The sequence below is a fragment of the Ambystoma mexicanum genome, chromosome 11, assembly GCF_040938575.1.
Source record: "Ambystoma mexicanum isolate Mex_15411 chromosome 11, UKY_AmexF1_1, whole genome shotgun sequence".
Taxonomy (NCBI): domain Eukaryota; kingdom Metazoa; phylum Chordata; class Amphibia; order Caudata; family Ambystomatidae; genus Ambystoma; species Ambystoma mexicanum.
Window position 1 is genome coordinate 1,307,624,235 of NC_090934.1, and position 72,089 is coordinate 1,307,696,323.

Here is a 72,089-nt window from a genome sequence, read left to right on the forward strand (position 1 = left end):
TAAATCTAATATAATTAATAAAATAAATATGCAGATAATTGAGCACACAAAAAAGCAGGGACACTCCTGGAAGACTATCAATGACATGACAAGGCATGCCATCCCCTGCGTAGTATTGTGACAGTGTACTGAACACAGTCATGGGAGCACATGCATTTATTAATTTATGTATTGTTCACTTGTTAGGCGCTTATGCAATTATCAAAACTGTTTCAGTGCCATGGACACAGCTGTAGTCCACTTGAAGCTGCAAACACCATGGTGCAGCATGCATGGGACATGCATGTGAAAACACCAAGACCACTAAACATAATTTGCTGGTACACAACATAGCATCCTAAAAATGTGCATCAATGTTCACATGGTTGTGGCTTGTAACTGATGTTGCACACCATATTTGGGGAACCCTAAGCAAGAGATCCCAAATATGCTATCAATCCATAACCCCACAAACATTTCAAGGGATGGGAAGTATCACTCAGTATACATGGTCAAAGTGCAATAAGACACACACCAGCATAACCATCAACAACTGTCACAGGCCACAAACAGCCGGCCCTGCAACCCACTCCCAAATAGCCAAGAAATTCCCACACAGTTGGAACTCCCACAATTTAGAATATGAAACCAGTGGCCCCATCAATACATAGAAACAACACCCTGCTCAGATCTATCACCAGAACCACACCCTGTGAAATATGCACCCATTAATAAGTACTGGTGATCCACAAGACAAGTCAATCCCAAGTGATCACACACAGTGCAAGACTCTCAGGCAAACACAACACAAGCATCTGCAAATGCCCTTCACTCACCTGCACAGGGTACTCACCTGCCTTGCATACGGTGCACACCATCGGGAGACGCTTCCCCTAAATCCAATGACATGCATAGTAACAACAGAAAGAACCCATGAATTGATACTGAAAATATGCATAGAGCACACACTGCAGAAGCATGACAGGGAGCAAGAGGGTGTCAGGATATAGCTTGTGATCAGCCCATGAGTGCAGTATACCACAACAGAAAGAGGGAGAGAGTGACACTGAGAGGGAAGTCCTAGCAAATGCCACATCAAGCAGTAGACAGCCTGTATTGGAGATGTCCAATTACATGCACTACACCACAGTATGTGCGGCCATAGATGAATTGACCAAGGTAGGTAACACAGTGACATGAGTACCACTTTAATGACCATATGGCATGTTAGCATTCAAAGCACATATAGGTTAAGTTACACATGCAGCAAACATGGTGACCAACGATGCATGCTCAACATGCAAGACTGGGCTAATGCTTACCCGCTGACTGCGTTGGCATGGTGTGAATCCTGCATCACCTTCACCTGGAACTGTGTCTCCAAATTAGGTACAGGAGGGACAGTGCATGGTAGAGGGCTTGGGGAGCATGGATGTCAAAGGGTGCAGTGTGTCTCCCCCGGGACAGCAGTCACCGCCAGACCGCAGATTACTGAAAGAACATGGGAAAAGACATTACAAGAGGCATAGTGAAGTACACAGCACACATGTGCAAGGGAACACTGAACCTATAGTTACCTGCACATGCCATCCTGTGCACCACCATGCAAGCATGAAAGTTGACCTCATTATGCATGCCTGCGTGTCCACAACTGCAAATGTCATGGCCTTGAGAGGTTAACATCACAACTCAAGGAACAAATAAGTAATTAATAAAAATAAAACATTGAAAGGGCACAACATGATATGCCAACATATGGGCCTGGGGTCAACTAAAGTATTAAAAAATAAAAATAAAAAATGTCCATCATGGAGGTGGTCCACCCAGGAATGGGGGGGAGAAAGGTGCATGTCAAATTCCACATGGGTGGAAGTAAAAAAAACAAACAAATTAAATCCCCTCCATGGGCTCACGGACGGCACGGTTATGGTGGACTGGGAGGCATGTCTCTGCTGGCACCACCATCCTGCATTGAATCAGAAGGTGGAAGTGGTGCTGGAGGCTTACCACGTATTGCCCTGTCCTGGTCCTCAGTGACCGCGGCCATGCATGACACTGATGAATGCACCAGCAGACTGAGGGCTAGGAGGTCACCATGCACCACCTCATGGGTTGCATGGAATTCTGCCGTGATTGTCTTCTTCATTGATAGTATCTCCTTGCGGAACAGTCTCCTGGTGGCTGGCTCTTCCTCATGGATTGCAGGTCTGTGGGCCAACAACTCATGTCTCAGTGCTCCCCTGTGTGCTAGACCCTCTGCAAGCAGGGATGCCTGCAGAGACCTCAGATCTGCCCGTCGGCCCCTAATGTTGGCCTCCATGCACAGCCTGTGGGAGCGGCATGCTGCTGGGGGGGATCATGGAACTGACCACCCTATCCAGGCCCTCAGCCAAACTCTCATAGACAGCACCATGTTGATGTGTGGAAGGCAACATCTTCTGTTCCCACTCTGTCTGCCCAGGCTGCACACAACCCCCACATGTGCGGGGCCCATGCCTGCCTGACGCAAGGGAGCATGGCCCTTGCTGTGATGCCACTGTCTCTGGCTGCAGGACTGCAACCCGCCCTTGGATATCTGCCACAGGCCCAGAAACCAATACATGACAGTGTGGCCTTGCAGCCGTAACCACCACAGACAGGCGTGACACCACTGACTGGCCTTGTGAAGGCACCTGACCCCCTGCAGACTCACGGGCCCCAAATGCTTCACCCATTGGTGCACTCATCTCCGCCAGCATTGAGGACTGCACATCCGGTTCAGCATCAGAGCTACTGGAGTCCAAAGAGTCAGAATTGTCTGCAGCAAGGCTCAGGATGGTCTGAAGCACCAGTGGATTCTCACAGCCTTCTTCTTCTTCTTCCTCCTCCTCTTCTGCATCTGGTGCCTCCTCACATGCACATGGACAGAAAAAGACATGTGGAGTCATGTGCAACATGTCTAAAGTAAACATGTGTATAACATTGCTATCATGCAAAAGAATGCAGGGCATGGCACCATAGGAGAAACAGCATCCACACACTATGTACAAGAAGCTATCTGATCATGGCATATGCAGACTGCAACCACATTCTATGCTCATGGCCCTGCTGCCAGTGGACACATTGCCAACAAACAGGGCTGTTAGCAAGCAAACTATGGCACATGGCACAGCTATCTGTTCAATAATAGAAATGGGCATGGTCCTGTTGCTCTGTGACGTGCAATTACATAACATGTCAACAGGCAGACACACATATTCACAGCCAGGTCTGCATGCATCACATGCCACACCAGTGTTGACCTGGCACTGTACAAAATGGGAACATGCCGTAAGTGTGGGAAAAAGGAAACAGTTCCAGTTGATGTATGACTGTAAGAGTACCACCTAGCCAAGGTCTGTGAAGTGGACAGAGTAAGTAAAAGGAGTTAGAGATAGGAACAAGATACAGTGACCCACAAGAGGGACAGGGGCATGGACCCATGGAGTGTGTGCTGAGTGTGGCAGGGTAACAGGGATCAGGCTTCACATTAATTTGACTCAGGAGTCATTGCCACAGCGGCAGCAGGGATGTGCGCAGTCTAGACATATGCACACTCACTCAGGGCATGCCGTAAGGTGAGTTGGTTGTCATCTTGGATGTTCTATGTAGCATGGAAGCACCTACGTACATGTGTGTATAGAGAATCTATACTCTGCAGGGCATTAAGGGTAACTCGTTTTTGAGCCACAAGCACATGTCTAGCAGAGCAGAGTCACTGACATCAAGGATGCAGCTAACAAGAGGGCAAGTTGTGGTGTCATGTTGCAGATGTTGGGTGGGTATGCTAGTGGGGGATGAGTACTGTCACATGGCCATGTTCAACTGATGTACAACACAGGGGTTGTATCCACTCTTGAGTACACTGAACAGGAGTCAGTACACCACGACATGGTTCAACCGGGGCAGTCATTCAAATGCAGCCAGATGCGCACCACAATCATACATCTTGGTGATGCTTCACTTCACGTACTCAGGATGCACAATCTTGGTCACTCACTGGACGTGCCCTCGTAATTTGGTAGGCCTCCCACACCTTGCACCTGCTCCAGTAGAATGAATTGGCTCATAGTCTCTTCACGCTTGGTCAGCTCATCCTCATCTGGTGACCCCCCACCAGTTGCCAGAGCAGAGTCGAGGTTGGCACCCAGCTTGGACCTGGTGCGACGGGTGAGGTCATTCCAGTGCTTCACTACCTGGGCAGCAGTGCGCTTCTCAAACACTAAGGCGTTTATCTCATCCGTGACATGCTGCCAATGCACCATACGATGAGCAGGTGTATGTGTGCTCCCTGGTTGCTGGCACATGTCATGGTGGTGCATGGTCACGTAGTCCATGAGGATCTGGAGTTCTTCATCATGGAAGTTCCTCTTCCTCAACATGCCAGTGTCATGTGCCATGCCATGGGGTTGAGCCTGTTCCTGCTGTGCAGGATTTGCTTTCTTGCCACGTGGTGTTGGTGTTAATCCTTCATAGCTGGGACCACTCTGGGCTCCAGATGCCAGACCACTAGTGACCTGGGTCATGGCATTATCCCCCTGGGGCTGGGGCAGCTGCTTCCGCTGTACATCATTTGCTCTTTCGGGCTGGGAGAGCTTCTTCAGCTGCACGTCGCTTACCCTTCTGGGATGGGACAGCTGCTTCTGCAGGAGGTCCCTGGACCCTTGGGGCTGGGTCAGCTGCATCCACACCCCAAAATAAGCAGTGCTCCACTTCTCCATCTCCTCTCCTTCGTATCATATATGTGCCATTACATGGCGTGTACTTGAGATATGCCTAACCGCAAACATATTCTCATGTAATTCATATATCACATATATAAACTATATCGTTAATTTTAATGATACAATCACATATAGGTCACATTACAGTCTGCCATTAGTCATACATGAGAATACTTGACTCTTGGGTGTACTGCAATTCTGATTCACTCATGCCAGGCATTTATTGATACAGGGCCATAAGACAATCCAGCGCTGTCATTGTCTTCATACTGTTCTCTGCCTCAGATAGTAGTTCATGGCGGACAGTAAATTTGGCGAAAGCAGTGCACACTAAAAGAATTTGAAGCATACAAATATTTTAGAAAATAGCTGTTGGACTTTAGCATTGTTCTGTCTTGGTCGCGTAATACACACTGAATAGCCCCCCGCCCCCCCCATATAAAGGCCTTGAGGAGGGTCCTGTGGATCCAGGCTCACATAGATATACAGTGGCACCCCCAGGATGTTATGGGGGCCCAGGCATAGTGGGCCACCTGTGCCAGAGAGGTGTCCATAACATCCAGCACTTCCCCCATCAAAATCATGCCCCAAACCATATAACTTGGTTGTATTTTCTCCTGGACTTTGCCAACTAAGTTATCAGGATCACATTACTACGCTTCACCTTTCATGTCATCAACACTTCATTCTACAAGTTACACTTTGATGAAAGAAAAGTGATGGCTTAGATTGTTTCAGTATTGTGATTTGTGATGTGTTCACACAGCAGTTGGAGCATGTTAATGTGGAGTTATCCTTTCTTTGTATGCTTTTAATTTGGTTGCCTGGCGATGTAGGGGACACAAATAAATGTGTAGTGATGAAAGTAATGCAGCCGTACACCTCAAACGTCCTAACTATTGCAAAACAATGTTCAACATGCTGAGATAAGGAGGAAAATACAGTGCATGCGGAATCCATTTTATTCTGCTATTGATTTTAAGGACTCAGACTAGACGTTGCAGGCAGAGCGGGGCGGGGGAAAGAGCTGCTCCCCTTGTACTGCAGAATGTAACAAATGTGTTGATGTAAGTATGACCAAAGGCAATCAACGCTCTGGAACAGGCTTTACCAATCCATGCGTTTTCAGATCAATACCTCACAAGATAAACATGAAACCTAGAGAGGTAAGGCAGAGGGAGCATAGCCCTAGATCACAGCCTTGTAACAACCTTTGTAAATGCATTAGAAAACATCTGTCGCCCATTAATCCGACAACCTGGAAGACCTCCCGGTAAAAACGAAGAATAGGAGGAGGTTTAAAAAAAATTGATGGGAAATGCGGATTAACGAGACAAAAGATCATCATGCACACATTGGAGGTCATTACGACCCAGGCGTTAAGGGTTAACGCCGTCGTTAACCCTGAACGCCTGATTCCAATTTTAATGGCTGCTTTTAGCAGGCGTTAAAATCCATGGCGCTAAACCGCCTTGGTGCTAATTACCGCACCGTAATTTACAGTGCCGTAATTAGCGCCTTCCCCACTCCCATTATGCCCTATGGGGCAAAAATGGGAATGGGGAAGGGTAAATGGGAAATGGGGATTTACCGCCCCACTCACCTTGGAATGGGGCGGTAAATCCTCCATCCACCATGGTGTAAATGCAGTTTACACCATAGTGGTAAAGTTGGTGTACTTACCGCCTGGGTCGTAATGACCTCCATTGTTTACTAATGTCGAAATTAGGTATCAAATACATACATCAAAACCAGCACATTTAAAACACAAAAGGAGGACGCAATCCGATTTCATTCAAACATAGCACATAAGGGGCCTCATTACGACCCAGGCGCTAAGGGTTAACGCTGTCGTTAACCCTTAACGCCTATTCTGATTTTAACGGCTGCTCTTAGCAGCCCTTAAAATCCATGGCGCTAACCTGCCATGATGCTAATTACGCCACTGTAATTTACGGTGGCGTAATTAGCGCCTTCCCCACTCCCATTATGCCCTATGGGGCAAAAATGGGAATGGGGAAGGGAAAATGGGAAATGGGGATTTACCGCCCCACTCACCTTGGAATGGGGCGGTAAATCCGCCATCCACCATGGTGTAAACGTAGTTTACACCATGGTGGTAAAGTTGGTGCAATTAGCGCCTGGGTCGTAATGACCGATAGTCAAACAAATGAGTATTAAGCAAAATCATTATTGATTTTGTTTCATTTCAAGTAGGCACTAGTACCTTTGTGATTGCACAAAAAAAACATCAGCACTAGTGCAATTACAGCACAATTGTATTTCCACTGTGGATGATGTGTTTGGCCTGTGCAAAGACAACATGATTAAGTCACCATCATTTATAAAGACTATTAGGACCCAGGCGGTAAGGGGTTTACGGCGGCGTAAACAGCGCCGACCCTTACCGCCTGATTCCGAGGTCCCTTAGCGCCATGGAGGATTTAACACCTGCTTTCAGCAGGTGTTAAAATCCATGGCGCTAAGGGACCATGTTGTTAATTACGCCACCGTAATTTACGGTGGCGTAATTAACGCCTTCCCCACTCCCATTATGCCCTATGGGGCAAAAATGGGAATGGGGAAGGGTAAATGGGGATTGGGGACTTACCGCCCCGCCAACCTCGGAATGGGGCGGTAAGTCCGCCAACCACCATGGCGTAAACATAGTTTACGCCATGGTGGTAAAGGTACGACCCAGGCGGTAACTTACCGCCTGGGTCGTAATGAGGCCCTATGTTGAACAACTTGTTATTTTAAAATATACTAGTAGTATAGTATTTATTATGTGTGCATCTTATTATGCATTGCATACATCTCTGTATAAAATGCATTGATTTCAGCGTACAGTCTGTATATTTAAGTTTGATTTGTATGTATAGTAGTAAACAATGTATGCATGAGCGATATGCCTAATGGCTGCCAATATGAAAGAACATGATCAATTTGGAACTGCTGTACTCAAGGGTCATATCGAGACTGGGAAATCCAAGAAGTTTTATGAATACCAATGTATACAGATTTTTCATACACTGACAGGGATCTTCAAAAGATATTTGGTCTTCATGGGTCATTATCTATCACTCTTTACAACCGTGGAGATGGGTGGTCATGAAATCTAGAAATGTCAACTCCCCCAAAGCCCTTCAGTGCATCAAACTGATACCATGCCAGCCCCGCCAGCCTCTCTGAGACAATATTGTGTTGCTGGACTCACTCCAACGTGTCCTTATTATCCCCAGCGCCACAAGCTTCCCATAAGTCTGTGAAGGCTCCTGTCTCATTTGAGAGGCTGACCTTTCCTTACTGAGTGTAGAGAAATGCAAACTGGATATGGTGTTTGGCCCCGGTCTTGCCACAAAAGACTCTGTAAGTCAAAGCCCTAACATTTGACGTGGGCGTGTCCCCTCCTTACATGCCTTCTTTAGGCACAAGGATATATGTGGATGACCAGGCCACCGATCTTCGAACGCGAGCAGCCTAAAATAAACCAGCCGCCTTCGACAGGACTCCACCTACTATGTCTTCAATTCACCCAGAGAACGTCCTGACCGTGTTTTATCTTACCCTTTCTCCCACATATTCAGTGTGACATTCAGGCCACGAAGACTACAATGACACAGAATTTAACATCTGAAATGCATGACTCTCTTGGCCGAAGTTCGTGGCCACTGGGCTATGGACGAAGCCCCTGGCTAGTGGGTCCAAAAGAAACATTTTGTGGGAACATGTAAAGTGGACACAGCCGAAGGCCATGGCTAGAGTCTCGTAGTGTTTTAAAATATACAGTGAGCATGGCCAGGGGCATAGTCCCTGGCTAGTGGGCCTAAAAGAAATGTATAGTGGCCACAGCCAAAGAAACATATTCGGGGAATGGTGAAGCCCCTGGCTAGTGTGCCCGAAAGACTTGAACTCCCTTGCAGAACACCACCTTTGGCCGTGGACATTTTACATAAGAAACATATTGGGCGAACATGTCTCGAAGGCCATAGCTAGTGGCTCAGTAGTGTTTTAAAAAATACAGTGGGCACGATTGAAGGCTTTGGCTAATGGGCCTGAAAGACATGTATAGTCATGGTCACCTAGTGGGTCCAAAACAAATATATTGGGGGATCAAGTACAGTGGACACGGCCGAAGCCCTTGGCTAGTGTCCCGTAAAAATACTGTAGTATAACAAAACCGTTGAAATTCAATGAAAAAACGTAGTTATTGTGCAGTTAAATTCCACAGATTTAATGCAACTAAACATTGAAATTCAGTGGATGTGTGAAGTCATGACCAGCTTACCTTGGATCATTCCCATTGCAAATCCATTGAGCACATACATATTATAGGAGAAGGGATTCACAATGACATAAAAAATGGCATTCTCGGTGACATGGCAGTATGGTGCACATCAATGGGAATGCACTGAGTGAAGCTGGTCATGACTTCCCACATCCTCAGAATTTCAAGGGTTTTGTTGTGTTAAATCTGCACAACTTAACTGTACCTTAACTAAGGATTTTTAAGTGAATATATATAAATACACACGCACACCTTGTTAAAAATGTATTCATAAGAAAAGTAAATACGTTTTATAATGTGCACATGGAATAATGTGCACAGGGATGCTCATTGTACATGGTGAAATTGTTAATACATAGCTCCTTGCCCTTATTGAAATTGACTATTTTAATAGTTTCCACTGGTTCTGCCCCATGTTGTAATGATTCTGTCCGTCATGTGAGCATGGGAATCTGTGAGCCATCAATATTCCCCTGCCTTACACTCGTGCAGTTAAGACGAAGGATCCGGTGGGGGGAGCCCAACACAGGATGTGTCAGTTGTTGGTCTGCTTCTGTCAGATTATATGACCTCACAATAATCAGTCCCTTAGTGTACTAAGTCTTACATATGGTGATAAAGTGATCTGTTTTAATTCCTGGGAACATGACCGCAGGAAGTCTTTCATCCCTTTCAGAAATCAGGTGACAGCAGCGACATGGTTGGAAAAAAAAAAGCTAACAGACCTGATTTATGGGGACCATCAGAGGTTGTACAGGAGTTTTTACGGAGCTTCAAAGCTGGTGCATGCATGGGGAATCATGAACAGGCTTCAAATGTCAGACAGAAAAGGGCTCTAGTTATAAAACAGAAGAGTGTTCCAAATGGATATATTCTAAAATAATGTTCATCAGATTATTCTAGTGCAATTTAATGATGCTTTGTCGTGTAACACGTAACACAACAAAGAATCATGTATGGACTGTTTAAAGAGCATTCATGCTTCCCAAAGGTATAGGAAGAACTAGACAAGATGTGAGTAATGTCATGCATAGAAACATAGATTGGGAGTGTAAATTCACATGTGATTTATTAAACAGAAAATGGACAAAGTGGAAGCACAAATTTACATATATGCATACACACATTTAATTGAAAAAGTGTTAATAGCAAAATTGTACCTTCCAAAATAATACATATAAGTGTTGAATATTAAAATGCCATTAGTCAACAGTTGTCAGGTTTGATCAATTATAAAGTGATCAAACTTCATTAGTCAACATTGGTCAGATTTCATCAGTCAACATTGATACATATTATCGTTAAATGATCCCAGGGCTCTAGAGCGAGAGTGAGAACTCTGAAAATGGCCAGATGTAAGTCACAACGCCAGGACTCAAGAAAAGAGCAACGGAGTGATGTCAGTCCCTGGGGAGCCAGTGGAGCCTCTGCAAGGTACACTAATGAACAGGCAACAAGGACACACAGAGCATGCAAACTGGAAACAACAACAGAAAGCCATAGAGAGTGAATGCAAGGGGTAGTGACTACCCTGAGAAAAAGAATCTGGCAAATGATTGAGAAGCGAATGCATTGAGGAAAATTGAATGCCGGTGACTACCTCACTCTCACCACTAGAGTAAAACTTCTAGTTTTCCGACTACAAATATATAACAAATGCTGTTTCAGGCAAATATTATACGATCTGCAGATTTGTTGAGGTTTCCGCATGTGGTATTTTCCACATGCCTATTCGTGATCAGACAGATGTTAAAAACATGTGGTGTTTGAAATACTGCCTGCCTTTCCCATTACTCCCTTAGTAATGATTTCTTTGGCATGCATTGCATACCGTAACTATGTACGATTTCTTCCTGTGCCTAAGGGCGTCATGTAACTGCTTCTCCCTAGCGCCCTGATGCCTGAGGGTTTGTGTGTGCTTTACAAATGAACAAATAAATAAGAAGTGCCTAAATGTAGATATTTACAAAATTAATAGAAACAGTTTTATAGACAGACAGCCACAAAACAACCCCTAAACCTTTGAACACATCTTTAAAGTGAAGTCAGTGTGAGAAAAACAAGGAATCGACTTTTCTTATGATGGCATGCACATTTTCAGTTAGTACTATATAATTTATAGAAATGTGTGCTGTTTGGTGAATCATCAAACGAGTTCACCGTGCTCTAGATAATATATTCCATGTTGTACTTCCATAAGCTAAGCTTTTATTAACTGCATGCCACTGCTTAAATATTATAACTATATTGTGTAATATCAGGTTCTGTGGGTTTAGTTTTCGGATGTTGTTTTGTATTGTAGAGTCAATGGGCCTCATTACGACCCAGGCGGTAAGTTACCGCCTGGGCCGTGACTTTACCACCATGGCGTAAACTACATTTACGCCATGGTGGTAGGCGGACTTACCGCCCCATTCCAACCTTGGCGGGGCGGTAAATCCCCATTTTCCCATTTTCCCTTCCCCATTCCCATTTTGCCCCATAGGGCATAATGGGAGTGGGGAAGGCGTTAATTACGCCACCGTAAATTAAGGTGGCGTAATTAACTCCATGGTCCCTTAGCGCCATGGATTTTAACACCTGCTAAAAGCAGGTGTTAAATCCGCCATGGCGCTAAGGGACCTCGTACTCAGGCGGTAAGGGTCGGCGCTGTTTACGCCGTCGTAAAACCCTTACCGCCTGAGTCGTAATGAGGCCCATTGTGTTTTGCCGAGTGCTTAATGATTGTGTGCTAATAAACTGCATTTTGATTGTTTATTACGAAGGCCAACATAAATAAGACCTTGTTTTTAAAAGATAAAGACGAATATGTTATCTTTGATGGTGTTTAAACAAGCACCATGTGTCTTTTAAATATACCGTGTATCAAGGTCAATTTGTCCCCAATGTAGTTCACTATTAATGATATGCATCTTAACATAGCCCATACACATTACACTACACATTGTATGCACCTCACTGCAAAGGATATGCATTTCTGAAAACAACCCTCACACCTCAGAAAACAATATAAACACCACTGTATATCCTACATGTAAACCCCAAGATAGTATATCAATTTACGGGGCTTGACTTGTGTACGAATGCATCCCTTAATCCAAACTGACTGGACATTCCATTAGTTTGACTGCTGCTTATGCCTGATTTTAAAATAATCTATTGAAGAGCCCACTTCTATTGAAAAGCTTTATTGAGTCAAACACTTCAGGACAACAGTGAGAATTATTGGTACAGTGGTCCACCAAACAAGGCATGTGTGCGTGTTCTGAACTGTCTGCTGCAGGGCAGTTGGCAATGTTAGTTCTGGTAATTGTTAGCTGTGTTGAGGCTTTGTTGCGAGTTTCGGTAACATTTATTGTAAACACCTGGCTGAAGTCGAATGCACGCTGTAAATAGTGTTCAATAACCACAGTCATAGCATGATTCCATTATACAGAACATAGGTTTTCAAGACTAAAAAAATATGTAAAATATATAAATGTGATTGTTAACATATCGTTCATATTTCTACTATGACTGGTTTTACTTTCCATTACTGATATATGGATGAGGTTGTATCTGGTTCCAACCTGGCTACTGGAATTTTGGAAGGTTATAGCATGCCACATGTTGACTGGACCTGTTGACACCTACGTCATTCTCTCCTCCTTTTTTGGAATGGTGGGATTGAGGTGTGGTGGGGGCTGCAGCAGTGATTAGATGAGTAACATGGATTATAAGCATTGTACTTTTTTGTGCCATTATTGTGGTGTCTCTCAGGGGTCTTCTCTGCCCCCCACATTTACAGCCATTACATAAACTGCTTGTTATTAACTTGCATATTTGCATTGATGACACGCAAGTCAATACACATACAGACCACCATCACTGAGGTTCAGTAGTCAAGGATCACAAATTGGATCAGCCTTAAGGAGATAAAAAATAGCAATTCATTTTCTTCTGATAGCTTTGCTTATCGGCTTCCCAGAACAAAAGACTCTGATGAACATGTCTTTAGTTCGGTAATGTTATAGCCACAGATGAAAATAGTGAAAATACTAGGGGAATTCTTTTTTACCATTATGTCTAAGAAGCATTTGCTTGCAGTAGCTGTGTGATTTCATTGCTTAATCAAACTACTTTGACACATCCGGCCATTCCTTTCAGAAACCCTGAAGTCACAAGTGCAAAAGCCACAGATTACTAGAAATTCATTTGTATGCTGACTACAGAGATACTAACTCCCAAACCCCATATCCTCTCGAAATCAACAGAAAGAGGGGCGATGAACAGTTCTGCTAAAATCATATATTTCCAGTACTTATAATACTGCATTGGCTCCTAGCAAATGCATGAGTAAAATTCCCGATTTGAACATTGACTCACAAGACGCTGTATGTAAATGCTTCCATAAACTGCAAGAACAGGGACAGTATAAACACGACAGTCACATTCTTAGTTCCACCAGTAAAAACTGTTGGGATACTTCCATCGTTATGAAATAATTTGCCGTGTTGTTGTTGACATGTAAGCCCTTGCCTACACCAACAGAGCTCTAGTGCTGCATAAACACCTGACAATAATTAGATAAATAGTAGTATTTGGCAGGGAAGTGTTTCTGGTTACTTCAGGAAACTAAGATGCAATCCATATTTCAAACATGTTAATAGCTGCAGGTAAAATGTATTAATGTGTGATAATAGATATTTCCAGCTATATAGAAACACACTATAGGTCATGATGTCCATGCCGGTGTTAGGACCATGAAGAATTCAAGCACTGTGTGGAGGCTATTCTAAGTAACTCTTAGTGGATGTGTGTTTTAAAGGGATTGGAATTGATGAATTTGAAACACTGTTAAACATAAAAGATTGTTTTGTTCATTACCTGATACCAACCAACAATACCATTGCCCTCATTACAACCCCGGCGCCAAACCATGGCGCTATTAGCACCATGGTTAGTGCCGGTGTTGTAATGAGTCCGCCATGGTGAAATGGGGAAATACCGCCCCATTCCAAGGTTGGCGGGGCGGTATTTCCCCATTTCACCATGGCCCTTCCCCATTCCCATTTTCGCCCCATAGGGCTCAATGGGACTGGGGAAGGCGCTAAGTACGGCACTGCAAATTGCGGTACCGTAATTAGCACCGAGGTCCCTTTGCGACACCCTACTTTAACCAGCCGTTAAGGTCGGGTCCCGCAAAGGGACCTCGTAATCAGGAGTTAAGGGTTTAACGGCGCCGACACCTTTTACGGCGCCGTTAAACCCTTAACGCCAGGGTCATAATGACCCCCCATGAACCTACTGGCTTTCATTTTAGTTCAGAATTCTCTACATTCAGAACACACATTTTTGGTTCTATGTGATTTTTCCAAATCTTTTTCAGAGGATGATTTTTTAACAAAATATTGAGCAGTCCCCCAACCTTCCCCCGTTTCCCTGTGCTTTTAACACCACCCTAACCCCCTCTCCATTCGTGTTAACCCCTTAACCCAGCCCATATATAAAAAACAAAATTAGATGTTTTTTCATTGCAATTGTTTCATTAAAAAATAATTTTCACAATTTTCACCAGGAGTTATTTGGAGACATTTTCATAAACTAATGTGCCCATTAACGTGTGCATATGAAGTTGTACAATGGGCCTCATTACGACCTCAGCGGTAGCCATGCCGCTATTGGCGGCATGGCTGCCGCAGAAATCGCCCCTGGGTCCGGGTTCCCAGAATAAGGAATTACCGGGCCATTAACGGGCCCGTTATTAGCTCCCTGGTCCCCTAGCGGCACCCGGAAAGGACATCTGGTTTTACCAGACGTCCTTTCCGGGACCCGCGAGGGAACCTCGTAAAAGGGCAGAATGGGTTTACCGGAACCGGCACCATTGCCGGTAAACCCATTCCACCAACCTCGTAATGAGGCCCCTAAGGTTTGTGCATTTTTGGCCCTAATAAAAGTTAATGGAGCACATATACATAACCCATTATGGAAGTCTTCTCAATAGCTCCTTATGATATGATATCATGTGATATGATATGATGTGGCATTTATAACGCGCCTATACATAAGTGTTTCAAGGCGCAACGAGGCAAGGGAGGGGGAAACAGAGGGAGGACAGACAACGATTCTACTAGGCCAGGTGTCATTCACATTGTGCACGTGCATGGGGTGGGGGAAGGGATAGTGCAGTACATGGGAATAGATAATAACAATAAGTAAAGTAATGGCCAGCAAGTGGCAAGTGCAAGGTAAGTGCAGACATCAAGTGCTGTTAGGGGGACTGTAGGGATACGGAAACAGTCCCTAAGTGTGGGGGTTGCCAGGCAGGCAGTGCAGGTGTGAGATCTGGCAGGAGAGGGACCTGGGCCCAAGATCAGAGGGTGTCCAGGTAATCCAGTGCAGATCCGGTTACAGCCATGAGGTTAGCAGGAGAGAGGAGTGGAGAAAGCAGAAGCAAAGAGAAAGGTTTTGAGGTGTTTCAGGAACTGGAGATGGTTCTCCTCAAGTTTAAGGGAGACAGGGAGGCTGTTCCAGAGGGAGGCCCCAGCCGAAGAAAGAGATCTACCACCAACTCGTTGCTTGGAGAAGCGACTGACCCTGAGGGAGTTGGAAGCCGATGAGCTAAGAGAACGAGAAGGAAGATATTTAGGAATAAAGAGTTGAAGGTATTGAGGCCCAGTCCACCAGAAGGCCTTGTGGACAGTGCATAGGGTTTTGAACTTAATCCTTGCAGCCACTGGGAGCCAGTGCAGAAATTTCAGACCAGGAGAGATATGATCCCTGGGCTTGAGGCCAAGGACAAGTCTTGCAGTCCTGTTCTGGATAAGTTGCAAAGGGCGGAGAGTAGAGGCAGGCAGATTTAGGGCCTCATTACGACCCAGGCGCTAATGGGTTTACGGCACCGTAAAAGGCTGTGGTGCCGTTAACCTATTAGTGCCTAATTACGAGGTCCCTTTGCGGGACCCGACCTTAACGGCTGACCAGCCGTTAAAGTAGGGACCCGCAAAGGTACCTTGGTGCTAATTACGGTGCCACAATTTGCGGCACCATACTTAGCGCCTTCCCCATTCCCATTGAGCCCTATGGGGCAAAAATGGGAACAGGGAAGGGCCATTGAGGACGGGGGAATTACCGCCCCGTCAACCTTGTAATGGGGTGGTAATTCCCCCTTTCTCCATGGCAGAGTCGGTAATTTACCGGCATGGACCATGGTGCTAGTAGCACCATGGTCTTCCGCCAGGGTTGTAATGAGGCCCTTCGAAAGAGGCTGTTGCAGTAATCCAGCCTGGAGAGAACCAGGGCTCTGGAGACAGTGAGCTTCTGGGGGAAGGAGTGGAAACGAAGAATACCTCTGAGGAGGTGCAGCTGGTATTGTGACTTCTTAGAGAAGTCAGAGATGTGAAGAGAGAAGGAGAGTGTGGAGTGGAAGATGACCCCAAGGTTTTTAACCTTGCAGGTGGGAGCAGGAAGGGGGCCAAGAAAGGCCATTTCAGACCAGGACAGATACGACCCCTGGGCTTTAGGCCAAGGACAAGTCTTGCATGGAACTTCTACACACTTTATAAAAATACAACTTCACATAACATGTCATCCACATACTCATCGCTCATAGGATCTCGTCAATGCAGTCATCACCAGGGACATTTCATCAATGCAATGATCGCCATGACACATCATCAATGGAATCCTCCATAAAGAGCTTTCTTATACAATAACAGTCTAGGGTGGCTACCAAATTCATGCCCAAGTATAGGGGTGAATGTATTAAACGTGTCCCATAAGCTCTCAGGCACCTTTGGCTAAGCTGCTGCACTTAGGAAATAGATCACGATCCCAAACTTGAAAAAGAAGATGCATCAGCCCCATGGAAATATCTGCAGACTTGAGCAAAAATAGAGATAGCATATGTGCATTTTCAGACTGAAGCAACCAAGCACACGGATTAGCCTAATGCCAGACCAATGATCCATGAATAAAAGATATTGCGGTCCCATTCACCGAGTGTCACTCTCTAACTCATTTGAAGGAAGGAGAAAAGTAGGCACATTTTTTAGGCTCAAAGAATACAAACGGGAACACAAGTGTCCATGGTAGGGATTGTCTTCCTTTAACCCACAAACCAGGCACCTATCCTTTGTGACCAAGCCCAATGCTCCCACAGCATATGAATAACTTTAAATCCTTAATGAATGCTGACATGAACTTCACATATTAAATGCAAGTGATTATATATGCAGAATCCATCACAATTGCAAGCTAGGCTCATATTATTGACAATGCTTCACAGTCTCCTTGGCACTGTTCATTGCCCTTTTTTGGATGCATCATTGCAGTTTACTGTGGTTCCTGTAAACACCTACATCATACTACTGTGTGCCAACATTAGGATTGCTCTCAGATTGTAGAACTACCCAGTTTGGAAACACTGTTGCTGGTTCTAATTGAGTGTGAACTCCAAATCCATAACTCCCTATCTTGTCCATAAAGCACCTCTAGGAACACCACCAGAATAATTCGCCAAGCTCTTCCTCTATTATCAGTTAATCAGATAACTAAGGTAGGCCACCTTAAACAAACTAGTCATCTACAGTCGTTAAAGGCCTGTGGGAAAAAGATCAACTCTCAAAGCTCCACCCTCTTTAACTCTTTCCCACTCCATCTTATTCTAATGAGGGCCTACAACTCTTCTGATCCTAAGTGACTCTGGTCCATGATCACTGTGAAAGTTGCCATTCTCTACCTTCAACTTCAATTACCTCCTTGGCACCCATTCTGCAGACGTAATGAAGTCTGGGAACCGCCATGCCGATTCCAAAATGCCTGACACAATCATAGCCCACTGGAGTCACAACCTTCAGGATAATACATTGTTGGGTCATCTTGCACCACCTCCATAATTAGAAAACACTAGACTTGCAAACACCATTTTTACACTGAAGGTTGTATTGGTGCAAGGACATCCGCCATGAACATGTTGATGAAATGACAAAGGGGTTGATTACATTGAGGACCAGTCAAGGACGATGGTTACATTGATGACCGTCAGCAAACTATTATCTCCTTCGTATTAAAAAGTGTTTCTGAAACGCCATAGGGTGGCATGAGCTCTGTGTAAATACTGTAGACAAATAAATACCCCATCATCAAGAAAAAAGAAGGGCAGATTTGTACTGTAACATTTTAACTGTAAAGTTGGCATACTTCTGATGTACGCATCACTTGAGACATTGCTATGTTTTTTTTTAAATGAGGGAGTGTGCACTTTAAGTAAATGCACATCTGCATGCATGCTTTTTCCATGCACAGATATTGTAGGTGGTTATTGGCTTAAAGGTGTCTCTTTTGTAGGTTACATTGGAATTTCCTAATATGTCTATCAGAAAGTGTAGGCATAGTTGTAGCACAAACAGAGCATTTATTTTATCATCAGAGGAAAATGACCCCGGCGCCACGTGTGCTGGCAAGTTATTTTGCCAGTGGGTTCAACCTCATGCTGATTAGATTGTCTGATCAGAAGCTAGAATGTAATAAGGAGTAATGCCAAGGAAACAGAGCTCACAACAGATTTCATTTTATGACATTTCGTGGACTAATTGTCAGTGCATGGCTCACAGATGCCAATAATTGGCTCTAACCACAGATGTCTTAGGTCAAATTACAGCAGATATGTCAAGGAAATATAACATTGTAGGACCGGCTTTGAAATGTCAACATGTCAGCGATTGGGAAAAAGATAATGCTTTCAAATTGGAAAACAGGCAAATCCCATGGACAGGCCAAAGAATCCGACTATGCTGGAGCCTGTCTGTCCTTTTTTTGTAAAGAAAGAGCACACTCATTTTCACAATGCTTGGGGACACGTATATCTCATTTAGTTAAGATATTTCTCTTTATGTCTTTATGTTCGTAATCATCTTCTAATTATGGTACGAGAAGACTTCCCCAGCGACATGTTTAGAATATTATAGCCAATAGTGAATTTTAGAACACGCTGGCACAGTAACACTGGTGCATCGTCAACCTCCAGCAAAGTCTTGGTGCTCTGATCCCACTGCAGGAGTGATTTGGTACAGTATAACATATATGTAACATAACATATCATGAAAGCCTCTACATACATGTAGCTGTCAAGGAAAGGTGGTCTATCCCAATAACAATTTAAGAAAATAAAGACAAAGCAGTGCTTTAATAGTCATAGTAGGTCACTTGTCTTGGTGAATATATTTATTTATTATTTTATTTTTAGTTATTTATTATATGCGCAGACCCTGAGGTAGCACGGCGTAGTTTACAGAAGGCTTACTTATCTGGCTCAAAGTAAAGTCAGTACATTAATTAAAGGATGCTTACGTTTCCAGTTGCAGGTTACACTCAGTACATGAAAGGTAGTTATATATTCATACAGTTATATATTTACAGTCATTCATGCAGGTTGAAAAGTCAGGTTTTTAACATTTCCTTGAATTTCTGGTGAGAGGGTTCTCCTCTGATGTTGGGGGACGTGGTATTCCATAATTTCGGGGCTAATATCGCAAAACTATTACCCCCTGCACTGGATCTTTGGCAATGGGGAACATATATAAGTGAGTTATTACTTGATCTGAGGACTCTGGTGCATTTGTTGAGGGTGATGGCATTGTTCAGGTATGTGGGCGCTGTGCTGTTGAGGCACCTTTGTGTGATGCAGAGTGCTTTAAAGGAGATTCTGTCTTTGATGGGGAGCCAATGAGCTTCCCTTCTAATCTTAGAGATATGGTCCGATTTGTTTATTCCTAATGCTGCTGGCAATGCTTTATGTTGTAAAAGTTGGAGTTTGGCAATGTTCACTTTGGAAGCACCTAGCCTTAATATGTTGCAGTAGTCTAACTTGGACAGGATCAGAGCCCTGGGTAGAGTAATGCCGTTATGGAGGGTCAGGAATTTATGACTTAGTATAATGAACTTCAAGTGTAAGAGGTGGCTGAGGAGAGTGTGTTGACATGTTTGGTCAGCGAGAGGTTGGTGCCAAGGTGCACCTCTAACGTTTTGGCATGGTATAGTATAGGGATCGGTGTGCCGATGATAGTAATGGATTTGTAGTCTTTATGGAGGGCTTTAATTTTGGCTGGAGACCCCACAATGAGGATCTCACTTTTTTCATCATTAAGACAACTGTTGTTGGCCATCCAGAGTTGAATGATAGCATAGATTTTGTTGACTGTGATTGTGTCTTGCTCATGGTTGCCCGTAATCGGGATAAGAATCTGCATGTCATCGGCGAAATGTGTGTAGATCACGCCATTGGCATCTAGAGCTGCAAAGAGTAGCTTGGTGTAGGCATTATAGAGAGTTGGTGAAAGACAGGAGCCTTGTGGAACGCCTATCGGGACTGCAATTGGATCAGCTGATTCCTTTCCAATACTAACTCTAGAGGTGCATCAGATAGAAATGATTTGACCCAATGTGTGGCTTCTGGGGAGAAGTTAAAGTTGGTGAGCAATGTGTTACATAGTTTGTGAGATCCACCAGATCGAATGCGGCAGATAGATCTAATAGTAGTAAAATGCTGAGATTTCCGGTGTCCATTTGGATTTTTAGGTCTAGAAGCGCCGTTTTGGCACTGTGATTTGGCCAAAAGCCAGAATGCCTAGCACCTAGCAGGTGATTGACCTCCAAGTAGTTTTGAATTTGGGAGTATACTATTGTACCTATTATTTTGAGCAGAAATGGGATGGGCGTTATGCAGCGATAGTTAGTAGGTATTGCTGAGTCTAGGGATGGTGGTTTTAGCAAGGGGGTTACTCAGGCTTCTTTGATGATGGCGAGTACTTCCATGGAAGCAAAAGAGGCATTAACAAATTTTGTGATGCTCGGTGTTAGTGTGGGAGCGCATAATTTGACGAGTTTGGCTGGGAAGCAGTCTCCTTTTCAAGCGGATGCTTGAAGTGCTTTGAGAATGCTCAATAGGAAGTAAAGAACACTTTACAGGGGGCGTGAAGGACCTCATAAAATAAATCTCACTTAATATGTGGAATACAGTGGATATTAAAGGATGTTTGGGCCTCATTACAAGTTTGATTTTTCAGCTGTGAATCCACCGAAACACCACCAAACAAATTTACCATTAGCACCACTTGGTCGTGCTGAATTACCGTTGGATTACAAGTGGTGGTAGGCGATGTTAGTCCATATTAATTGGAGTCCATGGGACTCCATGGAGATTTTGGCAGAATTACCACCTGCAATAATTTTGCCAATTTGGTTGTTATTTAGTGGCAAGGGGGGAATTACCTCTAGCATTTTTGGTGTGGATTAGAGATTTTGCTGAATGGTGGGGATGTGGACACAAATCCTCCTGGTGTTCAGAAGGATGACCCTGACTGTGGTGGCAGCTGTTATGAAGAAATGATTGAGATTAATATCATTATCAAAGAACACTCGCAGGATGTGAGCCACAGTTGAAAGTGTGAGGAACTCAGGAGGAAAGTAGATGGAGGATTGAATAGTGGGGTTGGTGTTTGGGGCCAGGCGAAAGATGACTTCTGCCCTGGATGAGTTTAGCATCAGGCAGTGTAGAGCCATACAGTGATGGCTGGTGGAAAGGCAAATGATGATGAACCATGACATGTCAGGCATGAAAGCAGGAAAGGACAGCAGGATCTGCATATCATCCATGAAGAGGTGATTGTGGATTAAATAAATCAGCACAGAACTAATCCCTATGGAAAACCCACAGGAAGATATGTGGTGTGGTGCAGAAGTTTTAGAGTTCCATTCGATGGAGACGGATCTAGCATAGCCCTACAAACAGTGAGGAAGATAGAGTAGAATTAGTATAGAGGAGAGGTAAACGCAATGAACACCGGTTAGAAAGTTTAAGGTGCGTGTGAGACATTTTTGGTTGAATTGTGTACACTAAAATCCAATTTGCAGAGAGTTGCATAGTGCTTGTCCTCAAAGCAGCTGGCAATACAGTTAAACATAACTATAGCAAGGGATTTGGAGACGTGGGTAGAAGAGAGACTGGTCTGACAGAGTAGGTATTGTTGGAATTTACAGCGGTTGGTATTTATTATTTTTTTAAAAACTTTATTTAATACGGACATTTTCGCATATGAGGGAGAAACATATTTCAAACTTATGATCACAGCATACATATATGCATATATTATAATATGTTCACGTGAAGGGGGGAAGGAGGGGACAAGAAGGCAGGCGGGGGGGTTGGATAAGGAAGAAGTCCTTGGAAAGAGTATTAATCAGGGGATGCTGCAGCGTTCCTAATTCTGGTTTCTTCTTCCTCAGCGAGCAGGTATGACCTGAGTGGGGCCCATATGTCCTTGGGTCTCGAGGTAGAATTGACATATGTCTCTTCACATTCTTGTGTGTTGATTAAGTCTCTTAACCAGTTTTGGTGTGTGGGGGGTCTTTTGATTTCCATTTCTTAAGGATACTCTGTTTGGCCACTGCTCCTCCCACTTCGAATAGTCTTTGGGACTTGACGGATGCCTTTCCAATGTCTTCCAGGAGGTATTTCAGCGGTGTGATTGGGATATTAGTATTTAGTATGGAGTCCATTGTGTTGGCAACTTCTTTTCAGTATTGCTTAATTGGTGGGCATTCCAGTACATATGGATGGCTATTGCGTTGAGTGTGCCACATTTGGGGCATGCCTGTAGTTTAGTGGGATTGAATGGGGCTATTTGTTTGGGTTTAATATGGAGTTGGTTCAGGATTTCGAATTGAATAAGTCTGAAGTTTGCGCATAGGGAGATGATTTTGGTGTATTTACAGTAGGTTGTCCGATGCTGTTCATCTATCTGGATGTTCAAGTCTTTTTCCCATTTAGTTTTCATATTGTTCTTGGATTGTGAATTAGATTGAACGGTTCTGTATAAGGTGGACACACTGCCTATAAAGCCTTCTTCTGTAAGGATCTCTGTTAGGAATGTATGTGTCGGAGGTGCTTTGGGGAAGGATGGCAATTTTTTCTTGCATGAGGCCTTCAGTTGTTGATGGTGCAGGGTTGTGGTTAGGCTTTTCCCTGTTCTGTTTTGGATTTCCCTCTGGTAAGAAGTCTCCGACCTTAGTCTGTTTATTGGGGTCCCACAGTGTCTGTATAGTGTGATCCATTGTGGGTTCCAGGCCTGGGTATTGCCATAGGGGAAGGTGCGGCCAATAAAGTATTTCGCATTTCACTCTCTTCAGGATCTGCGCCCATGCTCTCACTGTTGTTTCCATAGGATCCGCCAACAGTTTTTCTCTGGGTACCTTGTCAAATATCATGCTCTTAAGGTTCAGTGGAGAAGCTGCAAACTTTTCTGCATGTATATGGGCATATTGTTCTGTGGTATCGGCCTAGTATTTTCCGAAGTGTGCTTGTGCTGAGTAGTAGCATAGCTGGAAGTCTGGGGCTGCTAGGCCACCCATGTCGTAGTTCTCGCATAGTTTGGATCAGCTAAGTCTGGGCGATCGTCCTCCCCACACAAAGCGCGTGGTAAGCTTTTGTAGAGTGTCGAAGAATTTCATACCTTGCCAGATCAGGATGCCAACAGCAGTTTTGGTACTATTAACATTTTCAGCAGGGGTATTCGACCGTACAATGACAATGGCAGTTTGATCCAGGCGTTGAGTTTGCATTAAGTTGTGCTAGGTATGGGGCATAAACAGTGTTTTTTTGTCTGCTGCCATTATTATGCCCAGATATCTTGCTGAGGTGGGAGACCAACGTAAGTCCTCCATGACTGCAGACTGGTTTGTGGCCTCGGTAAGAGGAATTACATCTGACTTGGTTCGATTGATTTTGTATCCAGAGTGTCTGGTGAATTCGGCAATGTCCCGTAGCATGGGCGGTAAGTGGATTTCTGGGTTCCTAATGTATAACATCGTATCATCTGTGTAGAGCGAGATAAATTGAGGTGTTCCCAATATGCAGATCCCTCTCCATGCATGGTTGTGTCGTAGGCATGCTACCACTCCCTCTATTGTTAGTGCGAATATTAGCGGGGACAGCAGGCATCCTTGTCTAGTGCCTCTGCATAGATTGATGACGGCTGACAGGGTATTATTGATGTGTACTCTGGCCGTGGGGTTATGGTATAATAGTTTTAAAGTTCTGAGGAATCCTGGTGCGAACCCCCTTTTCCCTATGATTCCATACATGAATTTCCAGGAGATGGAGTCGCATGTTTTTTCCGCATCTAATGAAACTGCCACCGCCTGTACCCGTTGATCCAGTTAAGATGTGATGGCAAAAAGCGTCTAAGATTCAGGGCGGTGGAGCGACCCTGTATAAAAACCGTCTGGTCAGGGTGTACCAATTTGGTCATGTAGGGGTTCAATGTATTGGCTATGGCCTTGGCAAAAATGTTGGTGTCCACGTTGATGAGGGACAACGGTCTATACGAGGATGGGGAAATGCTGGCTTATGCTGTTTCAGCAGTACCGTGACGATGGCCTCTCTCATTGTCAGTGGGAGTGATCCGATTTCCAGAGCTTCGTCCCATACCTCCAGCAGTCGTGGGGCGAGTTCGTCTATTTTGTATAGATCTGTTGGCAGGCCATCCAACCCTGGTGACTTGCCCGCCTTGAGGTCTTTGATTGCTTGTTTTATTTCTTCAAGGGTGAGGAGCAAATCCATATTACCACTTTCTTCCGGAGTGAGTTTGGGGAGAGGAAATGGGTCGAGATATCCTTGTAATTCTTCTGTTGGTACTTGGTCCTTTTTTGAGTACAGCCTGATATAGAAGAGTCGGAACACTGTGTTAATTTCTGAGTGATCCGCATGGGTTGAACCTTGGTCATCCATTATGCTGGTGATTTGTCTGTGTCCCTGTTCAGTCTTGATAAGGTTTGATAGCATCATGCGGGACTTATTACCTTTGCCATATTTCCTGGCTCTGATTGGTTGGGATGTGTACCACACCTCCTGCTCTGCCAGTTTTTTAAACTTATTTAGCGCTTCGTTCAAAGTGGATAGTGTTGCTGGGTTAGGTGATCTGGTGTATACTGTCTCCGCTTCTATAGTTTGGAATTTGGCTAAGGCCAGTAGGGTACGTATGTCTTTCAGAGTGCCGTGCACTTTGGAGATCAGGTGACCTCTGAACCATACTTTAAAGGCTTCCCATTGATTTGATTCCACTGAGTTTTTTTTGCGGTCAAAGAAGTCCTGCACTTCTGTGAGGAGTGGTTCATGTAATGAGGTGTCTCGTAGGAGATCTGGGGGCACTCTCCATAAGTGGTGGTCAGGATTAGGTGTCCCGATCTGGATTTCAAGGATCACTGGAGAGTGGTCTGAAATAGTCCTGGGTAGCATAGTACATTCCTTTAGGTCCGCAGTGCAGCGTGTGGAGCAGAGCCAGTAGTCTATTCTGGAGCTAAACCCATGGACGTATGAGTGGAATGTGTAGTCTCTGGTGGTAGGATGCATTTCCCTCCAAGCATCAGCCAGTGGGACGGTGGTCATGGCCTGTTTTATGGTAAGTGCTGCTTTGGCGTTTGCCCGCAGGCCCGTGGATGTCCTATCAAGGGCGGGACCAAGGATGGTGTTGAAGTCCCCTCCCCATATTATTATTGTTTCTTCTGCAGGGGATATTAGATTTTCAATCTGTTGATAGAATTCCGGGGTGTCTATGTTGGGGCCATACGTATTTATGAGTATTAGTTCCTGGCCTTGAAGCGTACCCCAAAGTATGATGAATCTACCATCCGCATCTATTCTGGTATTATGAACTCTGAGTCCCAGTCTGCGATGAATCAGGGTAAGGACCCCTCGTGATTGTGACGAGTAATTTGTCGAGTATACCTGCGGACCCCAAGAATGACCCAGTGAGTTGGAAGTGTGTTCCATGATGTGTGTTTCCTGTAATAGTAGGATGTCTATTCTGTGCCTGTTGGCGTACGCTATTACTTTCCTGGTCTTGATTGGATTCAGGAGTCCTCTTATATTCCAGGATAGAAATTTATTGCTTCTGGTAATTTGTTGAGATGCCATTCATTACCCTTCTGTGGTGTGTGTGTTGATGTTGCTGTATTGCAAAGGTCTTTTTCCTCTTGCGAAACTGCCAGGTTTTTTGTGTTTTTATGCCAACTGTCTGTAACCCAACCAACTTTTCGGTGATGCGGTTTTATATAACTACTGCACCTTGTTATCGTAACCAGGCAACAGGCCTGTTTTTTCCCCCTCCCCCCACCATCACCATCCCCCCAAATGGGCAGTGTCTCCCAAGAAATCATTTGCAACTTTGCAGTAGAACAGGAGGGAGCGGGGGCAGCGTGGCCCAGCCTCCTCTCTGGGACTGTGTTTTAGTTTTCATGTGGATCAGCGCGGTGCTGCTTTGTTTGCTGTCCAAGGTGGTGGGACCAGTTACTTGTCAGGTCCGGTAGAAGGATGTGCTTTAGTTAAGTCCCTGTGAGTATCTCTGGGACGTGGCTTTCTATATATTTCATAGCTTCATCCGGTGAGTCGAAGAATTGTGTCTTGCACGCATGTTGGTTGCAAAGCCTTACCAGGAACATCAAGGCAATATTATTTTACGGTCTCTCAATGCTCTTTTCACTGGGTCAAAGGATCTTCGGGCTGTCTGTACCCCAGTCGAGAAATCCGAGTATATGTGAATTTGGTTGGACTCAAAGGAGAGGGGGCCTTGTTCGCGTGCCAGACGGAGCACCAGATCTCGATCATGGTAGTTGAGAAGCCTTGCTATTATAGTTTGTGGTGGTGCCCCCGGTTTGGGAGGGGAGGTAAGTGCTCTATGCGCTCTCTCAACCAGGAATTGTTTGGAGAACTGTGCATCAGGGAATAGGGAGTGTAGCATATCTTCAAGGAATTGTTCCATGGGGATATTAGGTTTGCGCTCCGCCACCCCGACCACCCTGATGTTATTGCGTCTCGATCAGGATTCTAAGTCTTCACATTTGTTCTGTAGCGACTTGATGTCTTTTTGGATTTTTTCCATGGTTTTGCCCTGTGTGGTAGTCGTGTCTTTGCGTGTTGAAACCCTGTTTTCTGCCTCTGTGACTCTGGAGTTAACTTTCTTTATATCTACCCGGATGGAGGCTATGTTTTCCCCTTTGTCATCCAGCTTGGTGCTGATTGCTGCAAACCCTCTATCAATAGCTGCCATATATGGGGTCATTTCTTGTGTGTGGGGGTCCGGAATAGGTGTTTTGGAGGATTCTACATTGTCACTGTCTTGTTCTTGGTTTGAGGAATTGACAAAGGAGTCCATGGGGCCCCTTTTCTTGTCCTTATTTTTGGCACCTCCGGCCATGTTTGCAGAGGGTGGACGTGTAGAATATATTCTTGCTAGGTGTTTGTTCAGTACAGCGTGTACTGTGGGGCATTTGGCGCAGCTAACCGGATCCGCCGGTATATGGCTGGGTATAGGGGCAAGGAGTCTGTATTGTGTCTTGCTGGCAAAGTAGTTCTCTTTTCCACCGTCTTTTGTCCAGTACTGGATGGGTATACTGTCAGCTATTGTGTGTGTAAATTGGATTATGGCCAAGTACTTATCCAGGGTCCAGGAGGGGGGCCCAACCCTGTATTCAGTTGATGAGAGGTAGTTCCTGGGCAGGCGTGGGCAGCTATGAGGCTGTGTGTAATTGGCAACGTGCACGTACCTTAATTGTAGCGGCTTTTTGTTGTCCATATTCCCTCTGGTGCCGGGGAGCAGGCCACCAAAATAGATGATTTGGGGCTGTGTAGGAATGTTGGCCCGCTCCTACCCGGCAACGGGACTGGGGCCCAGTCTGCAGACGTCTCTCTGGGGTTAGCGGAGTGATGCGGCGGTGTTGTGCAGGAGAGAGGTGGTCCCGCCTCCAGGCTTGTCCAACGTCGGGGCACGGGCCGAACAGGAAGCAGGTGTAAATGAACTGAGTCCGCTGAAGGTTCCGAAGGTGCCGGGTGAGGAAGCATCAGGAGTGGGGCAGTCCGGACTGGGGTCCGGGCTGTGTAGACTTATGCCCGCTTCCAACTGGTGCCCGGGCCAGTGCAGGGGTTGCTGGTGCCTATGCCCTTGGTTGGCGGTAGGGTTGGAGGAGTCCCGCCGCAGCAGTGGCTGCTCCGCCTGGGGTTTCGGTTCAGGGGGCGTGTTTGTTGTGGTCAGTTGGGTCACTGGTATCCTTCACAGCCGGGCTTGGTTTTGGCGCAAAGTCACTTAGCCGTTAGGCGGGACCCCTCCTCCTCGTGACGGTGTCCCTCCACAGCGGATGAGTGGATTTTTCTCCAGCCTGTTCCGGACTCTGCATGGGGGGTTCAGGCACTCCCTCCAGTCTCCGGTCTTTGCAGCAGCGTGGTCTATCCGCAGGATTTTTGTCTTCAGGAGCTTGCTAGTCACGGAGCTCTGGGGCTAAGCGGCCGTCTTGTTCGGCGTGTCACAGCGCCTGCAGTTGGTAGTTATTTTAAGAAGTGAATTACGATGGCTATTTTACAGCATCCTGTGAAGCCACCCATTGATAGAGAGAGTTTGAAAATTGAGGTGAAGTACAAATTGGTGCAAGTTGATGACAGCTCGTTGATTGTTTGATTGTGCAGGGATAAATAGCAGTGCAATAGCAGTGCAGTGCAGGATTAGTTGGCTGAGTGGAGGATGAATATGAGCCCTAACAATGAGGCGTGAGTGAAGTGAGATAGAGAAGAGAGGGCATGTTGAAGAGAGGTGGAGAGAATGAGGGGATATGAGTGCTAAAGGGGTGGATGGAGTTATATTCATATTATATATTCAACATATCATATTGTAGTGATTTGAAAGAGAAGTTGGAGGCAAAATCATCAGCAGAGAGTGAGGTCGAAATTGGGGCGAGCATGAACAGCATTTGGGGGTGAAAGCAAATACATCAGCTAACAGTTATGTAGTACGAAGACTTGTAAAAGTCAAGAGCAACAGTGAGGTCAAGGATAGAGTCGTTGTAGTTAATGTAAGGACAACCACTGGGGCTCGACAGACAAAACAACTTGAATATGAGTGGAACAAGGGTTTGTTTGTGAAGTGTGTTCAATTTAGAGACAAAACAAATGGGGTGGATACAGGTAACTAAAAAGTCTCTCAGGTCTGGTAAGCTGACTCTCTCCTGGGGTCACCTCCCAATTCAGTCTCACTCTTCGCTGTCAGAAGTTCAGCCACAGTGGTCGCTTTTTTGTGGTCTTCTCAGTACGCGTCTAAAGGGTTTGCTGCACCCTATTTAGGTAAAATCATAACAGTTGTTCTGAGTTTCTGAAAAGGAGAGTTGCACTTTTTCATAGAAAGAAGGCTAACTGAAGCTTGGATGATGGTTTCCTGGGAATCCTGCTCTCTCTATGGGGGTTACCCAGCATTTCTTGGTTGTGGCCACCCTGCCATGCTCACCTCTCTATAATAACGTTCCTCCTCACCACTTCACCACCATCTTTTTCCTCCTCCTAACTCTAATGCTTTTTAGGGCCAGTTGGACCTCCTGACTGACTCATTACCTGATTTTGCTTTAAACCTTCCTCTGCTCTACAGCTCTTCCAGTTGCTAGCTTTTAACTGGTTCTTTTTCCAGCTCCTTCATCCTTCTAATCTCCTTGTTACCTCTCTCTCTCTCTCTCTTTCCACCACCCGATCTTCTCTGCTTTTGCCTTTCAATATTGAATAACTCTTGCTAATTCCTCTTGCTCAACAACCTCCTCTTCAGCAAAAACTACAATCAACTTCTCCTCCTCAAATTCCCATACATCCTCCTCTTCTTTGTTTTACACTTTCAGCTCTGGTAGATCTTCTCTCACCTCTGTATCACTCAGCTCTTCAACCCCCTTGGTATCTCTCCAATTATTTCCCTGATTTCTCCTTCTATTTCCCTTATCATTTCTCTCATGTATTGTATGTATTGTTTATTTATATAGCGCTTATACACAGGTGAAATGCTTCAAAGTGCTTCAAGGTGGGAAGGTAACAAGTGAATACAGCAATCATTCTTAGGCCTTGAAGATTACTAATTATGTAAACAGAAAAACTAGCATAGTAGGCCTGACGACTTTTCTCCTAGTGCAAGTGAATGAATGAACTAACTGGCCCTAGTACATTTAGGTCATGCATACATACAGATGGGGTTGCAGAGATGGGTGTGGGGTGGGGGAGACAAAGAGTCCGGTCCAGCAGGGCCCTGGATTAAGTGCAGAGAGGTTGCCCCGCTCAAGCAGCGTGAGCTGAAAGTGCAGTAATGTTGAACAACGTGCAGAGGCCCGGAGGCAAGTGCAAAGGACTGGCGGGGGAGCCTGGGACGTGTATACTCTGGAAGAGAACCAGGCAACCATCAGCAAAAACTGAACAGAGTTAGGGAGGTAAAGGAGGGTGGAGAGAAAAGAAAGGAGGTTAGCAGGGGAGAGGGAGAGAGAAGGAGGTAGAGAAAATGAAGGTGTTGAGGAGATTCTGGAACTTAAGGAGCTCCTGCTCAAGATGAAGAGAGGCAGCAAGACTGTTCCAGAGGGAAGTACCTGCAGAGGATAAAGATTTACCCCCAAATCTCTGTTTGTGAAAGCAGCTCACCCGCAGAGAGTTGGAAGAGGACGAGCAAAGGGCTCTAGAGGGAGAGTATTTAGGAAGAGAGCGTAGTAGATAGTGCAGGCCCTGGTCCAAGAAAGCCTTGTGGATTATGCACAGGGTCTTGAACTTGGTCCTTGCAGCCATGGGGAGCCAGTGGAGATATTTCAGCGCCAGAGAAATGCAGTCCCAGGGCATGAGGCCAAGGATAAGTCTTGCATTTCTGTTCTGGAAGAGTTGTAGAGGACAGAAAGTAGAAGTTGGAACTCTTTACCTTTGTCTTCATGCTCTTGCTTTTCCTGAACCTCCGATCATCTCTTCCTGCCTAATCCTCTGTCTCCCCTTTGCTCCTCTAAACCTTACCTTCCTCCTCCATATGCTGGAGCTCTTCAGTGATTTAAATCTTCACCTAATAATTCTCCTCTACAACCTTCTAAATGTCTTCGCTCACCACCTCATTAGAGCTCTTGTTCCACCTTCCCCAACAATAAATCATTAGTCTCTTCCTTTATGACTTTAACACCAATCTTCTGGCCCACCTCTACCTTTTCCTTGGATGCTATTGACACCTCTCCTAGATCTTTCCCCACCTCCTTTCAAACCTTAACAGCAAACTATAGCTTACTTTCACCATTCTCCACCAGGGCCTTCTTCACCTTTGGTCTGCCAGTGCCTCCTCATCAGTCTCCTTCTCCAACCATTTTCCAGCTACTTCCACTCTTCAAACCCAATCTGCGAGCTCTGATAGCCATTATCCTTCCTTCTAACTCCCAACACACTGACTAACCTTGGGGTTTAGAAGGCCTTGGCCCCTGTTCAGGCCACTCTTTGAGGTAAGGAGTCTCAGGTGTGTGGACTGGGTATAGGACACTTGGGAGTCCTAGTTCAGTTGGCTGAAAAGTACCCTCAGGAACTACCTATGCCATCTTGGAGTTCCTAATTCCCTATTTTTGTTTAGTTTGCTTGTGTGGTCATTGGTTTGTAAGCCCCCGATGGTTGCTTCCTATTCTGAGGAGGGGTTTGAGCTGGTTGGCTGCCTCTTGGATTCCAGGATGTATTTCTTGTCCCTCTCTTTTGCAGATTGAAGAGTCGATTCTGCACCCATGCAAGTGCAGTGTTAGCTCCATAGGGCCACTCTTTCTTGATTCCCTTAAAGGCAGCACCTTATTTTCCCAATAGTTTTGCTGGAGCACCTGTGAGAGTTTCAATTGTCCTCATGGTCAAAGAGGAAAGAACCTGTGTCCCTTAAAGGTCAGTGTCAGGCCCAGGTGGTGTCTTAGCACTTGGGTTGTCCTCTAGTTAAGCATATTTGGTGGTGAGCATAGTTACAAAGGATAGCAGTGCTAGCTTTCTTCTTCCAACCAAAGGGAGTATGGGACTTGTGGTGCCCTTATTACTGGCCCCTGTTATGCTAGGAGGTGTCAGTGTGGTACACCAGTGGGTCCCTTGTATATATCTGTGCTCTAGCACCTTGAAGGGTCTCTTGTGCTAGATGGAATTACAAATAAAGTTCTTAGACCAAAGACCAGAACAAACTCAACTTTACTACTTTATTCTCATTTAATACATCGGGGAGAACTGACAAGCATAGGACTGATGCATGCACACTCACACACAACCTTGATTACACAGTGGTTTTATAACCCAATGTATGCCATCTATAACATCATCCTACATGGCAAATCATAAAACCTATCGAGGGGAGGGATTGGTTAGGGGAACATTTCTGCTTATAGAACATATAATGATGAGTACATCATTGGTTGCCGCTTATCTGTAGGACACGCCTTTAACTACCTTTAAATATCTATAGTACTGATTATAGCGGACAAAGTAGCAGCAGATTGGTCTATACAACATTGTATGTTAGGTTGTGAAAACAGAAATAAAATATCGAGGCTGAGTACACCAAAAGAAAATACACCGAACACGGGTTACAAAGGAACATACAAAGTACTTTATTCTCTACTGAATTCAATTACAAAAACAGTGCAAAGTCAGATAGCTATCGGCCCTCAGTACAACACAATGAACTCCAGTGTGGTTCAGTGTGTTCAGTGAGAGACGCTGTACATTAGAATGCATTAGCTTTTTAATCATTTTGTGGGCACTATGTCCAGCCCCACTTCGGGTTAATATTCTACTTTATACATCACCAATTCTAGGATCCGTGCCAAATCCCAAATAAGGGTTCCATGTAATAATGTCGCCACAAAAATCGCGCCATGCAAAAATATCGCCGAAAAATTGCCGTTTTTTGTGGCGACATTATTGCATGGAACATGCGGGGGATACCCCCGCAACCCCCAATTTATTTTTGTAATGTTTTTTTTTACATTTTTTTTTTTTGCCCCTGTCACCATATATATGGTCACCGATATAATATCGCCACTACCTTTTCCCGGCGATATTATTTACGGCGACCATATATATGGGGATAATATTACCTGATACCCAAATAACCGCATCTTACTGGTTTGTTTTTATGACATGTAACAATAAGCGTATGCATTAACTGTGTATTCTAAAGTTTCGCATTGCAGGTCTTCTTAAACATAAATACAATGTAGTAAAACAGATGTTCTTTGTTCAATATGTAAATACATTATCATAATATATACTCGTGGATTGGTTTCATTGTGCGAGTAATCCCTTTTCACATAGGTCAACGTAGGCCGAGGTCTCAGTTCATGACCTAAACAAGTAGCCTGCAGGCAGATTACACATTAGCGATGTACAGAGGTCAAGACGGTCATGTTGTATTTTGCAATGACATCGTCCACCATTTTAGTTCACAGGGTGACTTTTCCACACAAATCCTAAAATGGCGGTTTGACCTAAAATGGCGGCCTACATGGATTAAAGGTCAAGACCTTGCAACACAATTTCTCTCGCAAGCGACTTTCAAGCAGCTCAGCGTAGGCCAATATTAAATATATTTTCCACAATAGGAGGCACAATATACTTTCTATTCCGACAAACCCTCCTTTTGGCCTATGCCAAGTGCTAAAAACTACTTTGGGTCTCTTTGCGAATAATTCCATGCTTCAGTATCCATGTACCCTAAATCACTATCTGAAATATCTATTGCCATTAAGTCTTTTACTAATATATCTTTCAACACATATTCTTTGGAAGTCTTATCTGAGGCATACACCTTATGTCCTATTGAATCTATTGCTTGTGCGCAACATCCCCCTAGCATCGAACACATACCAGGCAGACACTGAATACAGAAACAAAGGAACAACAGAATTCCTAAAATAGTTAATAAGACCGAAAGTACCTTCCAACCACAAGATTGCAAGAAGTCCCAGAACCAAGCGCCAAGATCCCAATTTCCCTCAGGAACATGCACTTCGGAACTAAGGACGTGCAGATTCTGTATTGCCTTGAAGATAGTTGGGGAGGAATCTGGTACGAAAACACAGCAAGCGGACCCCACTAATTTGCATACTCCACCACGCTCAGCTAAAATGACATCTAATGCCATACGATTTTGGAGTGCTACTAATCTTATTCCTTTCTGCTCTAATGTCATATTGTAGAGTATATCCGTGGTCCGGTTGATGGTTCTCTCCAGTACTCTCGCTAGTCTCCTGATATCCTCTGAATTCACTATCTTCCCCCAAAATGGCACAATTGATTTCGCTATATCTCCCAAGACTTGTGCTGGGGTGTCACCATTCTCGTCCCGCCGTGGATGAGCCTTTGAAATTTCTATAGTACTTGCTATGAACACCCCAGGTAACAGGATCCCTAAATAACAGGTTCCCTGCCAATCCCTGGGCAACCATGGAAACGCTATAATACCGCAAACAGAATAGACAGGCTCGCCTACATACAAAGGTCTGTCTTCTCCAGTCAAATTTGCAACGTTGGCACAACCTTTAAAAACTCCCATTGACCGAGTGCCATTCCTCTGTATTCAGAAAGAAACTGAATCGGGGCTATGGTTAACAGTGTAAGAAGGAGGCATGGCATCCTTACTGCCTATCGGAGCCATTTTAAAGGAAATCAAAGATTGAAAGGGACGAGACAGTCTATCAGAAGGCCTAATAGAAGCAACATTCGGCTTACTCCTATTTGCAAAAAGGGAGCATCCCAGGGGAGTCAAAACACATTTCTCAAAATTATTCAAATTGGTGCCATCAAAGTTCCCTGAGACGCTTTCATTCCATCGGCCAAAGAACAGTGCTCTAAGAGAAGCATAGCAAGCAGTTGTCAACGGTAAAGGATGAATATACCAACCTAGCCCCTTATCCCCGTGTTGCGGTAAATGTGAACATACCCAGCAATTGGACCTATTAAAAATGGCATGTGTAGCGTTCATGATAAGTAACAGTGTATTATTATGATACCTTCGTCTGTGCTGAAAATCTCTAGGGGACAAAGTATGCAAATGCACAAAAGGTGTGGAGACAGTGGGTACATTTTTAGTCGGTAGCAAAAACTCTAAAGGATGAGCTTCTTCTAAATACCAAAGGCCTACAACAGTGACTATTACAAAACCAAATATTATTACAAAAATACAGCAATACGTTTTCAGGGCCCAGTCATTTTGTCCATTGTCCCGGTTGGTCACCCCCTTATTTACAAGTCCAATACGAGCGGCGGCGGTAGCAGGCATTGCAGTCTTCAAACGGAAACCCCAATGTTCATTGCTGGCGACCCCCCGGTCGCGCGATTTCTGTGTCCTTCCACAACCCTAGCCAACAGAATTCCCTTTCTCAAATTTGGGCAAAAGCAAGCCCTCGATGACTCTTTTCCTTCCTTGAATGCACAACCGAACCATGCCGTATGTCTATCAGATGCACAGCAGAACCGTGCCATATGTTCATTTTTTCGGACGCAAGTGATATCTGGCTATTCCTGGTACTGATTGATCCGGAAACAATGTGTCGTCACTTCCCGTTGGAAGCAACGTATCAGGGACAGATGAGGGGGCTGAATTTGAAACAGCCGTTTCCGGGTGCAAAATTTGTGGAGAGTGTGGAAACAAAATGGCAGCTTCCCCAAGCTTCCTGTGCTTAGAGATATTCTCGGACACACTCTCAGTGCTGCTTACTGCTTTGGGATCATCAGTTGCAGTATCAGCGAGGGATTCTGCTTCTTCTGTAACGTGTGGCACAGGGTGAGGAAGTTTCTTGATGTGTGACGCGTGGATCCAATTCTTTCGGCCAGCTACCCGCACCGCTGTTTGGGTAACCAACAGGACCTGGAATGGCCCACGTCAGCGAGGCGCAAGGCAGGAGGTGCGCTCAAATGATTTCATGAGCACCCAGCTCCCCGGCCATATGCCGTGGCCTGGGCCTTCGTACCGCACAGGTAAGGCCTCTCATACCTGGTGGTAAATCAAATACAGGTTTTTAGTCAATTGGCTACAATAATCTGAAAGTAGCACATTTTCAATATTCCTCAAATTTCGACATTTTGGAATATTCCAGATATTGGCAGGTCTCCCCATTACCACCTCAAATGGAGAGAGCCCAGTCTTAGTTTGAGGGGTTGTACGCATAGCTAGTAACAAGATCGGTAAGGCGTCCAGCCATTTTAGTTTGGTGCCGGCACACGTCTTAGCAAGCTTGTTCTTGATGATACCGTTGTGTCTTTCTACTAATCCGGCGCTCTGAGGATGTCTGGCCGAATGGAACCGTTTTTCAATTCGTAACGCTGTACATATCTGTAGGATTACAGCGGCGACACAATGTGGACCATTTTCCGTCCAGATAACTTGGCAAACCGAACCGGGGAAGTACTCCTTTAACATGGTTTTCGCAGTGGTCATGGCTGTAGCATCTTTAACAGGGAAAGCCTCAATCCACTTACTAAAGGCACAAATGACTACCAATACATATTTTAAATTGTTGCATCACTCCATTTCAATGAAATCAAAGTGAATTACTTCAAATGGGACAGAGGGTGGCCCAAAACTTCCTCTCAGGGTTGCTGCCCCCTTTCCCACATTATGTTGTAGGCAAATCATACAGTTCTGGACGTAGTGCTGAGCAATTTTTGAAATGTTGTCGTTTACCCAAACTTTTTCTAACATTTTCGTCATCTGTTGGGCACACACATGCGTAGGACCGTTTGCCATTACAACCATCATCATCACGTAAGCATTGGGAAGTAACCATTTTCCATCAACCATGTCCACCCAAAACCCATCATCATCAAGTTTTCCCAAGCCCTCAGCCCACTTCTTGGCTTCTTCTAATGTGGCATCGGCTTGGATATCACGTACAGACCCCACGCCCTCATCCTTCACATAAGCATTTTCAGTCTCCCTAGAAACATATATCTCCGTAAAGAGATCAGTGGCAGTTTGTCTAGCTATTTGATCAGCAAAAGCATTCCCTTTTCCAACGTTATCTACAATCTTGCGATGTGCTGGACATTTTACAACTGCTGAGTAGGGAGCGAAAGTGCTGTGAGTAGTTACACTATTAGGGTGCCATGTTGGATCTTGGTGCCATGCAAGGTTAGGAATCCTCTTTCCAACCAAAGTCTCCCAAAGTTGTGAACCACCCCAAAGGCATACTGACTATCAGTATTTATATTTACAACAAGTCCTTCGGAAATTTCACAAGCTCGGGTTAATGCTATAATCTCTGCGGCCTGTGCAGAATTATGCGTAATTCTCTTAGTTTCCACAACCGTGCTCAAGGTAGTGATTGCACACACGGCTGTGGATGTACCATCCGGAAGTTTAAAGCAGGAGCCATCACAAAACAGCTCTCCTTGCGGATTATCCAAAGGGGTATCTTTCAAATCAATCCTGCCCTTTGTTTCTTGTTCGGTCGTATACAAACAACCATGTGAGTCTTCATCGCCGCAAGTAGTATCTTGCGGGAAAGGTAGGAGTTCAGCCGGATTAAGGACACAACACCTCTTAATTTGAATGTGAGGGGCAAACAATATCAATTAATATCTTGTCAACCGTGCGGAAGTGAGGTGTTGCGTTTGAGTTCGGTTCAATAGAACATCTACAGAGTGAGGCACTATCAGGGTCAAATCATGGCCTAGGACCATTGCCTCACTCTGCTTTACAGACGCAGCAGCAGCGACAGCGCGCAAACATCTTGGCAAAGCGCATGCTACAGGATCAAGGGTGGAGGAATAGTAACCGCACGGCCTATTCTTCTCTCCATGCTCCTGCCTTAATACAGCCAAAGCACATCCATCACATTCATGCACAAACAATACGAAGGCCTTTTCATAGTTTGGTGTGCCCAAAACTGGTGCAGAGCATAACGCAGACTTAAGAAAGTCAAACGATTGCTGGTGTTCCGAGGTCCATGGCAACGGCGAAGAAATGCCCTTCTTTGTCATGGCCAGCCTCGGTTTTATCACTAGTGAATCATTTGGGATCCAAAACCTACAGTAAGAAGCCATACTTATCAAGGCCCTAACTTCCTTCTGCATATTTGGGACAGACATGCCAGAAATGTCTTTTATTCTTTCAGGTGTCAATCTTCTTCCCTCCTTTGACAGGAGATAGCCAAAATAGGTGACTTCCTGACAACAATATTGAAATTTCTTAAGCAAAGCTTTGTGACCATGCTTAGCTAGATGAATAAGTACTAACACAGTGCCCTCCTTACATGCACTCTCAGAGTCAGCAGCTAGAAGCAAATCATCAACGTACTGAAGCAAAGTACATGTAGAGGGCAATTCAAGGGTATCAAGTTGTTCTTTCAAAGCCCTACTATAAATACTAGGACTCTCTGTGTACCCTTGAGGTGCACGAGTAAATGTAAACGAGCGTCCCCATAAGGTGAACGCGAACAAATATCTACTATCCTTGTGTATAGGAATACTAAAGAACGCATTCATTAGGTCCACAACACTAAAGTAAGTAGCTGTAGCTGGAATCATGGTTAGGATTGTCGTCACATCAGGCACAATTGGAAATTGCGGTGCCGCAACTTTATTAATGGCACGTAAATCGATTATAAAACGGAATGGGATTACATTATCGCCTTTCTTGTACACGGGTAAAATCGGACTATTACACAAACATCCTGAAATTTCTTCAATCACACCGCGATGCACAAAATTGGAAACAATACATTTCAAAGCTTGCTCGCCCTCAACCGAAATCTTATACTGGGGAATGCGTCGCAGCTCAATTCCATGTTTCAAAACTATCTTAACAGGCTCAATCTGCAAAACACCGACATCATTGTCGTCAACAGCCCACAAGTTCTCTGGTACATCAATGAATTCTGGAGGCAAAGGTCTAGTCAGAAATTGCGAGACAGAAAATTGCTGTGGTGAAATCGTCAAGTGCTCTCCATCAGAAGAACAATAAATCACTTCATTTAGTTATTTTAACAAATTTAACCCCAGCAAGTATTCCCCGCAATCCGAAGTCAGTAAAAAAGGACACTGGTCCATAAAGGGACCGAAAGAAATAGGTACCGGCATAGAGACCGGACAAACAACTGGTGTACCGGAAAACCATACAGAAACATTGGTTTGCCCTGACAGTGGAATGTTTGGAACCCGCAAACGATCAATGGAACACTTCTGTGCTCCAGTGTCTATCAAAAACTGATGTTTCCTATTTCCCACCATCATTTCAATGTAGCAACCTTTCTGATTGACGGGAATAGGTGTAGGTTCCAAACCCTGCTTCGGCCAATCCTAACAAAACGGAATATTATCAAAAGGAAGCTCTTCAGATAAATATGCAGCGGAAGGATGATCGAATATGTTCCTAGTGTCCGCACTCGGAGTCTGATTGTCCTGTGAAAAAAGGCTGTTGAGGGTCCTGTGTAAACTGGCCTCTACCAGGGCCCCCTACGCCCAGGCGACCTCTGGATCGCCTACCCATATTACCAAATGTATTCGACCTCTGTTGAAGGACGGGGCATTGTGCTCGCCAATGACCCTCTCGACGACAATAAGCACATTGATTGATATTCACAGGACCCAAGGGCACATTCCCCTGTGGGACATACTGACCTCTAACCTGAGAGTTACCACCTCTGGGGCCTCTAAAAATGTGCTGCAATAGCACCTTTGTTTTTAAATCACCTTTCCGTTTTTCAATCCTATCTTTTTCATTATTGACACGATTCTCATAGTACTGAGCCATATGCAGTACTTCTGATTGTGATTTAGCCTGCCAAGTGCTCTCACAGGACATAATCTGTGACTGGATGTCAGGCAGCAATCCACAGTACAAATTTGTCCACAAATAATCTTTTCCCAGACTCTGTGCCTAAGTCTTGTCCACTGGAATCTGAAAATACCTGTTCGAACCGATAAAAGAACTCGGTAGCACCCTCAGACTTTCCTTGGACACAGGCCGTAAGCTTGTCCCAAATAATTCTTTTTTCGGGAATTATGGTTTTTAATTTAGCAATAATTCTATCAGATAAAGTTAATATCACCTGTTGTGGTCTTTCGCCAGCTGGCCTTTGCCCATCGAGTCTACGGGTAGGAGTACTGGAAACAATAAATCAATGTCACCTAAGGTGAACATGTCACGATGCCCGCTCCCGGGGAGCCGGCTCAGGCCCTGCATCCCCGAAAGCAGACATCAAGTCCCCGGGGAAAGTCCCAGCAACCCCTTATAGGGGCCCTTTGGACAGCATCCTGGCGCCTATGGCGCCAGGCTCATAGAAAACGTCAGTCCTGGCGCCATAGGCGCCAGGCTCATTATGAAAGTGTTTGGGTGCACTTACCTGATGCAGACCATGCTGCAGAACCCCAGCCTCCTTGAGGCCTGAAAGGAACTACTTTACCTGTGGGACTCATTTACCACCGGGGCGTGGTCGGGGAAGGATACATACCTGAGTGGAGGAAGGACACATTCTAGGAACTTCTTCCAAGGCTATTTAAACCACACCCGGTCAGCCACACGTGCTTCGCGTTGTTCTGCATCTAGCAGCTGGACGCTCACCGTGTCTGCTCCTGCATCTTTACTTCTGCCACACCTGCCAGCATCCTGAATCACCTGCAAAGGAAGGGAACAAGAGAACAGAAGAAGGAAAAGGCCTCACCTGCTATATCTGCATCCCAGAGACATTTCGCCGACAATCCTGAAAAGGAAGACATTTATTTTTAAAAGCACATTGCATTGATCGCTGCAGCGCCGCATTCTACTCACCTTTACAGGGTGCCTCCATGTTCAGCAGCGACCATCCGGATTCGCAGTCGCGCCCCCGCACCTAGGGAGAAAAAGACAAGAACAAAGGTGAGAGAAAGAAGGGAAAAGGGATGCTAAAACTTCATGTCAAGACTTACCTGTTGGGTCATTCCCTTTTCATTTCGGGTCCGCGCCGCATCCAGGCGTTTTCGGACCCAGGCCCCTAAGGGTAAAAAGACATCAGCGTTAATGAGTGAATGAAAAACACTCATTAAGACTTACCTGATTTCCACAAGGATTTCACCGCTCACCTCGGGTCGGTGCCTGTTCCCCGGCATTCCGTACCCCGGCCCCTATGGGGAAAAAGACACTAGCATTAGAACATTAATGCATGGACACAAGGGGAACCACTTATAGAAAAACTTACCTGGAAGCCAAGCAAGTTTGGTTCTCACCCATCCGAAAATCCAGTGACGTAACTGGATACCAACGCGCCCCTGCATCAGAAGCAGGATGGAGAGCTCGTCCTTCCAGACCCTAAGGTGAGACGCTACGGGGAAGCACAGAAGGGTTTTGAGGAGGGTGAGAGGGGTAAGTGGGAGGCCGATTGCATTACCCCGCAGACAGTTAACCCCCTATTCTGACCTACAGAAGGATACTTCTGCGAGTCAGACAAGCCAGATCTGGGGCCCGGTCCCGTCCGTCTTCCGAACCCTGCGCATCACCTTAGACGAGGTCACAGCAGCGCGAACCAGGCCAGCGCCCCCGTGGGAGTCAGGTGAGCGTTACAGAACGCGAAGCCTTCCTACAAATTCCCACCCAGGCGCTATGGAAACTTCTTAGACTGATCAGTTGGCCCAATTACTGGGGGAATTACGGGCCGAAGTACATGCCGCTCGTCAAGAGACTAATGCCCTCAAGAGGGAATCAATAATATCAAAGGAAAGAACTGATGACCTGGCCAGACAGCTTTTGCAAGGTCAAGCTGGACAAACTCCTCTACCCTGTTCCGGAGGGAACCTCGCTCCTGTGGTTCCCAGTAACCCTGTGCAGATTAATCTACCTGGAAACATGCCGCTGGCCCCACCTGAACGCTTTGCTGGGGACCCCAAACGATTCGCCGTATTCATGAATCAGTGTCGTTTGCACTTCCTATGCAGACCTGGGGCCTTCCCTAATGATCAGACCAAAGTAGCCTTTGTATTGTCATATCTCAGCGGCTGCGCTGCCGATTGGTCAGTTCCACTGGTTACTCAAGATGACCCGATTCTCCGTGACTTTCAAGGATTTCAAGCAAGCATGGAAAGGTTATTTGCTCGACACTCTCAGGGGCAGGCTCTGGATGACGAACTTCTATCCCTGCGACAGGGCAATCAGGACCTCCTATCCTATATTGCAACCTTTAATAGACTAATTGTGGAAACGAGATGGCCAGAGGATAAAAGAGTCACGTTATTTTATCGAGGTCTACGCAGAGAACTTAAAGATGTCTTGGCCCAAGTTGTAAATCCGCCCCAAGAATGCACAGAATATATAGACTTAGTGGTCCAATTGGATCACAGACGTCAAAACAGAAAAACAGATCGGTCCAGGTTTGAGACCCGGGTGTTGGTCAAGACCCACGCTAACCCCAAGGGAGTTGATGTCTCTGAGCCTATGCAAATTGGAGGGGTTAAAGAACCCTTAACTCAAAAGGAACGTGAAAGGAGGCGGCAGTTAAAATTATGTCTTTATTGTGGGAACTCTGGACACTTTCTACGAGATTGCCCAGCAAAACCACCCCGAAAAGCGGTAGGAGCCGCTGATAAAAACCATTAAGACTCTGTTTCGGGAAACGACTCAGCCCGACAAGCGTAGGGGTCCGCTTGCCGAGCTTGAAAACTAACTCTCAGACTTCGCATTTCATTGTGCCAATGGTTCTCGTAGATCCAGAAAGCCTAAGCGGTTGCATGCAATAAAGGCATACATCGATAGTGGGGCTATTGGAAACTATGTGGATCGTGAATTGGCCTCTAGGATTAACCTCCCTCTCCGTCCTAAAACCAGCAAAGATGTCATCACCACAGTCGATGGAACTGAAATTGCCTCTGGACCGGTAACACATTCCACTACTGGGGTGACTCTTATTGGTCCTGACGGCCATCGGGAGGCAGTTGTGTTTGATGTAATCAAGGCTCCACAGTTTCAGGTTATTCTTGGAATTCCTTGGTTAGAGACACATAATCCTCGAATTGATTGGCGAGCTAAGAGAATAACCTTCCCGGATTGTGCACAAACATGCTACCCAGGAAACCTGAAGATTAATCTAGCATCTGTATCCTCTGCCTCCATGCAATTACCTCCGGAATACCAGGACTTTCAGGACGTCTTCCAAAAGGAACAGGCCAACACGTTACCTCCTCACCGATCGTACGATTGCCAAATCGATCTGGTGCCCGGTGCACAACCCCCTTGTAGCAGGATTTATGCCCTTACCGAACCTGAGAACCTGCATTTGAGACAATATTTGGATCAATACCTCGCCAATGGTTTTATTCGCCCGTCAAAGTCCCCGGCATCCTCGGCTTTGTTCTTCGTGCCTAAAAAAGAAGGCGACCTTAGAACTTGTATCGATTACCGCGCTTTGAACCAGGTAACGGTTAAAAACCGTTATCCTCTGCCTCTGATTCCTGAACTCCTTGACCAGGTGAAGGACGCTGGCATATACACCAAGTTAGATCTCCGGGGGGCATATCATCTGGTGCGAGTAAAAGAAGGCGACGAATGGAAAACAACCTTCTGTACAAAATATGGATTATTCGAATACCAGGTAATGCCTTTTGGGTTGTGCAATGCGCCTGCTTCCTTCCAATTCTTCATGAATGATGTCCTTCGGGAACTCATCGATGTTTGTGTTGTTGTCTATATCAATGACATTCTAGTGTACTCCTCTTCGGAATCTGATCACAGAAAACACGTTAGAGCAGTTCTGGAAAAACTGCGCCAACACAAACTATTTGCTAAACTGGAGAAATGTGTTTTCCATACCACAGAAGTTGAGTTTCTCGGTTTCATCCTGACACCCAAAGGAGTCCGAATGGACTCAAGAAAAGTGGATGCCATCCTCAAATGGCCATCACCTAGCTCTGTAAAAGGGGTTCAAAGCATGCTCGGCTTTGCCAATTTCTATCGCAGGTTTATGCCGGAATTTTCACGCATAGTACAACCCATTACTGCACTCTTGAGGAAAAATAAACGTTTTGAATGGTCTGAAGAAGCCGAGCAGGCCTTCCAGGATTTAAAAGCTAAGTTTACCTCCGCACCTATATTGAAACACCCACGTCCAGATCTCCCGTATGTCGTCGAAACTGACGCATCCACCCTAGCCATGGGAGCAGTTCTGTCTCAAAGAGATCCTGAAACCAACCAACTGCATCCCGTAGCATTTTGGTCCAGAAAATTCTCGGCACCAGAGATTAATTACGCAATCACTGACAAAGAACTGTTAGCCATAAAGTCGGCTTTTAAAGCCTGGCAGCATTACCTGCTTGGCGCTCGACATACCATCACGGTGATCACTGATCACCGGAATTTACAGTATTTGAAAACCGTCAAGGCTCAGTCATCACGGCAGCTCCGATGGGCTTTGTTTTTCGCTGAATTTGATTTCGTGATTACCTATCGACCTGGCTGCAAGAACGGCAAAGCAGACGCCTTATCTCGAATTGGAATGGGAGAATCTGATACAAACTCAGAACCAGTACCAATAATTCCCGAACAGAGAATTCTAGGCATGACTTCGTTACAGACGCTTGAAGACATTCAAGTCAGAGTGAAACAACTCCTAGACCCTACAGTCCTACAGGATTGGATACAAAAGGGATCAGACTTTACCATAGATAATGGTTTACCTTATTACCAAGGACGCTTATTCCTGCCGCACAAGGATTTACACAAACTAGTTATTTCAGGTTATCATGATACATTAATAGAGGGACACCCCGGTATTGCCAAGACAATGGAAAAGGTGAAACGACAATTCTGGTGGCCGTCTTGGCGAAAAGATGTTAAATCTTTTTTGATGTCCTGTGGTGTTTGCGCCCAAAATAAAGGTCAAAAGAAAAGACCAGCCGGTCTCCTTCAACCTCTAGACATACCGCCAGCACCCTGGCACTCCCTATCAATGGATTTTATTACGGACTTGCCTCCTTGTTCGGGATACTATACCATTCTGGTAATTGTGGATTTGTTTTCCAAAATGGCCCACTTCATTCCTTTGAAAGGTTTACCTTCAGCTTCTGTCCTAGCCAAAGAATTCCTCGAAAATATTGTTCGGCTATATGGATTCCCATCTACACTAATCTCTGACCGGGGAAGCCAATTAATTTCCCACTTCTGGCGCAAATGTTGTCAACTGGCACAAATCGACGTAAGATTATCGACCAGTCACCACCCTCAGACCGATGGTCAGACCGAGAGGACAAATCAGACCCTTGAGCAGTACTTACGGTTTATGTTACAGCAATCTGAAAGCAACTGGAAAGACATTCTTTGGATATCCGAATACGCATATAATAATTCGGTACACTCTGGAACTGGCCATAGTCCTTTTTATACCTTGTTTGGACATCACCCTCGAACCTCAAACCTCGACTCACCTCAGAACCTCGGAGTGCCCGCAGTAGAACATCTGCATTCTACCATTACCCGAGCCTTCAAAGAGGCAACCACGCATTTACAACAAGCCAAGAGAAAATACAAGGAGAATGCTGACCTACATCGGAGTGAAGCACCTCCGTATCAGATTGGGGATCAAGTGTGGTTAGCTACCAGACATTTACCACTCAAAGGGCCTCAAACTTTTAACCCAAAATATCTGGGACCTTATTCTATTACGGCAATAATTAACCCAGTAGCGGTTAAACTTGATTTACCAGCTAATATGCGAATTCACCCTGTTTTTCATGTGTCACTTCTGAAACTAGTGGTCCCCGGAATCCGACTACTCAAACCTCCAGAACCTATTCAAATAGATGGGGAACCCGAATTCGAAGTGAAGAACATTTTAGATTCAAAAATGTTTAGGTCAAAGCTTTTCTACCTAATTGATTGGAAGGGGTACAGACCTCAGGAGAGGTCGTGGGAACCCAGTGACCATATGCATGCACCTCGATTAGCTAGGAAATTCCACCGACTCTTCCCAAACAAGCCAAAACCCCCGTAGGGAACAACCTTCGGAGGGGCCTTGGGGGGGAGTGCTGTCACGATGCCCGCTCCCGGGGAGCCGGCTCAGATCCTGCATCCCCGAAAGCGGACATCAAGTCCCCGGGGAAGGTCCCAGCAACCCCTTATAGGGGCCCTTTGGACAGCGTCCTGGCGCCTATTGCGCCAGGCTCATAGAAAACTTCAGTCCTGGCGCCATAGCCGCCAGGCTCATTATGAAAGTGTTTGGGTGCACTTACCTGATGCAGACCATGCTGCAGAACCCCGGCCTCCTTGAGGCCTGAAAGGAACTACTTTACCTGTGGGACTCATTTACCACCGGGGCGTGGTCGGGGAAGGATACATACCTGATTGGAGGAAGGACACATTCTAGGAACTTCTTCCAAGGCTATTTAAACCACACCCGATTAGCCACACGTGCTTCGCGTTGTTCTGCATCTAGCAGCTGGACGCTCACCGTGTCTGCTCCTGCATCTTGACTTCTGCCACACCTGCCAGCATCCTGAATCACCTGCAAAGGAAGGGAACAAGAGAACAGAAGAAGGAAAAGGCCTCACCTGCTAAATCTGCATCCCAGAGACATTTCGCCGACAATCCTGAAAAGGAAGACATTTATTTTTAAAAGCACATCGCATCGATCGCTGCAGCGCCGCATTCTACTCACCTTTACAGGGCGCCTCCATGTTCAGCAGCGACCATCCGGATTCGCAGTCGCGCCCCCGCGCCTAGGGAGAAAAAGACAAGAACAAAGGTGAGAGAAAGAAGGGAAAAGGGAAGCTAAATCTCCATGTCAAGACTTACCTGTTGGGTCATTCCCTTTTCATTTCGGGTCCGCGCCGCATCCAGGCATTTTCGGACCCCGGCCCCTAAGGGGAAAAAGACATCAGCGTTAATGAGTGAATGAAAAACACTCATTAAGACTTAACTGATTTCCACAAGGATTTCACCGCTCACCTCGGGTCGGTGCCTGTTCCCCGGCATTCCGTACCCCGGCCCCTGTGGGGAAAAAGACACTAGCATTAGAACATTAATGCATGGACACAAGGGGAACCACTTATAGAAAAACTTACCTGGAAGCCAAGCAAGTTTAGTTCTCACCCATCCGAAAATCCAGTGACGTAACTGGATACCAACGCGCCCCTGCATCAGAAGCAGGATGGAGAGCTCGTCCTTCCAGACCCTAAGGTGAGACGCTACAGAGAAGCACAGAAGGGTTTTGAGGAGGGTGAGAGGGGTAAGTGGGAGGCCGATTGCATTACCCCGCAGACAGTTAACCCCCTATTCTGACCTACAGAAGGATACTTCTGCGAGTCAGACAAGCCAGATCTGGGGCCCTGTCCAGTCCGTCTTCCGAACCCTGCGCATCACCTTAGACGAGGTCACAGCAGCGCGAACCAGGCCAGCGCCCCCGTGGGAGTCAGGTGAGCGTTACAGAACACTGAGGATTCCAAAACAGATTCTATCTCTTTATAGAACCCTGTCGGATTTTTCCTAATATCCAGAATTGACTGTCTAATGGTGTTCACTTCCTGTCGTGAAAACGGGACGTGAACAAACTGTGATATATAATGTGCGGGAATGTTCACAGCGAGTATACCTTCAGCAGCATCGGCCGCAACCTCAACCTTCGGGACAAATGTCGGAAGGACCTCTCTCATGGGCAACTGAGATGTAGGCAACTCCGAACGCTTACTAAGCAACAAAGCCAAGTGAAGCGGTAAAGCAGTCGAAGAAGTGTCAAGCAAAAAGCTCTCGTATAAATATTTAATAACTCTGTGGGACAACTAATCTTCCTTTTTACATATTCATCCTGCAGGTACTTTACCATTACCTGTATCACTTTCCTCTTCATTTCCAACATATATTGACTATATGTGTCATATACCTCAACTGGAGTTATCGATATGTCTGAAATCCATCTAATCGCATCTTTCTTACAAATTCGCATTTCCTCCGATATCGGTTTACGACACGGAAGGTACCGTTTCTGTACATACATACTTTCCTCTTCATCATCCTCATTCCGTATCCTTTCTAACTCCTTTCTATACTCAAATAACCTTTCAACATGCTCATTTACCTTCTCCACAGTGTCTCTGGAAAGTGCTAAAGTATTTAGATCCCTTAACCCTTGCGGAACATCCGCATTATTTAATCTTCCCCACATTATACATAACTGAATCCCCAAACCTTCAATGAAAACATTTTTCTCAGGAAAATTATCTGTTTTAAAAAGTGTGGAAAAAACACTAGCTTGATCATCCTTCTCCACACAATGCTTAGCCCATGCAATTAACTCACCTTTCTTCTCCAGTGGTAAGGTACTGCGAGTGACAACTTTCGAACCTGCACCATGATCGATTACAAGCGGCCCAAGACCACTTGGAAGAGGGGGAGCAGGCAAATTCGATGGAGGAGCTATAACTGGTGCGATAAAAAGAGGCAGAGGAGCAGGTGGAGGGACAAAGGTCGGAGTAGTAGGAACAACAGGTTGAGCAGGAAGAGCAGGAATAACAACAGGAAAAGGTACAGCAGCAGGAAGAGGAACATACGGAGGTGGTGCAGAGGTACCAGGCCTTCGTTCATTTAATATTTTCTCAAAAAACTCATCAGAATCATGAAGATCTTTGGAAGGATATATTTTCTGAATACCAAGTGAGAAAGCCCTTTCCATATTTTTAGCCGATTCAGACTGTTTATCCTGGTCATATAACAACGCTTTTTCGGCATTTGTTTTATGACGACGCGCATGTTTCTCTCTACTCTTAAGCTGTGTAACGCTTCTTTTTTCCAATTCTACAAAACATCAAATGCTGCAGGTCTAGCCTTTTTCTTTAACAAGACTGACTCCAAATATTCAATGCAAGGGATCTCAAAACTACCATTGATTGGCCACTGAAGTTCGGAGGCATGTCTGGTTTGTCTGTGTCAAATATCATTAAATACTATACTTCCAATGCCATGCTTACAGTACATAGTACATGCCGGCGACCCCTACTATGGTGCGGGATGGCTAAATTCCAAAGATTGTCTATCACTGCGGAATAATGCCCTAAAGCAGGTAGACAATTTCCCAGGCATATCTCAAATTCTTGGTGTTACCTGGTCAATAATTGTGCCTGCTTAAATTAAGAGTCGGGTGACGACTCACCTTTCCAAAGCTAAGGAGGACCGATCAGTACTTCTAAGAATCTTACCTAACTAATCTTACCTCGTGTATGGTGATTTCGGCAAATCTGCCCGCCTCGATAAGTGAACCCTCGTCAAGATGCCGTCCCAGACAACAGGCTAGTCATCCAGGGATCGGATTGTGCAGCGCTGCTGAGGTGTCGCGTCTCATCCAGGGGCCCCTTACTTTTTGTCACACCATCCGATCCCGGTCCGATAGCGCGTGTCAACCTTGAACAATCCGGCATCAATCTTGAGAGTCCCTATTCGGGCGCCAACTGTGAAAACAGAAATAAAATATCGAAGCTGAGTACCCCAAAAGGAAATACACCGAACACGGGTTACAAAGGAACATACAAAGTACTTTATTCTCTACTGAATTCAATTACAAAAACAGTGCAAAGTCAGATAGCTATCGGCCCTCAGTACAACACAACGAACTCCAGCGTGGTTCAGTGTGTGCAGTGAGAGACGCTGTACATTAGAATGCATTCGCTTTTTATACATTTTGTGGGCACTATGTCCAGCCCCACTTCGGGTTAATATTCTACTTTATACATCACCAATTCTAGGGTCTGTGTGGAATCCCAAATAACTGCATCTAACTGGTTTGTTTTTATTACATGTAACAATAAGCGTATGCATTAACTGTGTATTCTAAAGTTTCGCATTGCAGGTCTTCTTAAACATAAATACAATGTAGTAAAACAGATGTTCTTTGTTCAATATGTAAATACATTATCATAATATATACTCGTGGATTGGTTTCATTGCGCGAGTAATCCCTTTTCACATAGGTCAACGTAGGACAAGGTCTCAGTTCATGACCTCAACAAGTAGCCTGCAGGCAGATTACACATTAGCGATGAACAGAGGTCAAGACGGCCATGTTGTATTTTGCAATGACATCGTCCACCATTTTAGCTCACAGGGTGACTTTTCCACACAAATCCTAAAATGGCGGTTTGACCTAAAATGGCGGCCTACATGGATTAAAGGTCAAGACCTTGCAACACAGATTTCTCTCACAAGCGACTTTCGAGCAGCTTGGCGTAGGCCAATATTAAATATATTTTCCACAATAGGAGGCACAATATACTTTCTATTCCGACAAGGTTGCCCCTTAAATCCAGTGATTGATTGGTATACTAGTCCAACCTTGGACTTTCAGCTCTTTAGCAGCACGTAAGTGAAACGATACCTAGGTGCTTTGAATTGCATCAGATTACTCCCCATTCTCCCAATTAATCCATCATCCCTCATCGGTCGGCTATAAGCCAAAGTCTTCCATCTGTAGTTGACCTTGTAGTTTGCTCACTGCCCTGAAACATTTCAGGGAGTGTGAGCACACCACTATCTTCGTCTGAGGCTCTAATGAAAAGCCATTGCCTTTGCCTTCTGAATCACATGTGAAGAGACCACAAACCTATCCATTTCAATCTTCCATTTACTACTATTTAATTCAATTATGATGAGTGATGTTGCTCATCTTACCCTCTAGAGACTTACTCACTCTATCTTGTATAGACTATATACTGTTTTAATTTTCCAATACTTTGGCTGTTGCAGATGTTTTCTTCTTCCTTAATCTAAGAGGAATGTCTCACATTCAGGGCTTATTCATGTAACTCCCCTTGTGCCTTGCAATTATTCCTTAAAATAGTATCCTTGATCCTAGGCCAACCTGACTCATCAATTTTTTGCACACAAGATCCCGAGTCTCCTGATTTCAAAGCCTTGGTCTAACTTTGAGAGAACTTGATGGAATTCAACATGAGCCGGTGTCCATTTTCCTATCATGGCCGCATTTGCCACGTTATTAATTCCTCTATAGAAAGCTTCTATTATGTCTCATTTATCACTTTGTATTTACAGTCATTAACCAATAATATTTCATTCTTCAATATATCTATGATTACTTTAGGTACATGTTTCCATTGGTGCTTCAGTTACATCGTCACTCTTAAGTATTTTCATATCGTTTGAAGCATAGGTTCATATAGCTTCATAACATCACTCTGCCCTCGTCACATTGCGCTTAATGTTCCATGATGTCCATAGGTGCATTCTTACATCCTTTTATGCAGCATCCTTCCACACTTTCAGTGCAAGGGTACATTCTATACGGCTGTCTGAGTGCATAACGTCTCACATACACTCAATGCAGTAGTGGGATTACACAAGGGGTCCTAAGGGGTCCATAGCCCTTTGTCTGTTATGATATGATGGTTGTGAGGGGGGGGTAACTAGTGAGAAAGCATTCACCTGTTCCTCTACATATCCTCTAGGACCTGTGAAGGCATCATGAAGCAAGACACAGACAATAGAATAAACGTTCAAAATATAATGGTTTATTGAATCAAATCTGAGCAATGGTAGAATTCCTAACTTGCCCTATGCTAAGGTGAGATTTCACTGCCTGAACAAAACTAGAACAAAACTAAGCAAAGTCTGAATCAACAAATTCAACTTAAAAGTCAGTCTGTGTCGAAAAGCTATCCTTGCCCTCATAACTAAAGCTAAACAATGTGTAGGGATGTCAATAATGAAAGAAATGGTGATCGACACAAATTTCAGGGCTTCCTCTTCAGCTCTCCTTCCCCAAGTACAAGAAAGTTCCACAAAAGTTTCAAGATTACCTTTCCCAAGTTCAAGACAATATACTTCCACACAATCGTTAGGTTCCCCTTCCCCAAGTTCAATGCAACACAGTTCAAACAAAAAGGGGTCTTAAGGCTCTGGCCTCAAGACAGTATTGGTAGTTCATTACATGGCAGGCTTTACTTCCCCAAGATTTCAACATAGCAGCTTGTACTGGTTTCAGTCTTTCAAAGTTCAACAAACATCTAGGTCCGCTTGACTCTACTTCTGGCTTCCCTTACCAGTTCACTCACTTCACTCCTTTTTTGGTTTATTTCACAATGTGTTTGACTTTCACAATTTAGGGATCACTGGTCTAGGTGCAGTTGTCAGACCACACGGTCCACACATCACAGGTCACCCAACAGGAACCCCAGGCTCTCCAGCCCACACATGATCTTCTGTACTTGGACCTGTGTACAGATTCACATTCACTTAGTCTCTCCTTGTCGGCCCCTTGGCTCTGGGTGCAACTTTACGCTCTCCTGGTTAGCCTTTCGGCTTTGTCATAATGTGTCACACACCTCTTGCCAGTCTTTGGCTTTGGAGCACTGTATCCATGCAGAAAGTTTGCTTTGTGATGGTCTTGTACATGTCCTACTTTTGTATTGCACTCTTTTCACACTTGCTCTCTTTTCCATAGGTTACTTTCAAATGGACCCTTTCCCTTTTTCCTTTCACCAGCTATTAGCATGCCCATAACGTTTCCTTCAATTCGATATTCAAAATGTATAATTTTGCATTGTTTCAAGTTTTCATTCAGTTTGGTATTCAATGTGCATAAGTTAACTTTGCTTAGAGTTTTCATTCAGTTCGGGATTCAATATATGTCATACAACACTTCGGTATTCATACGTAACACGTAGGAGCGCTTCTATTCTGCTTCGCAAGTGAGCAGGTTGATCTCTGTGAGCACGGCTCGCAGCCCGGATGCCTCCTGGCACACAATGGCAGCTCTGCCATCCTGCATGGAGGTGGACAGCGTTCTCTCTCCAACAGCTATGCTCTCCTCCACGGACGCAGAAGGCATCCTCTCTTCCTTTTCCCTTGCTCACAGCTTCAGTGGCTTTCTCTGGACAACAGAGGCTCCCACACCTGTGGCAGCTTAACAGCCCGACTCCCCTTGGGCTCCACTGGTCTTCTTGGGCATCGGCCAACATCCTGGAATCCTTTTAGTTCCCACCATGGCTGCATCCTCACGATACAGGCCCCCTGCTGGTCTCTTCCACACAGGCCTTCCTGTTGCTCCCTGTGCTGCTCCATTAGTCTGCCTTCATACGCCTGCAACAGTTTGACAGGTTGCAGGTGTGGATTGTTGAGCCGCCTGGATCTAGTGGACGTCTGGCGAGAGCTGCAGCCAGATGACCGAGGCTACTCCTTTTATTCATCTCCACACAACCTCCAGACTAGAATAGACCATGTTTTCACTGGCAGAGAAAACCTACCTCAGATCGACATGGCACAATACCTGGGCCGGACCATGTCCGACCACTCACCGCTAATGGTAGAGTGGAGTATTACAGGACCCAGACCCCCAATACCCACATGGCGAATGCCCACAGAAACATTAAAAGACCCAGCATTCAGGGAATATCTCAGAGATTCCCTGGAGAACTACATAGAAGAGAACATGGGCAGCGTTGACCACCTAAGCACGATATGGGAAACCCTGAAGGTGGTAGTAGCAGGAGAAATCATAGCAAAAGCCGGAGGCATCAGGAAACATTTACGAGCCGAGCTAGAGCAGCGAGAAAACGAAATTGAGCAACTGGAGTCTGGCACCCTAGGCACCCAGCAGGAAGAAGACAAACTCAAGCAGATCAGAAGTGAATGCAAAGAAGCATGGGGCAGACTAGCCAAGTTTGACCACATCACCAGAACCAACAGGGCACACACGGAAGCAGACAAGCCCAGCATACTCCTAGCCTGGCTATGCAAAAAAGAACATCCCAATCACATAACCACGGCCCTGAAAAGCAAAGACGGTATGCTGCATCAAACCCAGCAGAGTATCAACGACACCTTTAAACAATTCTATGCCCAACTGTATTCCCACATCGCCCAGGTGCCCCCTGATGAGATTTCAGACACATTAGAGGAGATAGGGTTGCCCAGGCTATCTCCTGCACACAGCAACGCCCTAGATGCAGACATCACCATGAGGGACATATCTGAAGCAATCAAATCCTTGGCCACATGCAAGGCCCCGGACAACGATGGGCTACCCTCTGAATTTTATAAGACCTATGAACCAACTTTAACCCCGCTGTTACACAAGGTCTTTCGAGAGGCATACAAACTTGGCATCCTACCCAAGAGCATGCGGGAGATGCTGGTGATCTCAATACCCAAACCCAACAAACCTACAGACGATTGTGACTCCTACCATCCACTTGCAATGCTCAATTACGATGTCAAGATACTGACCACGATCCTGGCCAAGAGACTCTCCAGGACGATAGGAGAAATAGTGCATACAGACCAGAATGGTTTTGTACCGGGCCGCAACACCACTGCTAGCCTTCGTAGGCTCCAGCATGTCATGTCCTGGGTCGATCGGGACGGAGCCTCCTACGCCCTGCTATCCTTAGATGCCATCAAGGCATTTGATTCCATCTACTGGGAATGGCTATCAGCGTTTCTCCGAGAATTTGGCTTTGGGGAGAAATTCATCAGATGGGACGAAGTGCTCTACACCAAACCAAGGGCACGTGTAAAATCTGGAAAGCTCGTCTCTGCAGCGTGGGACATACAGAGGGGCACTAGGCAGGCATTCCCAATCTCCCCCATGCTTTATACACTTGGGCTGGAACCTATTGCCATGTACTTCAGAAAACAATTCTTTAATGCAGGTATACGACTAGACGGGGTGGATCACATAATCTCCCTATACGCAAAAGATGTCCTACTGTATGTGAGAGACCCGAACCTGAATGTGCCGACCATGCTGGAGGTCCTGGACAACTTCGACAAAGTCTCAGGAATACGATTTAGCAAATGCAAATCCTGCCTCTTCCCATTGGCAGACCTCAAAGACAAACACACTGATGACCTACCTTCGCTGGGTGTACAATGGCAACCAACCACATTTCGCTACCTCAGAGTCAACATACTGCATACACCTGACTCATGCACAAGAACAACACCTTGACGGCGCTGCCCCCTCTGCACAAATCAATAGGGTTTCGGGTCTAGGCTCCCTCTATCCATGATGGGAAGAGTGTCCATAGTCAAGCTGATTGTCCTCCCCAGATTTCTCTACGGATTCCAAAATGTGCATTACTATATTAAATCCCCTTTCTTTCACCTACTCGAGACGATACTCAAGGACTTCCTATGGGGCAAAGGCAGGCACAAGTTGGCGTTAACCACACTAACCCTCCTTTATAGACAGGGCGGCATTCAACTCCCTGACCTTGAGAAATACTACCTGGCAGCCCATTTTAGCTTTGTAGCCAAATGGTTAACTGATGACGCCACCTCCGAAAAAGCACTACTGCAGCACCCAGTTGCTCCAATCCAGCTAAAGGAACTCATTTGGGCACCCCAACACCTCCCAGGCGAAACACCCCTGCTGGCCACCCTGGGGAGACAAGTGTGGCGCAGAGCAGAGTCACTTCTTCACCTGAAACACACATATGCCCCAGAAATCCCACTTCTCTCAGACCAATGTAAGAATAGCGTCTACCTAGCGACCATCAAACACTGGGAAGGAAAAGGAGTGTACATGTGGGGAGACTTATATGAAGAGGGCTCCTTCCGCGACTTCTCTTCACTGCAATCTGAGGATGGCATACCAAGCGGCCACTTCCTGTGGTATCAAAGGATCCGAATGCTGGAACGAGCCAAGTGGGATACATGGCCCGAGAAGCCTGAGGCCAAACCCTTCGTAACACTATTATATAATCTGGGAGAGGGCTGGACACCGGTGTCCCAAATATACAGCCATTTAATAGACAGGCCTAATCCCCGCAGCTATGACCTAAAACTCAAATGGGACAGGGACCAGGGATGCGAAATGATCGACAAGGAATGGGAGAGAGCCCTGGTGTTCCCCAAGGAGGTATCCAGGAACTCCAGATTTAGATTAATCCAACTAAACGTGTTATACCACTCCTACCTAACCCCACACAGCGAAGTTCAACAAGCAACCCCAACATGGTTGCCCATGGTGCAACAGGGACAATGCAGATCTCTTACACATGTTTTGGGAATGCACTAAAACTCGACAGCTCTGGGTCAAGGTGGAACAAACCTACAGGAGGGCAGGCATGTCCAGATATGAATGGACCCCCGGTGAATGCCTCCTTGGGATTTACCCCAGATTAGCCAAAATTAAGCACACTGTGAAGCTCATGGACATGGCATGCATCCTAACCAAAAGGACCATTGCAATGGCATGGAAACAACCAGGTGGCCCACGATTCCAAGTATGGCATAGCGAAATGGAACGCTGGATGGGGTCAGAGACCTCTGCCTGGGAGGACCGCGTCGCTAAATCCCCTGAAGAGGCAAGTCAGGCACTAGACACTTGGAAAGCTCTAACGCGGGAATTGCGCCACCCTTCTAACGACAAAAAGCCCCCAACGAAGTGCCCCCATGTTGTCTGAATCTACCACCACAAGGACACCTAAAAAGACGATTGCCAGAAACAGAACTGGACCCCTATTTCCATGCCCCTACCCCCGCCCTCTCCACTCCACTCCCTGGTAATTCTCCCACGCTGAACTGTTCATCAACCACAAGGAGACAACCACCTTTATTGTTAAATGTTTATGTTAATGCTGTTTATTATTTCTTACAGTCACTTTTGGCTCAACATTGACCCCCATACTATGACGCAGCTGGCAACCTTTGCTGTTGTTATTATAACAAATGCCAATAAAGAAATTTAAAAATAAATTCAATAGGGAAAGGAGGATACCATGTCTCGCCTGCGGGCACCACACTCTTAACCCTTCTCTTCTTGACCCCTTTCAAGGTGCTTCTGGATTGGTAATATTTCCTGTCATTTTCTTGTTCAGTGAGACAGTGATAGCAATACCCCATTATTGCTTCTGGGATAGGGTATCCTTCACGATAGGAAAATGCGGAGTACCGTGTCTTGCATGAGGTCATTTCATCTCCAATCCTGGGAGTATCACCCAAGTGATCCTCCCTCGCTTCACCACCCCCAGGGTCAGGATCCAAAAGCATAGACCTTTCCCTGGCAACCTTAGAAGAGGACCATATGGAAGTAGATGTGAGTATGCCCTCAGGTTTCTCACAGATCACAATCCCGGGATCTAGAAGGGTACACAGAACCTAGAGCTTCCACACTGCTTCACCTCATTGACAAGCAGGGGCCTTCGTCACAGCAGTAAGGACAGTAGACGAGTGAGCCACCTGTGTAAGTGAAGATGCATAGTATGGGAATTCGGGGAGCTTTTCTGGCCACACTCTTAAACCTCCGCGACCTTATGATGAGGTAACAGCTTTTTAGTGTCGCAATGGTGCGTGCAGGAAACGAAGACACAGAGTTTCCCTACTTTGTTTGTCAGAAGTGAAGATATAGAGTCCTGCACACATCTGTTACTGCGCCACAAGAAATATCACTCTGAACTGTTTTTTGCATTTTCTTGCATTTTATCATGCATTTTTTGCGGGGTGGGGGTTTGGCCCATAGTGATAACACGTGTTTCGGCACTCCTAGTGTTCTTTTTTTCAAATCTGGGCAATACATTCTTTACACATTATGATCTTTTGGTGTTCAAAGGGCTCTCTAATGACGTATTTTGAACAAAAGAAAACGAGAGTCCCGTCAGACTCAAATGCAATGTTCGTGCTTCAAAATCAGGTTTCCTGCATCACGCGTCGTGTTCCAACTAAGGTTTTAGTTAGTTTGAACACCAAAAGATCGTAATGTGTAAAGAATATATTGCCCAGATTTGAAAAAAAGGCACACTAGGAGTGCCGAAACACGTGTTATCACTATGGACCAAAAAAAATAAAAATAAAAATGCATGATAAAAATGCAAGAAAATACAAAAAACAGTTCAGAGTGATATTTCTTGTGGCGCAGTAACAGATGTGTGCAGGACTCTATATCTTCACTTCTGACAAACAAAGTAGGGAAATGCATAGTAGTTGTCTGTTGCTTGATGTCTGGTTAGATAAATGGTTAAGGGCAGGTGTATGAGGGGGTGAATGAGCATTTTGGATAGTGGTATTTGATGGGGGTTGAGAGTAGAGAACTGAAGGCAGTGAAGGAGAGATCAATAGAATGGGCAAGTGGGAGAGGAACAACTTGGAGAGTTGTCCCAACTGGCTGGGTGAATGTTCTTTTGGCGATGAGGGTTGGGGGAGGGAAGAGCAGGAGTAGCAGGGAATGGAGATGGTGAAGTGGGTGAGTGAGAGGTCAGAGGATTAGGGGTGAAAAACACGAGCAGAGCACTTTATGGATGAAGATATGAAGATAAGATTCAGGGGTTTGCTTGGTCAGTGCTTCATTTGTGGGGGTGATTCCCACGGCTAAGCACTGTGACTTATCTCTTGGCGCCGGCACTGGTCTTAGAGTCAGTTCACTTATGATGTGCTATTTTGGTAACTTTATTATTTTAGCGGTTAGTAAGTCATATTAATACAACAAATAACAATACTATGAATGAAGCATGTGCCACTGCTTCTCTGCTGGTTCATTGTAATTAATAAACCTTAAGAGTCACTCCAACTCTGCTGTGCTAATTATCCATTGTTTTTTCAATAGCAATTAGCCAGAAGGGGCAGAGCTGGATGCTAATGCTGGCGATGCCTGACCCTGCCCCTGTCATACTGCACAACATTGAAGCTATTATGCAAATGTCAAAACCAGAAGATCTGAGCTAACGGGGGAGTGGCCACAGCTGTGTAATGTGTGTGGCAGCCTGCAGCCACAGTACCGCGGCCAGCTAAATAGTTCAGCAGGAGGGTAGAACCGCACGTGGTTATGTCCCAGCATTAGTGGTTTGGCTGGCGCATAGCACACAATATTCGGCAGGCACATGCAGGTCCTTGTTAACCTGGACACTGCCCTTTCCTCTTCTGGTACACAGCCATGAGGACACAGATGTGCACCCACTCTTGCATTTGATTGCAGTCAGCGCCAAGCTGGCACTAGTGCCATTATGGAGAGAAAGGAACCTGGCACAGAAGGGACAACAGCAGGACAGTCACTGGCTTCCACCCCCACAGGGGGACGTTCAGGAAAAAGGCCACTGCTAAGAAAGATTGCTTGTGAATAGAAGATCTTGCTGTGGTGCTCAGCGCAGCAATGATTGTGTCTACCTTTGGCCAAAGCTTTACCTTAGATCGAAAACACACTTGTTCTATTTTCTGTGGCTAAACCATCAACATGTTCCACTTGCCAACTATAAAATCAGAAGAAAATAAGCAAGCGGATGTTGTGTCCAAACATAGAGTGAAAGATTTGGTGTCTCATTTCAGGACAGAATTTGTATTGAAGCTTATGTTGTTTAATTTGGTGTTGATTTGTAACTGATTGGCATTTGTACATCACACATCTGTCGTGAGAGGTGAATCCAGCGCCCCCAAGGAGCCTGTGGGAGTGTCAACAGGAACCCCTAATATGTTGACGTGGTAGGCAGTAGAGGCTAGTGGCAGCAATGGGACATCCTGTGCTACAGGCATGCTGGACACACGTGGGCCCTGCACTTGTTTTGCCAAGTTCAGCACTGAGTCCATATGAATCAGAACTGTTGAATAGAGCATGTTTGGAGAGAATGGACCTTTACTGTTCTGATATCTGCCGTAACCCGTCTATTCTCTACAGCGGCCCGGCAGTTCCCGCACTGTTCAGAACCCAAGGCTAGTGTTTTCTTACAGATTTCCAAGGCTAGATGGCTGCATGATCCCTGGATAAGCATCATCTGGACCAATGGCTCGCTTTGTAGGTATTGGGATATTAGTTGTTTGTGATGCCAATATGAGCACCAGCAATACTTGGACCATAAGTAGTTCAAAGCTACGTTTGATGATATTTCTTTGACCTATGCACTCTCTGGGGTGCTCACTGCACCATGACAGCGGGCATTTTTGCAAAAGGTTTTCTTTTACGGGGAATTCTTATCGCTGCACGCAACTCTGCCCCCACATAACCATTAGCTGAAGGGCAACCAAGTTCATTTGTGGCAGGTCTGCTGTAGGTGCAAGCTAGTAACCAAAACAATGTTTATAAAAGTATTGGTCCTGGGTGTATCTAATGCTATTGTTCAGGTGCCCACAGGCGTCCACTTTATTTGATGAGACTGAAAACACTTTAAAGGAACATGTTTCTGTTGTATGCACAACTGCATTAACTGCAACGTAGCGCATGTTTATGGACCAAGGCAAATTGCTTGTCAAAGATGTGGGCCCTCAAGAGGGGCTTTCTGCAAAAAAAGTGCCATGGTAGTGTCAGATGTCTTCTTCTTCAAGGTGGTCACCGTGAAAAGCAATATCCGATTTGGCAGTTTTGAAATTACCCGAAATAATGAACTCTAATTTGAACAAATTCACAGTAGCTTTGAAATGCTAACCATAACCTTGGGGCAGTCACTTTAGTTATGAGTGCAATTAGACCTATCACCTAGAGTAAGAAAGGGCTGGAGTGCCCACTGTTCCTACCCTTAGCCACATTCAGCCAGAAATGATAGTCATGTAGACAGTTAAAAAAAGAAAAAAAAGGAAAAAAAGTGTGTGGGTCGGTGCACACCTTTCTTCTTCTTACAGTGACTGGGAACTAGGCTCTTCTCTTGCCCTTGCACACGTGACACACTTATTTTCAGTATGGAAATCCCTTGGTATGATTATCCACACTGGATCCATGCCCTGTCCATTCCACCAAATGCTTACATGAGGTCAATTAAACCACAAAATATGGACACTTTCTTTGACCTAACATACTTCTTAGCGATTTCACTATCTAGACCACTTCACCATGCACAAAGGACCGCATCACGTCGTGTTACGTACACTACGTAGGGTTTCAGCGAAGCGGCCTAGACAGTGGATGGAAGAGGCAGCGGAGGCCGGTACAGATAAGTGTCTGGGGTACGGGGAGTGGGGCCGTGTGGAGCGGGAGAGGGTTCGACAGAGAGTCCATGAAATGGAGAAGGAGATGGTGGGTTGTGAGATCGTCCTCTTGGGACATAGCCTTCACATGCGGCCTACTGCAACCTCAGTCTTAGGTTTGCGGTTTTTGGGCATAGATCCCTGACTAGAAATCAGAGAGAGGCAGATCCCTTGCTCTATGCTTGGCAACTTGATCGGATTGAGACCAAGATGGAATCACCTTCCATCTACTCAGCTATCCTTGCAAGAAAATACTACTAAAAATCTAAAGCAGGGATCTACAACCTTTGGCTCTCCAGATAGCTGGACTACAATTCCCATTAGCCCGAGCCAGCACAGTGATTGGTGAGAGATCATGGAAGCCATAGTCCAGATCATCTGCAGAGCCACAGGTTGCAACACCCTGGTTTAAAGGAATAATTTGAAAGAGAAGTTGGTCTAAAAATGTCAGCTTGACTTTATTCTCCCTCCTTATGATCAGGAGAATAAGGGCAGTTTTCCAGAAATAGGGGGTACCAAAGTGTTGAAGAGTCTTACCAGAACTCCAGCCCAGAATGAGGGGCGAACCACAAGGGTATCCCGCAGGATACAACGAGTGCTGTGGGTTTTGTTCGTTCTTGCTTCTGCCAATGGAGTCTGAACCTCTGCTATGATAGTTGGCCCCACACTCCTAAAGCAATATCAACACAGCTTATTGTTCGAAGGCGACAGGGGTCAAGCCCCGGATCATGGGTTTGTAGGTTATATGCATTGGACGAACACCACAACCACTCGGCCGTGCATAAAAAGGCGTCTCAAATACCACATGCCAGAAGATCCCAGAAATCTTTATAATTTAGTTCTGTCTTTTCGTGAATCCAGTCAAATGAAGGGATTTGCTCATTGAGCTATCTCCTACAATCGAAGGTTACTTTTTTCAACAAGCTCTGTGTGTGTTCCAGACTTCAAGATTAATGGCTTTCTAAATTTGATGTGTATTTTTATCTGAATCCGATTGCTCATCCCTCGCTGTGCTGCCTTCCCAAATCAAGTTTAGTCATCCCTGTCTAGCACTGTCTCCCTATTGAGCGATGTTATTTTGAGCACATAACACTCAAATCAATTTCATGCAAATTCCCTTTCACGTCCTGTTTGACCCATCAGGACATCTACAATGACAGATGGAAGTGCTTACTTCCTGGGGCATGTGACTCACAGTGTGCTTAGCAATCAATTCTAATCTTTGCGCCGCATAAGTCTTCTTTCCGATACCCACGCTCTGTCGTGACTTGCATGTCATGCAATACCTCCGTTTATTTCTTTAATTTGTATTCTATTGATACACATTGTATATATGTTATGGGCAAAAAATGTGCATTTTGATTTTGCAACATTTAGGTAGGTATCTATTTGCATCATCAAGGCATGAAGTAAATGTGAACAAATTTCAATTTTTCTTTCAAATGGATTAATATAGTGCTGAAACATATTGAATTTCATACACTGTTCATTATAGGTCATGGAAGGCCAACGAGGAAAATACTGTTTTGATGGATGTTGTAGTTTGTACTGGAATTGTGTTTACTGTCTGTGCATGCCACCAAATTATGGCAATACAACAGATGGTGACATACTGTTCATTTAGGGACAGATAGGGCCTCATTACGGGATGCGTAATTACGAGGTTCCCTTTTGCGGGACCCTGTAATGACGCCTGGTAAAACCAGGTGTCCCTTCCGGTCCCGCAAGGGGAAGAGGGAGCTAATAACGGGCCATTTGTAATGTGCCCGTTATTACCTCTCTGCCCATTCCCATTGAGCCCTATGGGGGCCCAAATGGGGTTGGGTTCCTGCAAGGAGGAATTACCGGGTCCTCCTATGTCAGAATGAACCTGGTATTGGAGCCAGGTATGGAGGCAGCCATGGCGCTAATAGCACCATGGCTACCGCCATACTCGTAATGAGGCCCAAGGTGTTGTTTGTTTTGCAATGCTGAGATATGTACATCTCTGATCAATAGACTCTTGTCTACCCTGTTGTTACTCTTAAAGTATAGATGTTCGCCTTGCAGGTTCTACTTGGGGTTCACTTTCCACATGGGAGGTGGTTTTATGTGCATTTCATTTTAATCTCTTGGTGCCTTGTGTTTGCTGATTTTGTTCTGGAATTAATTAGTGTCCTAGGTCCTAGTGTTCTTTCATCATCGCCTTCATATTTCCCTTATCCAAGCATCTCGTTAATAACCTGAATTTGTAGGTGAGTGGATGATTTCCACCTTTCCGAGTTCCTGTTTAAGTCAGATGCTATATTCTTGGTTCTTACGGCATCATTTTAGATGTTGTCTACAGCAATTATCCCCTGTTCTGTCACTCTAAGAACCTCTCAAAGGGTGAGTATTATGCATTCACCGCGCTCTTAGATCGCCTGTGAAACGTAGCACTGCTCCTTGTACATAGATGGAACCCATAGTAGACATTGGGCCTCATTACGACCCAGGCGGTAAGTTACCGCCTGGGCCGTGACTTTACCACCATGGCGTAAACTACGTTTACGCCATGGTGGTTGGCGGACTTACCGCCCCATTCCGACCTTGGCGGGGCGGTAAGTCCCCAATCCCCATTTACCCTTCCCCATTCCCATTTTTGCCCCATAGGGCATAATGGGAGTGGGGAAGGCGTTAATTACGCCACCGTAAATTACGGTGGCGTAATTAACTCCATGGTCCCTTAGCGCCATGGATTTTAACACCTGCTAAAAGCAGGTGTTAAAAGCGCCATGGCGCTAAGGGACCTCGTACTCAGGCGGTAAGGGTCGGCGCTGTTAACGCTGCCGTAAACCCCTTACCGCCTGGGTCGTAATGAGGCCCATTGTTGTTTGTACAGCTAACCCATTTCTCCTCTTGCACACCACACCTTTGCAACTTAGCGAAAGGCACAGTTTCACTCCACTCAACTTGCACTCACAAATAACCCAAACACTATTGCCCATCACCACTGCCATAACAATGAAGCTACTTTTAATGACAAAAATTCAAACTGTAGCGTCCCACATAATTCTCTATCTCCTTAAACACAATTCACCCTTACCTCCGAGGCTGTTCAACCAAAAGTGTGTTGGGAACATAATTATGGTTAAAGGCACTATAACAAATGACAAACTAAATGAATGACTATGTAGGCTTGAACTAGGATAGCTCAGGTGCAACATGCTTGCCTTGGAAGCAAGATGACACATAGCAACACAGGCTCGATCCACGGGTCCACGCTTAGAAACCTCTGTGAATAATAAACAATTACAACTATAGGGTTCCTAGATCGGTGCCTTCTTATGGATACTGGTTCCAGTGCAGGTAGTGCTTTAGCAGTTTCACCATTTGGGTTTGGGGGAGAAGTTCTTATGTGTCCATTAATCAAGGATTGTTGTACGATTCTCTTCCCTTTCTGACTTTTGTGCTGGAAGCAATGTTTGCCAGTGGGTCATCTTTGTTACCTGAATTGTGCTCCGCGGCCATGTGCTGTGGAAGACGCAGCACTATTTTGCATGTCCACACACTCTTAGGACTGCGATGAGGAGAAGGCGGTCATTCTTACTGGTAATCTTCACTGCACTAAGCCCCATGCCGCCTCATCGCAGTCCTGGATTCCCAAGCGTTTCTGTATTACTTGCTGACATGAACAGGGTTATATGTGGCTGGCCAGGTGGCTTTTATCCTGAGCACAGGAGAGAGAGGGTGCATGTTTTGTTAAATTTAAGGGCTAGCGTGGTTGCCCATTTTGTGGGCATGACTCACCCTCATGCTGTTAAGACTGTGATGAGGGACATTGGAACATTAGCTTCCCCTTTTAAAAGGGGCAGCCGTTTGTGGGGCAGGTTAGCGAAATCAGGCATAGTGTAGACCATGCCCTTTCCCTCAACACTCCCACCCTCTACTGTCCTTATGCCTCTAATACCTCTTCTCTTCCCTGAGGATTTTATGCTGAAGAGGCATATTTGGGGAGCACTGTGCAAGAAAACGTTTAAGTAATACAATACAATCATATGATTTTAATTCAAAGGATGCATAATTATGGGTCCAATTTTAGGATATGGAGAGAGGAAAAACACAGAGTTACAGGATAGGGTTAGAGTTTAGAGAGTGAAAGGCACACCCAGTCTGGTCGAGGATTCCAGAGATCATATGCTCTTGAGATGTTCTTTAAAGAGATGTTTCTTCAGTGTTTTTCTGAATTGCAGGGCAGAGGTACCAGGCTAATGTCAGTGACATGTTGTTCCGTATTCTGGGAGTATCATTGGAGAAGGTTTTACTCCCCCTTTCTTCCACTGTTGCAGTGCCTGGTTTGCTACCCAGTGATGTCTGGCTTCTGGTTTTGCATTGGCTGTTTAAAAGCATTGTGTTGTCTTTTTAGAATTGTGTGTCTTACATATTGGCATTCTGTTAAAAGGGAAAAATAAGTTAGGTAATGTCTTCCTGTCATCTGATGCATGGATGTTTGTATTCTCTCGCCCTCTCTCTCCTTCTCTCGCTCTCTTCTTCTCTTCGCTTCTCTCCCTCTCTCTCTGTCACACACTTTCTGCCTCACTCTCTCTCCCCATCTCACTCTCCCTATCAATCTTTCTCCCTCACTCGCTCTCTGTTTCTCGCTCTCTCTCCCTTATGCCGAAACACTATATTCAGTGGGGCTGTTGGGAGATTTTTCATTGAATACTAGAGTATGCATTACTGTGAACACATTACATCATGCTTTGTTAGGGTACGGTACAGTGTTAGAGTTGATAATGCACTTTTGTACCCTGTACATGTCTAGTAGCCCTACACTCTGGGCATCTCAGAAAATAACAACTGGGGAGTTTCAAAATGTACAAGATCTTCCACTTTACATAGTTACTTTTTTTCCCTGTCACATTTTCTGCCTTCCAAGAACCCGAGAGATCCTGGTGCTGTTATCACCATTTATAGAGACATGTACAAGTTGGAACTGTCTGTGGACCTAAATGAAGACTCTGTGCTGGAGAGATGAAACAATGTATACGGAATACAATGGCCTCATTACGAGGTGGGCGGAATGGGTTTAACGGCGCTGGTAATGGTGCCGGTAAACCCATTCCGCCTTATTACGAGGTTCCCTTGCGAGACCCGCTCAGAACATCTGGTCAGACCAGACGTCCTTTGGAGGTCCCACAAGGGGACCAGGGAGTTAATAACGGCCCGTTATTAACAGGCCTATTATTAGTTCCCTCCCCATTCCCATTGAGCCCTATGGGGGCTCGAATGGGGATGGGTTTTTTGAATGAGGAATTACCGGGTCCTTCAAGGTTGGAATGACCAGGTAATTCCTCATTCAAGGAACTCGGACCCGAGTTTGGAGGCAGCCATTGCGCTAATAGCACCATGGCTACCTCAAAACTCGTAATGAGGCCCCTTGTCATATCCATCATGGTAGAGATATGTGAAGTAAAGGGAGATCCTGCAAAGGAGTAAGAAAAGAAATGGCCTGCCGGGCAATCTAAAACTGGACGACCCCGCACAAAGGAGATGCAACTGCAATTCAAGGCGCATGAGCATCTATGCTCCATGCAACCTACTGAAGCCCAGGAAGCCACATGGAGGCTCTTGCAACAGTAGGGTGGGTAATCACTACAAACCAGACATTCGAAGAGTGTAGCCATGCATGCGCCTCTCCACAGTAGAAGAAGCCCAGGTCTTCAAGAACCAGCACCATGACTACCAAGGCACAATGCGGATGCACGAATATAGGAAAAGTGATACATCACATCCTCACCAGGCAAGAAAGGGCCTACAGCAGCAAGACAGCGCCCTCTAAAGGAAAAGTGATACATCACATCCTCACCAGGCAAGAAAGGGCCAACAGCAGCAAGACAGCGCCCTCTATAGGAAAAGTGATACAAAGGGCCTACAGCAGTAGGACAGCGCCCTCTATAAGACAGCGCCCTCTATAGGAAAAGTGATACATCACATCCTCACCCGGCAAGAAAGGGCCTACAGCAGTAAGACAGCGCCCTCTATAGGAAAAGTGATACATCACATCCTCACCAGGCAAGAAAGGGCCAACAGCACTAAGACAGCGCCCTCTATAGGAAAAGTGATACATCACATCCTCACCAGGCAAGAAAGGGCCAACAGCAGTAAGACAGCGCCCTCTATAGGAAAAGTGATACATCACATCCCCACCCGGCAAGAAAGGGCCAACAGCAGTAAGACAGTGCCCTCTATAGGAAAAGTGATACATCACATCCTCACCCGGCAAGAAAGGGCCAACAGCAGTAAGACAGCGCCCTCTATAGGAAAAGTGATACATCACATACTCACCCGGCAAGAAAGGGCCTACAGCAGTAAGACAGCGCCCTCTATAGGAAAAGTGATACATCACATCCTCACCGGCAAGAAAGGGCCAACAGCAGTAAGACAGCGCCCTCTATAGGAAAAGTGATACATCACATCCTCACCCGTCAAGAAAGGGCCAACAGCAGTAAGACAGTGCCCTCTATAGGAAAAGTGATACATCACATCCTCACCCGGCAAGAAAGGGCCAACAGCAGTAAGACAGCACCCTGAGAAACTTGAAAGCGTGTCAACGGGCAGGGTACAATACCTCGTCTATCCTGAATAAAGGGGAGGAAAATTGAATTAAACTGCACCTTTTTACAGAAGATGATTTCAAACCTTTATCTTAAAATGCATCTGCAGCTGTATGCAGTGTCGTAGAGCTCTCATTCACCCACACTGGTTTACCTCCATTCACCGCCTACACATAATATTTTTTAAAACTGGAAGCAAATATGTATTACAGACACACTAACAATGTGCAGAATATACAAAATAAGCAGCGGGTTGTCGTGGGATACCATGAATAAGAACCCTCAAACGTCATGAAGTAGCAAATTGCTGCCCCACCGTGCCATGACACCTGAACACCTGCCTATATTTTGCAATTAATAAAGAGTATTGCAGGAGTCTGTACACTAACAAGAGGACTACCTCCGCCTCATAAGTCACTCTCAATTTGATGAATTTCCATAGTCAGAAGGTCACGTGTACACGAGATAGTTAGTAACCTCCTACACAGTCACCTCCCACGTGCGTGGCCAAGGCTCACTATGTATTGCAGGAGAATCACGAAACACCTGATCCAAGCAGAAAAAAAGTGTTTTGCTTCAAAAACATGTGTTAACTTTGATGTTAGCTAACACACACAACATGTGCACTTCTTCAAACATATGACATTAGAACATTGATTGATATTCAGTTCAGGTTAATCAGTTCAAATGTTGGTCCAGCAAATATGTAAAACACCCTTCAATAATGAAAAGGTTTTTTCTTAACCTATACAGGAGCTAGGCCGTCGTTTATCAAAGAGACCCAGACAGAAAAGTGATGTGTTTCGTTTCCAGTGCAGACCAAGCTGTGCTGGCATGTTCTCACAAAGGCATGTTCTCACAAAGTGGAGACGCATTGAGGTGGCTTCAGCATTTCTTGAACAGCGTGCTTAACTATGGACCGCTTGTCACATCACTCCAGTGCAAGCACACTTATCCGTCACCTCTGGGTAGGCGAAGGCAGCCGAGAGATCCTGTTATCTCCAATGCCGATTGCAACAAAAACGTCCACCTAATGCATTTCAATGAAGCACACTCACAAACATCCCTGTCTGCTAGGACAGCTAGTATGTAACTGGTTTGCTGTTTGCCTGGTTCCCATCATTTTACTCAATGCCAACTCACTTTTCTTTCATCTACTGCCTCGCGCCTACATACAATTATAAAGCATTTGGCATGTGAATGCAGCGTGACCTACACCTCTTTACAGGTGAGTTAATGCACATGACTCCTAAAGGCCTACAGTGTGAGCAGTTTCCTCCATATTGCCGTGACCACATTAATCAATAGACTTAACCTGAGAAACCAGGAACATCACCCTTATAAACAAGGCCTGGAACACCAAACAAGTGGTGATGAGTCCACTCAAGGAGTTGGACTCACTCCAGGTGGTACAGTGCCACTGAAAGAGTGGCCAAATCCAGACCACCATAATTTTTATTTATTTTATTTACATGTTTAAAGAACTCACACAGCCTCGGGCATCGAGGCGCTGTTACAGGAATATGTCTCTCTAGTTGCGTATTTATAGTGCGCTTTATACCCAGAGGTTTCTCAGCACGGACCTGGGGATCAAAACTGTGTTGCTTCGTGTCGCCTTGTTTCCAAGGAGAGCACGTTGCCGCTGAGCTATCCTCCCAGATAGCTCACTGGCAATACACTAATATACTATACTAATATATGTAATATACTACATATAATCCCATGAGTAAAAGCTTTGGTTTTGAGATCTGAAGAAAACACTCCAATTACTTTACTTTATCCACTTATTACACAGAGGACAGAAATATGAATATTTCACTTCTCGAAGACTATGAGTAAGTAGAACCTATATATTGCTGGAGATCAGTGTCTGTAGCCCCACGTAGCAGAGGGACATCATAAAAGCTGCTCAAGTTGGGCAACCCCTAAAAATATCCTGGGACTATAAGAAACAGGCAAAGTATCTAGAACTCTTCCCCAGAAATCCTGACATTTTATTAGGAGCAATTATTACAATGTGAAGTAGCCGACATTTTTTTTCTTGGTGACACAGGAAGAAACATAGTACTACCTTGTGACATATTAGCAGGAGATTTACACCGCCCCCGCCGCCGTGTCTAAGGGATGCAAGTATTTCAGGGTGTCTGGCATATACATTCATGAAATCCCCAAAAGAGAATTTATTTACATACAAACACAGATATTAGTATTATTGGAACCAATGAGTAGTGTCATAGTTTGGATCAACTAAAACCTTCTTGCTTCAGTAAAGCACCACACAATGCACGGAGTGCGCATGCCATTTCAGAAAACATGGGCTTGGTGTAGGCAACCTCGGCAAACACAATTCTGCCTGATGGCCTCTCAAATGAAACCATGGATTGAGGTGGAAACATATTTATAACCAATGTATCCATCCAGGAAAACAACACAAGTGTGTGGTCTGTGTTACAGGAGAAGCAAGGTCAAGTGGAAATTAATAATGGTTCCATGTTGAAGCTACACTACAGGTAATATTGCGGGTTTATAGTGATTGCTTCCACAGCCAAACCATCGACAACGATACCCTTGAAAAAAAAGCATCGACAAAAAAAAACATCAAATGCATTTTTTTAAAACTTTTTTTAATGAGGGGATTCCGCCTCAGACCCCCTTATTAACATTTAAAACCCATTTTTGCTAAACTAAACCCTTTACCATTGAAAAAAATGCATTCAATTTTTGTTTCGATGCATTTATTTCAAGGGTATGGTTGTCGATGGTTTGGCTGTCGAGGCAATGACTGGATACCAATATTGCGATCATAAATCAGACCAATGATCAATGTGTGCCTCCTTAAATAAAAAAAAAGATCCAGAGGAGTCTGTGACAAAGTCCCCTGACAATGTTTGGCCGTGGAGGGTGGGGTCACTAGATGGGCCAGTCTCGCTAAAAAGTGTGTGATGCAGAATGAGGAGAGGTCCCTTGGCTACTTCCATTATGCCACCAACAGAAGGCAGGGTATCGTCACAAGTGGGTGCCTTCGGACTCTGTCCCTTTAAGGGAATCCCAAAAGTTGGTGCATGAAACGATGTTGTCCATTGTGACCCGCACGAGAGGACACCTGAGAAAAGCGCACATTGCATTCAGATTCCAGTACAAACTAACCGGCAGTGCATTAAGTCAGCATTGCTTGTATTTAATTGATTATTAACACTATCATTAATCAAAAATGAAGTGCAAATAAACATATGCAAACCAATACTTCCACATTTAACTGAATCTTCAAAATGTGATGGTGCTTGGTGCCTCAAGAAAGTCATTGTTTAATGTGTCTCACTTCCACCGCTCCATAACTAATATGTTCTCTTGGATCAAATCTTCATTTGAAGACATAATTAAGCTGAAATATTAGTCCCGCTTGGGTCGCCATGTGTTGCGTCTTTACCGAAGATCATCAACCCATACATGGCACATAATGTCGGTTCAGTGCCAGAAAGAGAAATGGCTACCCGTCTGTTATTCCCAATTACACAGCCTATCCTGAAATTGAAAAGCCATGAACAACAACATTAGCAAGGATATCACACTTTGGAAACAAACTCCACTTTCATCTCAGTAGAAATGCTAGATACTGTAGAGATCATTATGTGTATTTGTGCAGATAGAAATGTCAGTCTTTCACACAGATCTACATTTTTGAAAACGTTTGAATCCCTGCACTGGGAGAGGATCTTAACCCCTAAACACTAAAGGAAAAATAAAAATGTCCTTGATGAAGTTTGATTTTATTTCCTTCTGTTTCCCCATTCATTTCTACTTGACATATAATCGACTTGATCGAAATGTAATTATTGGAGGGGTACATTGGCAAATGCTATAGGAAGACAAATTAGTCAACAGTTGTATTGAGCCACTTTAGTCTTTTTGACACTTAGGGGCCGATTCGTGGAACAAATTTGAGCCGAAAATCCCAGCGCAAGCAGGCGCAAGCAGGCACAAGGAGGCGCAAGCGGGAGAAAGCAAGCGCACACGCACGCGTGCGATTCAAGAAAGGCGCTGCGCTACTTTCCCACTGGTTGTGTGCCAAATCCGTGCATGGCGCACGCTGGCGCACACGTCTCCAGACAGCATGCGCTAAGTGCACAGCGAAAGTGCACATAGCGCAGTGCACACAACAAAAGTGGGCGGAACAGTGGGCGGAACACACGGAATGGGGAATAACGCGTGAAAAAGAAGGCGTAACTGGGGAAGTACTGCAGGGAACTACACGGAACGCCCACACGCACGCGAACAACCAGTATTCATGGTTTCGAATACGGGAAACCCACGCACAGCAAAAGACGCGCACAGGCATCAACGTGTCCGCCACACGAAGGCAGCCGGAAGCGTCCCCGCACACAGCATAAAAGTGCGCGCAAACAACAAACACGTATATACAGCTACGATGAATGCCCCATTTGTCGCAGCGCTGATCGTCGGACACCGCAGGAGGAGGAGAATAGCCAGGGCACGCATTTTTTCACCACGGACAATCCTTTTTGGGATGCCTGATGACCAGGTCTATGGCAGGTATAGGTTTCCACCCCATATCATCCTAGACCTAGTCAGGGAGTGGGAAGATGACCTAACATCCCCCACCCTCTGCTCCCAAGCATTGAGCCCCTTGGAGAAGGTGCTCAATGTCCTGCATTTTTTGGCCACTGGGTATTTTCAGTGGACTACTGCCATGGTGGGGGGGGGTCTCACAGGCCACGCAGTCACGCTGCCTACACCAGGTATTGGCAATCATGACAGCGTGCCGCTCAGTCCGCAGGCACATATACATGCCCAGAACACCCGCAGAAAGGCAGGCCGTTGTCCAAGACTTTTA